Genomic DNA, 60066 nt, shown 5'->3' with positions numbered 1-60066 from the left:
TAACTTTGTGACACTAGTGTTTGGTTTGAGGAAATTATATTTAAGTTCTAAACTTTCTTTTTGAATTGATGGATGGAGTTTTTTTTTGAAAGTTATGAGTTGTTACTTATACTTCTAGACAGTGGAGGAAGCACGAACTGAATTATTCGACTCATGAGTTTGAGCTTGCTGCAATGATTTTTTTTATATTGCAAGCTTGGAGGCACTACTTGTATAGAGTTGCTTGTCGGACCCTTACTGATCATAGGAGCACTAAGTATTTGTTTACTCAAAAGGAGTTGAACTTAAGGCAAAGGAGATGGATAGATTGCTCAAAGATTATGATTGCGCTAATTCCTTGATGTTTGAGTTGCACGGTTGGGTGTTAATTTGTGCATGCATACTTCATGAGGACTTTTTACTAGTTTTTGACTACGACCAATACTTATGGATTGTGTTGTTGAGATCCAATTTGAAGTCCCTTACTTAATGAGTATAAGAAGGAAAGCTAAACAAGGGGGAAGTTAGATTTCACTATCAGAGGCAATAGAACATTGGTGATTGCTTATAGGCTTTGTGTTTCTGCAAACATAGAGCTGAAAAGGGCAAGTACTGGATGAAGCGCATAGTTTTGCATATGCCATACACCTCGGTAGCGTCAAAATGTACCATAACTTGAAAAAGCATTATTGGTGGGCAGGGATGAAAAGAGAAGTTGCTGATTATGTATCCAAGTGTTTCATTTGCCAATAAGTGAAAGTAGAGAGATAAAAGCCTTTTAGATTTCTACAGCCTTTATCCATCCTAGAATGGAAATGGAAGCGCATCACAATGGATTTTGTATTCAAGCTTTTCCCCCCCACAGTTCAGAGGCATGACGGTATTTGGGTGATCATGGATCGACTCACTAAGTCTGCACATTTCCTACCCTTTCGTGAGAAGTTTTCTCCTCAAAAGTTAGCGGAACTCTTTATGAATCATATAGTGAGCTTATATGGAGTGCCAATATTGATTATATCTAACAAAGATCCATGATTCACTTTGAGATTTTGGCGAAGCTTAATGAATGAACTTGGTGTTAAGTTAAATTTGAGTACCGCTTTTCACCCTCAGACTGATGGACAATCTGAGAGGACTATTTAGACCTCAGAGGACATGTTGAGGTCATGTGTGCTACAGTTTAGGGGGGAATTGGAATGAGTATCTACCTTTAGCAAAGTTCACCTACAACAATAGCTATCACTCAAACATTGAAGATGTCACCTTATGAGGTGTTGTATGAGAGACAATGTCGGACTCCATTATGTTGGAATGAGACGGATGAAAAGAAACTTCTAGACCCTGAGATTGTTCAGGCGATAGTGGATAAGGTCAATATGATATGGGCCAAGTTGAAAGTAGCACAAGATAGGCAAAAGAGCTATGCGGATGTGCATAGGAAGGATCTCAAGTTTGAGGTTAGCGATCGAGTATTCTTCAGGCTCTCTCCTTGGAAAGGTGTAGTACATTTTGGACAACGAGGAAAGTTAAGTCCTTGCTACATTGGACCGTATGAGATAGTAGAGAGGATAGGTCCAGTGGCTTACAGGGTTGACTTGTCGGAGGAGCTTTCTCGAGTCCACGTGTTTTTCACATTCCATGCTCCGCAAGTATATTTCAGACCCATCACATGTGTTGGAGACACAGAAGATTGAATTTAGGGATGACTTGTTTTATGAGGAGCAGCCAGTGCAAATTTTAGGAAGGGAAGAGAAAAGGCTTTGCAACAAGACTATAGCTTTGGTGAAGGTTCTTTGGAGAAACCAAATTGTCGAGGAGGCGACTTGGGAGCGAGAGGATCAAATGCGAAGTCAGTGTCCTTACCTCTTCCAAAACTAAGTTATGAATTTCGTGGATGAAATTTCTTTAAGGGGGGTAGGTTGTAACACCCCGTACCCTAAAAAAAAAAAAATACATGATTAAACAAGTTTGACCAAATTGACTAAGTTTGACCAAGTTTAACCAAGTGAATATATGGGTTCAAGTTGAATTTTTCAATAGCCAATATTTTTGGTTTGACTGAGGTACCATTGTGTAGATCTCGTCGATACGAGTTCACAGACTGGTGGCACGCCAAATTCTGAGTTACGGATAAAAAGTTATGGTTCTGAGAAGTTTTAAGCATAAGTTTTAAATTAGTGTCCAAGTTAGTTTTCAGTTTTTGTCTATTAGTGATTTAGGCTCTATATAAGCCTCGGTAAGTGTGCCAAACAGGAAGAAAAGCCCAAAAATATCCATTTCCTCTCCAAAACCCGAGAAAAACACCCCAGACCCATAGGCCCGAATTGACCGTTTTTACCTCCAACCAGGTTTACGCCGTTTGACCCATCTCCGACCACCAACTTGATACATGTGCCGGCTAGAGAGGAGCGGGGCGAGCTCGGCTGCAAAATTTCACGGCCACTGGTCGCCAGACGCGCCCAGATCGGGCTGGAGAAGCCCGACGGCTAGAAATGTTCTCTCTCCTCTTTTCTTGTGTTTTCCGGCCAATCCAGCTCGACCCATACCTCTATCCCACCATTTTCGACCCCTCTTGAGTCCATTTCCATGGTTAGATTGCCCAAAATCCCCACCATTTGAGAGATCTCTCAAGTTCAAGTTCCGCCGAACCTTTACATCACTTTTCCGGTCACCGGAGGAGTCACCGGACCAAGGTAAGACCACTGGTGAACTTCTTGTCTCTTGGGCTTTCCGTTGACTTATAATTTGTGAATTTTGGAGGTCGTTTGATAATTTTCCTATTTTTGGGGTTATTTGGCTAATTTTCGGAGAAATTGGGACTGTGTTTGGACGATTGTGATTAAATTGGTTAGAATTGAAGTCAGATTAGTGAAATTGGATAATATTAGGACCTAATTAGGGGTTTAATTTCGAAATATTAGGCTTCGGGTGAAAATCTTCAATTTTGGGTATCGGATCCTAAGGATATGCGGTATAATTGGATTGCCCGGTGTCCAATTTATACAATTTTATGGTACTGTAAATTATTTTGAGACATTTGGATTTACAAGTGTCTCTGGTTTAGTTGTTTGGAGTCTGAAGAATATTTTATTATACAGGCACTCGCGTTGAGCCTAGAGAAAATCCTGTAAAGGAGCAGACATGAGCATATACAGTACTGTGAGTGGTTATATTATTTTTAAATGTTTTGGGCATATAGTATAATATATATATGTGGTTTAAATATTTTATGTATGTATCATTTGATTGAAATGTTGTTTTATGCATATATAAATATTTGCTTTCACATATATGTGTTATCATTTTATATGACTTTTGATAATATTTTAAGTGATTTTCAATTTTAATGGGTCCATAAATGGACTTGTGGTATTTAAATATCTTGGTAATTAAATTGAGTTTTTAAATCATTTTGGAAACTATTTGGTTTGAGAAACCAGATTGAAAATCATATGATTTTAAGTATGATCAAATATTTTATAATTTTATGTGCTTAAAATTGGTTATTGGTGAATATATTTGACTGTGGTATTTCTGATTTTCGTATGAAATGATGTTTTGAGATTTTGAAGTATTTAATTAAGCGGTGGAAGTTTAAATGTTAAATTATGATTTATGATACAGTATCGTTTGGAAAAGTATATATATAATCTTACAAGATTGTTTCATGTATACTGTATTGGTTATTTTTAAATCGATGTACCATGTAATGCCAATACCTTGGATCAGTATTATATTATATTATATTACCGCGCGCTGGGTTTATGACGGTGCCGTGAGGTTGGTTGCATCCAATGGTTATCTATTATTACCACGGACTGTGAGATCGAGTTTATCCGACGGTTTATTATTATTACCACGGTGCCATGAGGTTGGTATCATCCAACGGTTTGTTATTGCCACGGACTGTGAGGTTGGGTACGTCCCGACGGTTATTTATTATTTCCACGACACCGTTCATATATTGAGGGTCATGAGGTGGGTGTATCCCACGGTTTGTATATTGGTATGTCGTATGGTAGATTGTATATGTTTGTATATATTGTTGATTTACAGATATTGTGGTGATTTCTGTATTTTCATATTTATTTGGTGGAACTGTAATTATTATAGTTTATGCTCAAATGTTTATATCTGGATTTGAAACATTTCATAATATTACAATAATCGTTCATTCATACTTTTGAGCATTGATTTTTATGATATTAATTGGGGTACAAGTTTGGGTTTTGTGAAATAATTTTTAAACGGGAAACTTTTCAACGAGTGGAATGAGAGATCTTGAGAGAAAGATTTTTCAGAAATAAACCATTACTTTTCTATTATGCTATGCCACTCACTGAGATTCTTTATCTCACGTTTTATTGTTTTAAATTCGTTCCCCTAGGCTTAGGCAGCTAGTAGCAGTCTACCTCGCGCATAGCTTATCGTTTGTTTCCTTCCACTGCAGCAACCGTATTTATCTTTTCTTCACCTATTGTTATCTTCTGGACTTATTTATTACTTATTTGTACTTATAGACTTTGTTGACACTCTTAGAATGCTCTGATTTTAATTATGGGACTCAGTAGAGACCATGGTACTCATATGTGTAGTTATGGCCTATAGTATAGTAGGTCGGTTGTGGACTTATTTATATATATATATATATATATTGAGGTATTAACGTTAATGCTGGTGTTTGATTATCTACGTTTTAAGGTAAGGTTCCATTGGGTATTTTTTAGGGATTGTCTAGTGGGACTTCCTTAGGCGGGATCACCCGGAAGGTCTTGGGGAGAGTTCCTGGGGCGGATCCTGTCACATGGCCACAATATGGATTTCATATATAAATTCTACAGTAAGCAAACATATAGAATATAAGAAAGAAACATGTATGCCATGTTATCTCAAATGCAAAGTTGATAATTTATTCTTGCTTTTAAGGGAACCTCTATTTATACTAAAGAATGTGGATTATTTTCTCAAGCCAAGTCAGACTACATTTTCTCTTTCGCTTCTCTGAAATGGCCTGAACAGTGGCTGGAATGGTGGGTTGGAAAGGGTGGAAGCAAGCTGGAAGAGGAATGTAGGTTGGTAGGAGGAGAGGAAATTTTGGAAATGGTGGTGTGAGCTAGTGCGAGCTGCTGCAAGCTGCTACGATTTGGAATTTTGGCAAAAGCTAGTGTGAGCAGGAATCCAAGAAAGGTGCGAGCGGGAAGTAGCTTGGGCAAAAATCCACACGTGAGGAAGCTTGAATATGGGCTGTTCATGACAGATGTTAAAATCCAAAGGCTCTCCATTTTCAGCATATTTTTTGTCCTGATGGCTCCTATGAGATCGGTCCTCATTATAACCGGCCTCTAAATATATAAATAATATATATACTTAATTTTATTTTAATAAAATAAATTTTATTTTTTATGATCATTAGATCACATAAAAAAATTTAGAGTGAAGATCGGGAAAGAAAGGGATTTGACGGTGAAGAAGGTAAGGGAGAGCATATAAAAACTGAGAAGAGGAATGATGTGAAATTATGTTTTTATTAAAAAAGAAAATATAATATGTAATTATGAGTTTACCCTGTGACTGTTGAAGTTAAGGGAAGAAAATTAACAGTTGGGTTTGTTTTGGTAATTTACAAACATAAAGGGAGGTGATTGATGAATTCCAATAACCGTGTTACTAAAGTGTAATTATGATATCTTAGAGAGGGTCTAAATGTAATTTCTCTAAAATTAAAAGTAAAGCATAAATACTTATCAATTATTGGAGTCTAAAATAAGTCCATCTCCCATAAATTTGAACTTTTACAAAAAAATAAATAAATAAATTAGTACCTTAGCATGACAACCGCATATTTTGAGTTTAACCCTTATTACTAGTAGTTTATTTCCATTTTCATATCTTTAACAGCAATAAAATGAAATTTTCCGTCTTCTATTTAATTAATTGTTGTAGATCGTGATATTTGTTCGTTTTTATATTGACTTTTTTTTTTTTTTTTTTTTGGCTAGAGCATTTTTTTTTTTTTTAATATTTACATGGTTCTATCAAGAATATATATGTATATATCTATATACAATAACGTAACATGTACACATATGTTATAGATCGTGATATTTGTTCATTTTTATGTTGACATGGTTCTATCAAGAATATATATATATATATATACACAATAACGTAACATTTACATGTATGTTTTTGACTGATTCGTAAATATATTTAATCCCTCCTATATTAGCTGCACGCCGTAGACTTTGACTAAATTTATAATTTATTTTTCCACCATGTGAGTTTTTCTGCAAATTACTTCAAAGAAATATATTCGAATCAAAGTCCTTATCATAAAGTTTGAATTTGATTAGACCCTCAACTATCTATGTAAGTTCATGAATGACTATAATATATAACGTTTCCTTTTTTTTTTCACTCACCAAGGAAAAGGAAAAGGGTTTTTTATTTTATTTTATTTTAATTTTCTCTTTGTTAATTTGTTTAAAATAAATATGTAAATTTCTGAGTACGCATGGTTAAACAGTACTTTTGAACGTGTAGGATCGGAAAATAAAATCAAGGATGTGAACTTTTTGTTCTAGGATTAAAAGTTCAAAAAGTATTCAAATAATTAGCATTTTTTTAAGGGTGAGCAGATTATTTACCCTACTTTATTATTTTTTTTCCCTTAATGTTTAGATTAAAAGCCACTAATTTCATTTTAATTATAAGATAATTAATTATACTAAGTACTCTTCTCATTTTGCTTTAAGAAAATAAGCAAATTTTCTTTTTCCCACATAAATACTAGATCCTTCAAGACAGTTAATGTAGTCATAAGCTGAAGCTTTTTATTTTTTTTTTTGCATATGATTTCAAAAGGATAACACATGAATGAATATATTTTGATATATTTGCTTGAACTTTAGTAGAAAGCAAAATACAGATTTCTGCACTATGCATATTAAATCCCCCCAAGGAAGAAACTTAATTGCTTAATTTGCTATTGAAACTTGCCTGATCATTGCTTATTATTCTGTAGGACGTGAATTAAAAGATATCATAGCAAAAAGAAGAAAGGTCAAATTGCCTTTCATACCCAAAAAAAAAAAAAAAAAGGTAAAATGATAATAATGATGAGAAGAAGATGATGAAATTGTTGTTTGAGACGGAAGAAAAGGCAGGTAATTTAGGGTCATTGTCGTTTTCAGTAGGTGGTGGATCTGAAATTTTCCAAAAATTATATAATATTTATGACCAACGAATCACGACAAGCTTTTCTTTGGGCCCACCTCTCCATATAATTTGCTTAGCTGGGGCCCTTATCACCTGATTAGCTTTTGCCGTTTTGAAAATTAAAAACGTGGACAAAAGGAGGATATGTATCCTACATATAAGCATATCTGGATAAGTTATACATATCCATTTGGATAAGACTTAGGCACTTAGTCTACGGGGGGGAAAAAAAAAAAAAAGAAGAAAAAAAAAATTGTCAGTTGGAAAATTTGTTAAAAAAAAAAAAAACTATTACAAAAAGGAAAATAAACAAAAACATAACTACGACACAAAAGTATAATAGAATTAATGATTATATACGGTTTTATTATGGTAAATATCCATGCTTATAGAATGGTGTGCACAGTGATAGGTGTAAATAAAAAAATAAAAAATAAAAAATGTATAATTTTTTAACATTATGTCCATTAATTCTATTATACATCATGTCCATTCGAACTGTTAGTTTAATAGGAATATGGTTCACACTTTATTTTAAATATTTTATTAATGTGTTAATTATTGAAAATTATTATTTTTTTAATTACATTTTTATTTGAAATCATTAATTAATGTAAACAGTATCAGATTTGACATGTTAACATGACATTCCCACACTCGAATTATCTATTTCATGATTGGATTGTTGAAAATCTAAACTAGGGGGGTTTCTTTTGGTAAATAAATCTAAATTAAGAGTTGATTGCATTAGAATAGGAAATTGAATAAGGAAAAAATAAGAAGTGCGTGAAACTTAATTTTTTTTTTGGGTAATATGCACGAAACTTAACTCGGTGTTGCCTTTAATATGCCATGAGAATTGGACAAGAACCTTTTTTTTTTTTTTTTAAATCAATTTCAATAATTTTTTGTCTCTATTTAGTTGATATTTTGAATTTAAGATCTATCAATCCTAATTATATATTTATTATTTTTTAATCGTATATGTAAATGGTTTATCAATTCAATTAATTTTATTTAATAATTAAAAAAATTACTCAAAGTACTAAACTAAAAGCATAAACTTCACAATATTTTTGACTTTATTAATTATTTGAGACAATATCATAGTTTAGCAAATATTTCTACAGATTACTTAAAACAGAGTAGAAAAAGTTATCGTAAAAAACATACCTAACATAAAACACACACACACACACACACACACACACATATATTTGGAGAAAGCAATATAAAAATATTTCGGTGGTTTTATACAACATTCTAGTATATACTTCAAAAAGTTTTAGATTAAAACGGCAATATAAAAATATTTCGGTGGTTTTATACAACATTCTAGTATATACTTCAAAAAGCTTTAGATTAAAAAGGAACTTTTTATTTTGGACAAATATTTCTTATTTGGTGACAAAGATATCGTTCTGTTGTATTTGGTAGGGACTTAATGTGATAATGAGAATGGGAATAAATTAATTAATGATAAGGGTGAGTTTGCTGGGTTTTTGTCGGTTCAAATATAGAATCTAACACCAAAAAAAAAAAAAAAAGGTCTAAATTCAAACATATATTTGGAACAAGCACCTATCTTCCAAAATTTCTAACTTTCCTTTATTCAATTTGACTTCTCTTTTTTATTTTTAATTTTCTCAAATCCAATTTTAACAATTCCAACAAGTATTTTTGATTTTTCTCATCTTAATCTAGAAAAAAAAGGATTGAAAAAAAAAAAGAAAAAAAGAAAAAAAGAAAAGAAAGCTGTTTTACTTTTACATACCTATCATTTTGAATGATCTACAGAAATAGAATATTAAATTTCTATTTAATTTTGTGAAGTAAATATAAACAACATACCAAAATTTGATAAGTGGATGAGATTGATAAGCAAGAGATCTAAATGACACATTGATGACACATAGTCAACTGCTTTTGCGTGATAATGGTCGTCCAATGTGGATGTTTGGGTCCACAAAACCCACCGGAAATCGAATGCACCCTTCTGCCAGCTCATGATTTTTTGTCCGGAAAACAATCATTCATATAATATTGCATAGTTATTGGACTAAAAGATAAAATATATTGCTTAGTTGAAAATAAAATAAAAAGGCCACAATTTTTTCATTGTTTTAAGCATTTAAAAACCCCCTGTCAAGTCCATGCCAATAACAAGTGGCTTGTGAAAAAGCCGGCAAAGCCTGAAGGCCTTGCACCTTTTTTTTTTTAAATTTCTTTTTTCTTCATAAAAACTAGTGGAGCCGCGTGAGCATAAGCTCCGGTTGAAAAGAGAGAGAGGCTTAGAATTTTTTGGAGATAGAGACAAGATTTTGGAGATACAAAGCATTGATTTTGAATTTTCTGATTTTGGTGGAGTGTTTGTTGTGGTGAAAACATAGTCAAGAGGATTTGATTTTCTTTTTGACGAGCTGGGTTTTCTTTAATTGGTCTGCGCGGTTCTGTTTTTAGAAGGAATTGATGAATCTTTTCGTTTCAAACTCTGTCTACATATTTTTGAAGAATGCAGCTGGAGTCGCCGGTACACTTCCTTTCTATGTGTATTTCCTTTTTGTGTTTTTGTTGTGATGCATGGCTGTGTTCCTTGTTTTTCTGAATTTGATTGTGCATACAAAAGAAAACCCATGTTTTTGTTTCTGGGATTTGATTCTTATTCTATCTGCTTCATTTCTTCGCTTTCCTTGCATAAACAAAGGAAACCCATTTTCTTTCTTCTTGAATAGTAATCATGCAATTCCGTTTTGGCATGAAACTGTTTGATACAAGGAGCTTCTTTGATTACTCAACAATCGTGTCAAAAGCCCCTATATTGCTTTTGAAGTGCACGTTTTAATTTTACCTTTGGAGTTTTATGTTTAAACTCTCTGTATTTTGCAAGCCATTTGAAACTTGATATAATGTTCATGACCTTCTGGTTGCCGGATATATGTACTAATTTCAGAAAGTGCCATTCTGTTGTATTTTTGATCTTTTGAGAACAAGGAATTTACGCTTAAATTGTTGGTTTTTAGCCGAGTGATGTCAGAATAGAAGATTTTCTTGCGCCATTTTCGTGAAATTGATAAGTAGGTTTTTAGCGAAGCAAATTTATGGACTTTGACTTCCAAAAGGAAGAAAGCAGTTTCTGTTTGTTGATGACAACAGGTTCAACCATTGAAATTGCGTTCAGCTATTGAAAGCATTTTTTTTTTTTTTCTGATTTAAATACTATGCAAAGCTGGTTTAGCATTTAAATGTTGGCAATTAGGTCCATCTTAATTTTCTATGCACCTTTATAAGAGGAAAAGTTCTTCTGTATTTGAAATGGATTTTGAATGATACTCTGCTTGATAGAGTGCTTTCATATGTGTTGTTTAGAATGCATTGATAGCAAATCTGTTTGCTGCCAATTAGACTCTGTTAGTAGGTGTCAGAATCAATCTGAACATAAGATGTAGAGTTGAAATTTGTAGTAAAAATGCAAGGAAAATTGACTGGATTACTTCATGACATGAGAGAAGAAAATGCAGGTGTTAATGAGGGAAAGGCAAACAAAAACAAAACTCAAATGTTACTATTATTCTTCATTATATCGGATTCCATATTGTGATAAGAAATTTGTTTTACAAGATTCCATTATATCTGATTCTTGTTCTTATTCCACAGGGAACATCTTTGCGATTGGGCTGTTTGTGTCGCCTATGTAAGTTTCACCTCTCATATACTAATTTTTGTGGAAAGATTTAAACTTGAAAAAACAGAACATTGGAGGAATTGTAAATCATCTCTTACTAGTTTCTCTAACTTCTTGTCTTAAACTTTCAGACACACATTTAGGAGAATACTTAGAAACCGTTCAACGGAGCAATTTTCAGGGTTGCCTTACATATATGCCCTCTTGAACTGCTTGATTTGCTTGTGGTATGGAATGCCTATCATATCTCCAGATAACCTAATGGTTCTGACGGTCAATTCAGCGGGTGCAGTTTTTCAATTAGTCTACATAATCCTCTTCATATCATATGCTGAGAAGTCACAAAAGGTTAACATTTCATGTAATATACTTGCACCTGTTACTATGGATTCCTGCAATCTGTTAATGTTTCTCATTAATTTTTCTTTTGAATGTTGCTGGCAGGTGAGAATGCTGGTGTTGCTGCTGGCAGTTTTTGGCCTATTTGCAATCATAGTAGGTGGGAGCTTGCAAATAATTGATTTTTCTATGCGGCGGATGGTTGTTGGATTGCTAAGTTGTGCATCGTTGATATCAATGTTTGCTTCTCCATTGTTTATAATTGTGAGTATATTAAAGGCATTTCCATTATATATCTGTATTGATGGTACATTTTTTTTTTTTCTTTTTTCCTAATCATAAAATTGTCTAAATTTCAATTTCTGTTTTTTTTACCTTGATATTATTTATTCATTTATTTTCCAGAATTTGGTAATCCGTACAAGAAGCGTTGAGTTTATGCCATTTTATCTGTCCCTTTCCACCTTCCTCATGAGCACCTCTTTCCTTCTTTATGGATTATTTAATAGCGATCCCTTCATCTTTGTAAGCTAACTTCACCACATAAAGTTTCAGTTTTCCTGTTTTTAGAGAATTCGAGGTTATAATTTCAGAGTTCTTTCTTTCTTATATGTATTTATTTACTTTCCTTACGACTATATATCTGCTTCTCAATTTCAGGTCCCAAATGGTATAGGAACGATTCTGGGGATTGTACAATTGGCGTTGTACTTTTACTATCACAATTCATCTCAAGAGGACTCCAGAGAACCCTTGTTAGTTTCATATGCATAAATTTATTTGCATCAAGAAGAGGTAAAAAGGCACATATTGTTTTCAAACCAATTGTTATGCTCTTTCGGTTAAATGTTGTGGGGGAGTTCTCCGTTGTTATACATGACAGAAAAACAATACCTTCTATTCCATCTCATGTACGGTTTCTGAGCTTTCACGGAGCATTCAAATAAATAAATGCTATGCTGCTGTGCTTCCTCTCTATGCAAAGAAGTGATTTCTATGCATACACCAGTGATTGTAAACCGAGTTCTATCTACATTTTCCTAGTTCCTATGTGGTTACATTTTCCAATTTCAATCAAAGTTATTTGGTTCCCATTAGTCTCAAGGCTCGCAGTAATAATGGTATAGATTTCCAAGTTGAAACCTAAAGATTGTGTTGAGCCCCTTCATGCTTCCCTATTGTGCTTCACTTTCTTTCCATTTGCACAAGCACACATTCTTTGATCCAACTTTCGATGAACAGATGGACATTTACTTTTCAGTGTGTAGACCCATAATTGTCAATGTTGAGAAGATCATCAGGATCAGCAATTTTCTCACCTTCTTGCTTGCAAAGCTCTTAGATATGGCTTTATCAGCTTTTGTAAGTGCTGGGAATCCCTGAGACAGATCAAGTAGGGATAGGAAACTAGGGCCTGCTTGCCATTGATTTGTACAAGTAAAGTTCCACGGTTTTCATTTTACAATTTCCTTTATTTTTTTCATGTTATTATTACATGCAATTTGTAAAGTTAGATTTATATGGTCATAATACGTTAAAAAGTCTTTCTTTAAACTCTGTATGATTTCAAAGTATATGTTTAGCGTGTTAAAAATCATTTGGTTGCCGTGACCCTGAATATTGTCGTTGTGCCAAAAGTTTCATGAAATGATTAGATTTCAATAATTGTAACTACATTTATCTTATGGCTTTGAGGGTGTCTCCAGGCATGTTCACATTGTACACAAAGAACACCCCATTTCCCACCATAAAAAAACAAATATATATATATATATATATAATAATTATTAAAAAAAAACAAAAAAACAAAAAAACAAAAAAAAAAAAACAAAACGCAGACACATAATTTCCATAACTCTGATAATGACTGGAGACCAGCCCCAGAACTTGTACAATTCCAGTACTTGAAAATATGATCTGTATTTTGTATGGTCCAGGCATTAGGTTCTGTTTTATCTTTGTCGTAATAAAAGAGGGTAGTTTTAGTTTTTTTTTTTTTTTTTTTTTTGGTGGGTAAAATAAAAGATGGTGGTTTGTGAATTTGATATTTTTCAAATTTATAGGTGGATGGGTTGGGGGTGTCCTAGCTTTAGGTGCAACAAACAGGAGTACTAGGCAATTATAGGGATTAAATTACTATCCTTTTAAAAGGTACAGTATTATTATATATCATGGTCGGTGAAATGTTACAGCTGTGTGTAGATATTGGGGCTGTTAACTCAAAAGAAAAACTGGACCAAGTCCTCTACTGTAAAACAACCCCCAATTCTCCGTGTAAGGTACTATAAAAGTGTTCTTTTCTCAAACCAAATTCACCTACTACAAAAAAAATAAAATAAAAAAATATTACAGCAAATCTCTCAGTGTTTTTCTCACAACAGCAGCACCATTTTCTTTCTGCATGGAAGTAAAATAAATAAATAAATAAAATAAAGTCAAACTGTATATTTTAGGAAGCACAGATGCAATAAATGCTGCTATAGAATTAGGAATGTTGAAATTATATTCCAAACGCGTTTGCTTCGTGGGAAAATTAACATAGGCCCTTATTGTTTTACAAAAATTGACCTGACCGGGACGCATGAAAAGGCAATCTTAATCCAGCTTTTTGACTGGCCCTTGTTGTTCTTTTAACCTGACTTGGACGCAATAAGTAAAAGACAATCTAAATCCCAATTTTTGACTCTTTTTATTTGGCATCAAGTTTCCAGAATCTTGAAAAAGATTCGGTTATTAATTATTCATATGATACAAAAATGTAACTTTCTAACCAGAATTTATCTCGTTAATCTAAAAAACGACTTGCATTGCAATACAACAAGCAGTCACCGAGATAGTGACTAAACATAACATTTAGTGACATCATTATACTCTTGAGTCTCTGACCACACACAACATTTAATTACGGTCACATGTTGTGATTGAATCACATCTAATCACAGACAATTTGTTATGTGATAAAAAGTGAATTGCTTTATTTTTTATTATGTTTTTGGATATAATAAAAGTGTGACTGTTGATCTAATTGCCTAATTCAAAACTTAACTTAATTATTCAACAAAGTTCCTTTCCTTCATGTGAACGATTATAAAATTATAAACAACCAAAGCATATTAAAAATATAATAATAATAATAAATTAATTACCTCGTTGGTAGTTATTTTGCATGGATGAGTTTCCTTATGATCAGCATCACAACGAAGTTGTCCTCTTTCATCATACAAAATAAGCCCACTAAACCTTGGTAGCTCACATTTCTCCCCCATAAGTATTGGTCTTTGCCATACCGGTGAATCCGAATTATGGCTTGGCCACCTCAAATCAAACTCACTACTCACCCTTTTCTCAAGCAATGGAAGTGGTGTCTCCCTCCAGCTCCCTCCCTTTCTTTCCTCCCATTTACTCGCTTTACTCCACCGCACGGACCCCATCAACGCCCGCTTTATCGATATCCAACCGCACGTTGGCGTCTCCTGATCTGAGCATTCCCTTCCTATGGCTTTGTCAACTTGATCGTTTGCTTGAAGGCTAAGAAATTTCTTCCTTTTGGACTTGTTTCTCAGCAACATGGTTACCGTGCAAAGCAAGGCAACACCGAATGCGGCGCATATCAATAGGACAATTGCTTGTTTTGTCGATAGCTTGCATTTGTCTTCTAAATCCCATAAGGCTTCCATGCGCCTTTTTTTTGTTTCTCACAGAGTTTGATAGTGAGAAAAGAAAATGTTTTATGAGGTCAGATCATATTAGCATGGAAATAGATGCGTTGTGGAAAAAGGAATAAATTGTGCATTGATTTTGTGGGGTTGGTCCAGGTAGGAATTTTCACGTGAGGCCCACCGTTTATTGGGCTTGGGCTCTGAGGGGTTGCAATTTAGTGGTGCTTAATTAATTGCATTTTAGACGTTGGGAATCTTCACCGTTTAAAGCTAATAAAAGCTATCACGTGGTCTTCATGATCCATATTAACTCCAAAAGATGGAGAAAATTTGACAGAAGGTTTATTTATGTCATTGGGTGGTAAATATAGAATATTAAGAAATTTGACAGAGAGGATATTTATGTTACTGGGTGGTAAATATAGAATATTAAAACCGTAACCACTCTTTTATCATTATTATTGTTATTTTTTAATCTTAAAATGAAAAATTCAAACTCATACTCTATTCGAAAATAATCTGGAAAGACAATGATAACTTCACGATGTGATCGGACGGCATGGATGTATTTAAAGGGGTTCTTATCATAATAAAATGAGATTGACTTTAAATTTCATATTTTGTAAACCATGGAAAATTTTCAGATTCATTTTAAATTTTCCTTCCCCCCCCCTCCTTTGTTTTAGATATACTTATATAATTTTATTTATGTCACCTATTTAAATTTGAAAATATAATTCCAAGTTAAAATAGCGAGGAAATAGAATGAAATTACATGTTGATTCTTTTAAAAATCTTATTGTATATTCATATATATATTTACAAACAGTTGGAAATCGGTGAAGGAAGTTGATGGAAGCTTTCATTACTAATTAAAGCATAGTTTTGTACGCAGTATATTTTTGTTTTGAAAAGTGCAAAACATTTAATTTTAAGTGAATTATCACATATAACCTATACCGAGGAATGATTCAATGAGGAATTGATTAATCCTATTGTAATTTTCATTCGATAATTTTTATAATTTGGATTTCCAAACAAATTGTTCATTTGAAATAATTAAAAGTAAATTATCAACCAATATATATATATATATATAGTTGGGAAGTACACAAGCAAAAGGTTAGCTAATATCTCATTTCATAACATTGTTAAAATAGCCTTAATCTTATGGGCAAGAGAAGATTTGGTCGATTCACCAAAAAATAAAATAATAATAATAATAATAATAAGATTTGGTGGCTAATCATGCCATACAAATACCAATCAAAATACCATTAAATGATGCTGGCTGCTTATTATTATTATTTTAACTAAAAACTACATTGTACTCATAAATTTAGACAAGTGGTAAAATCACAAAAAAATATATTAGATATTTTTAAAATAAATAATAATAATTTGTTACAATAAATAATAATAATTTATTACTTTTAAATATATATATATATATATAGACACTAATTATTTTTAATTTATTTATTTATTTATGTTTTGATAAAAATATTTTTTAAGGAAGAGATATATCTGTACAAGATTTATCTCTGTACAAAATATTATAACTCTAGAAGAGATATAATTTTAGATAGAATTGTATTCATTTGAAAGAGTATTATACTATATTTCAAATGGAAAGGTGTATTTGATGTGTTCGAAGAAGGTTTAGTTTAAGGTTGCTGTAGATTATGAAAAAAATCAGTTAAAGCTCTACTAAAGCAACAATTAATTTTTTTGACAATTTAATTAGTGTTTGATAAACTATTATTTTTAGATTTTTAAAAGTTACAAAATTAGAATTTAAATATTTGATAAAAACCCTACTTAACAATGTTAATTGTATATGTTGACCAAAATAGATATGAATAATTATCTTCTCATTTATATATTATTACTATATATGAATGGGTAAAAATGAATTTTATTATTAGTTTAAGTATCTAATAGTAATTTTAATTTTAAAATTCTGATTATGTTAAATGGAAAATCTAAGAACTACATTTGATTACTTCTCAAATTATAACTTCTGGAAAAGTAGATAATTAAAGAATATAAAATTTATGGGTTTACTAAATACTATATTTAATGAAAAATTCTCCTATAAATCAAAAGCAAGGGTTTAAAACAACCCCAAACACACACTAAAACTCTATAAATAAAAGTTGTTCAAACATAGATAAATACAATAAGAATTTCATGTTATTTTATAATTTGATATTCTCTTTTTCAAATAAAATATATTCTCTCTCTCTCTATATATATATATATATATTTTTTTTTTTTTAAGTTGAGATTGTTCGTAAGCAGTGCAAATTCTGCATACAATAAACAAGATATCTGAGTCCATTGTATTTTGGAGGCATTTTATCAAAAACCCTTATTTGCAGTCGCAGTTTACTGGAAATGTGATAAAATTCTATTAACGATATCGTCATATTGGTCGGGCTTTGAACTCAATTTACCTGTTATTTTCTATTTTTTTATTCTATAATTTCATACTAACCAACAGAGTAAACCTTCAACCTTGGATATGGGTGAAATCCCCCCTCCCCCAATTTGCAAAAAGGAAGAAGAAGAAGAAGAAGAAGAAGAAGAAGAAGAAGAAGAAGAAGAAGCAGCTACAGCTTACCTCCCTTTAATTATAATTCCTTTTGTATTTTGTTCTGTAAACTCTAAAATTCCTCAAATTTTCTCTCTAAACTATCATTCCTGTGTCTATTTAGTATACTCATGCAAATTTTTTTGGTAAATTTAGTTAAATTAGTCATGCATACTGTAAAATTATGCTAGCTTGCAGCTTCAAACAAAGTCTAAATACCTTATAACAATTGAAAAGCTTGGACAACAATACGGGAACCTGCTGGTTTTGCCACCTCTCTTTCAAGTTCCAACAATGATTACGAGTTTAATCGATTTTAATATTCCAATTTAATTATTTTATTGTTTTCCATGAATAGCGTCTGTTAATGGACGAGTATACAATTGAAAAAGAGTATTTGAAACTTTCAATGTGGCATGGCTGACTTCTTGGCTCTCAAACACAGTTCAACAGAATTCGATCTCAAATTTCAGCAACAGTCAATTTTTTTTTCCATTCAAACTCCTCTTCATCCTCGTCAATTTAGAATCTCTTGCATGTTTGTACCATTATATACGCTCGAGGAAATATTGCTATTCTTGCTCAAATGCTCTTGGATAATCAATAATGTTCTCTTTGAGTTTCATTTGCTGGGTTCTTGAGATTACATTCACAAACAATAATAATAAGTAATAATACAGAAAATAAAGAAGGTTGTTTTCCAAGTACCAAGAAATATTATTATTATTTTTATAATTGGGATAGTTCTATCAATTGAAACAAAAAAATAATAATAATAAAAGAAAAAAAAAAAAAACCTTACTAAATGACACCCACGAAATATAAGAAAACCATTATGCAACATGTTATGGAATTAAAATGGGGAAAGTGTGTCATATGACATTCAACTACACACTCATTATGACATACTTTTAGATGTTGAGGATATGCAAGTTTTCTGCTGCCCTTTATCTAGCATAGCTCAGCACAAACACTAAATCTAAGCAGACCAATAATTCCATCAACCGAAGGGGAAGGAACAAGGGAGGGTGGAGGTGAACAAGTGCCCGAAGGAGAAGGAAAAAAGTGAGGATTGTTATTTCGTTTAGTTGCAGCCCCTACAACTGCTATAAACATCATTCCATTACTGTTACTGCGATTCTTCTCCAAATGCCAATTTCCTCCATGCTCTCCTTTTACCTCTTTTGCAACCTTATTTCTATTGAAAGTTAATACATATAAAACAGAGTTTATATCATTTTTAAATGTTGATTTTATCCTTTTACTATTGATGCCTCTTCATTCACGGTTAAGGGTTATCATGCATAATGGCTTTTTGATCAAGTAAAAAGTGATACCTCCACATTTTAGTAAAAAGGGATTGATCCTAACTTTTGGTAAAGTATATTTACTTTTAGTTTTACCATTGTCCTTTTACTATATTATCTTCACATGAAGTCATGTAAATCTCATTATAATGTCACTTCAAACTTGTAATAAAATTCCACTCCTTGTTTGTATTTTTTTCTTCTTCTTTTTATTAAAGCAATCAAATGGTAGATACCATATGAATTTTGAATAACTCCTACTTATCAAAATTATTAGATATAACATCACACCTAGTTGGACTAATTGCTTGAAATAAGTTGCTTATATTTGTATCTTGGGGGTATATACTTCAGGAGCACTAGAATTTCTTCCCTATTCTGCAACATAACCATCAATGCTATGAAATGATCTCTTCAATACATTGGAAAAGGCATTCAGTGACAGTGTCAAGCTAGTTACCAGGTCTTGGATGGAGAGCTACAACAAGATGACTCTTTATGATCACTTCTTCATAGGCTTCACCAAGATTGTTTCTAAACTATATGTCCTCGCTATTTGTCTCTTACTTCTCGTCCAGCTACTGCTATATTTCTTAAGATGATCAGATTCTCTCTCTCAAACTACCAGTCACTGCTTTCTCCCTTTCTTGTCTTGTGCATTCTTCGTTTTCCACAAACAATAAAGCAACCCAACTCAAAGCTTAAGAAATTTTACCTGTCAAGTATTTGATTACTGTTACACCTATTGAATCTTGCACAACAAGGATAGTGTTGAATTTCCTCATCCTAGTTAATTATTTGAGGAAGTGTCGACTGCAAAATATGGTATTTCTATAGTACAACTCTACAACTCACCTGTCAATTACATAAAGGTAGAACACAAGTCAACTGAATCCAGAATTTCTAGAAATTTTCCACAAGAGTTGTTTTTCTAGGGTTGAGAGAGTTGAAAGTTGTAAGTTTTCATGACCATTACTGGCATGACAATTCAACTTCACCAGATAAAAACATTCTGTGCTACTTCCAAAGTTCAGAAGGTGCCTCTTATCATTCTTCATTTATTATGTATCTTAATATCTTATTAAGCTTAAATTAAATTCCATAATTATCAAACCTATGAGATGTATTAAGGTCAGCATTCCTGTTGTCCGTAGGCTAAGAATTTGTCAACCTCTATTCTTCCCAAAATTTTAGAGAACCATCCGCTCATATTGCTATTTGTAGTCTAAATGTAATGCATGTATCATATTCCTTAACAACCAAAACATCCCTTCAAGATTAGGAACTATTAAATGATCACATTTTTGACATTCAAAAATATGCAAACAATTATTTATTCTTGTCATTAAAAATATTGCTCTAAGTGATACTCCACTTGCTCCAATGTGATCTAGAAACTAGGACCATAATAATGAATACCGTTTAGATTTTATGAATCCTCCTAAAGATTTTGCTACCAAAGACTGTATAAGAGGAATATACTATGTTTAACCTTCAGCAAAGGAAAGCAAGAAAACGATCTAAATTCTAAGGTCTAGAATCTGAAGCAAAACACAATCCAGTGATAATTCAAAGAATTATACATAACTTTCTCTGACATTAACGTAAAACAAATAAAATATTAATAAAAACAAGAACAACATAGAAACAAAGTTTCAACAAGCCAATACACTTTTTTTTTTCCCCCCTCAGTAGTATTTAATGGACCTTTCCAGCTTTAATCCAAATCTAAATCAAAGATTGCGTTTCAAGAATAGCCATAAATAAGGGTGGTCCGAATGGAACAGTAAATAAGCATAGTTTGTTTAATCTTAAAGACAGTAAACCGAAGCAAACATATGTATCCTACTCCCTGGGAGCCTGGAGTTGCTTATATTCCTCCCTAGGATTGTTTTCTGAGTTTCAGTAGTTCATAATAATAAGATAAAAAGCTAATGAGCTAACTCGGGATGTTGCAGTACATTGGCAAAGAAAGTAAAGATTGTCTGTATGCACAATCAATGCATAAAAAATCCAGAATTTGTGTAGGTCACACACGCCAACCTAAAGACTATTGCAACAAAAGCAGAACACAAGAAATAAACCCAACTCTTCTATTATTGGGAGTATTGGAAAAATCACTAGGTTCAAAAGCTTCCCACATCTTCCCAACGTCTCAGAAGTATCAGCCCATATTCCAAAAAAAAAAAAGAAAAAAGAAAAAAAGAAGCATTTACCTTCAAGTTGTATATGAGCTTTTATCTCTTAAATGTCCATTACAACAATAACAAGTAATAGGTACATAACTCTCACAGAAATTTACTTCACTATTAACTGACTGCAATATCATTTCAAAGAACGTATGGAATAGAAATTGATAAAAATATTCACCGTACTCAATATAAGCAAATGATTAAACTGCTTAATGAATACAAATGATAAAACTCAATGAAAGTAAGCAAAATTAAATGTTTTAACTGCCTAAATTGAATGAAAGATATGCATAAAGGTCATCACACTGCCTAAATTGAATGAAAGATATGCATAAAGGTCATCACAGAAACAATCAGGAATACAACGAATTTGGAACCAAGAAATAAAAATGCAATAACAAATACATATAAAAAAAAGAAAAATCTCATTTTAAGAACTGTCAAAATTTATATACTCTCACTGAATTTTCAAGCTATCGTAGTATTACTCTTACATCAACCATAACTAAACCCAAAACCACAAATTAAAATCTAAAACACAATATTAGTAATTTGCTTTTGCTTACTTTAAGCACGAATCCAACCCAATTATCAACTAGCCAAACCCAGAAACCTTGCATCTTTCCAATTCAATACATTCCTCTACTGCTATTGAGAATGGAACCCAGAGTCCCCAACACAGCGAACGCCAAGAGCGGGCTAACATCCAAGGTATCGAAAATCGGCGGAATTATATTGCGGAAGAGGTTCAGATACGGATCGCAGAGGTCGCGAATCGCCGAAAGAGGCTGGCGGTCCCACGGAATGTTAGGGAACCAACTGAGCAAAACCCTAACCATCAAAACCCCACTGTAAATGTCGAGCCACTTGGCAAGCCCAGCCGCTACCACCGTCAGCGGCGTGTTCAGGTAACCGCTTGGTCGGTCACGGAGGGCCGCGAAGAACAATGGACCAGCGGAGCTCCAAACAGCGGGTCCCAGAATCGGAGATACGGAATTGAAAATGGTGTGAGGGAGTTTGCGAAGGACCAACAAGGCTAGAGAGAGGATGGTGGTGACGGTACGAGTGGAGCCGGTAAGAGGGGACTGAGCCGTGGTGGTGGTGGTGGTGGCAGTGGTGGAAGATGCGGAGACGGTGAAGACGCCCCTAGGGTTTCTATTGGGTTTGGCGTTTGGGCGAAGATTGAAGGAGGAGGTTTTGAGGTTGAGATGGAGGTTGGGACTGTGAGGGAGCGAGAGGGAGTGAGAGTGGAAAAGAATTGGTTTGGTTGGGTTAGGGTTTGTGAGGAGAAGAGCTTGGGACGCCATTGGAGATACCGAGGTCGACGCCATTTTTGGGTTTCTTTTGCAGAGAAGACCGACCGCTGAGACTGAGGAACGTAGCGAACGAAATCAACGAAGCTTATATTGGATAATGATTCAAGGAAAATTACAAATTAAAAAGTATTTTTAAAGAAATATATATTATTATTTTTCTCAAAAAAGAAGAAGAAATATATATCATTATTATTTTTTTGAGCAATCTCAATAAATAATTATTATGTAATATCAAATTAACTCGATTATTAAGAAAATTAATTGCCTAATGTTGAAGTAGAATTAAAGCCTTTTTTTTTCTTAATATATATATATATATTGAAAAGATAAAAAATAATATAAAGATAATATATATATATATATATAAAAGAGATGTTCTTCTTGTGTTTATTTTTGATCGGAATAACAATCTCCATTAAAAAAAATTCATAAATTTGAAAAATAAAAAGTTCGCATTATCATCATTTATACAAATTTTAAAATATATTTTTAATATAATAATTTAAAAATAAATTTAAAAATAAATTTTAAAGCTCAATAAAGTGTTAAAGTTTTTATTTTCTTAAAAAAAAATATATTATAGACTTTAATATATTTTTAAAAGAAAATAGGGACTAAATCATTATTTTTTTAAAAAATTAAAAGCAGTAGCTATGTTACTAAATATGTTACGGAAGAAAAATCGACTTACAAGAATAAATATATTATCTGTTAACACCATAAACATTAAAATGTTTATAAAAAATATTTGTTAAATAACATGAATTAAGATGAAAAAGATAAATCCAATGATTGAGTTTGGAGTCCTGGAATATAGGAATTTGGAATAATTAAAAAAAAAAATTGATAATATAGGATAATATATGATTTGTGGCATTACACATCAAAATCTTTATATATATATATATATATTTATATAATTTAAAAATAAATAAATAAATTTTTAAAAATTAAATTTGTAAATATTTTGATAATTAATAATATAATTTAAAAAATATATTTTTTTATTAATTTATTATTTATATTAATTTTTGAAAATAATTATTTTCCGAAAACAATAAAAATCACAAATTTTCAATTTAAAAAATAAGACAATCTATCTGATGAGTTATAATAATTTAATTTAATAACCTAATTAAGTTTCTGATGTTCAAAAAAAGATCTAACTCTTTTTTTTTTTTTTTATTTCCCAAAAAATATTAGAAGCTAATATTAATTAATTTTAAATAAAAAATCCTAAATATTAATTAATTTTCTTTTATTTATTTTTGTTCATTAAAAACTTAACCTCCTTCTTCCTTAAAAAAAACGGAGAAAATACAGAGAGCGTATGCAATAGGGTTTATGAACGACTTCGCAGTTGGGTTTCCACGAGGGAATCCTTGAAGAGAATTCAACATCTCTCTGCGAGTGTTTCAGCCTCTTCAAGGTCTGTAATTCTTTTTTCTTGCTTCGAAATTGGAAAGTATTATTTGTCTCTTTCACGTTCCTTTTAGTTGCTGAGAATATGTAGGAGAAAAAACATGAAAAAATAAATATTTTATTGAGTTCGGTTGCAGTATATTAGAAAACTCTTATTGTTATTATTTTTTTTTTGGAATTTTATCGGAACAAAAAATGGAGGGTGCTAGCGTTGTTGGTATTGGGCTGATGACTGATGATAAGATTTTATTTTATTTTATTCTATTTTTTGCTGTTGATGAAGGCTGGACATATGAGGATCTAGTTGCTCATAAACTTAATGGAAATCAGTTCAGTTAGGAGTTTTGTTTTCAAATTTTAATAAATTGTAGACTTTTATTTTTTTATTTTTTATTTTTCTTGTGGAATCATCCATGTATTCAAATGGGTTTCTAGAATTTCCTTGCTGTGGTTAAATATCTTTGAAGCTGATGACAATGAGCAATTATTTTCATGTTATTCAGGTCCTGTGATTTTGAGGAATCCGTTAAATTCTTTGTATTTCTTAACTTTGAGTAAGATAAATAATGTCTGGAAGAAATCGTGGACCGCCTATTCCAATGAAAGGAACCCCCCATGCTGGGATACCTCATGCAGTCCACGAACCTCCCTTTGCGAGAGGACTTGGCCCAATGCCCTATCCAGCATTACTTGAGGATATGAGAGAATCCCAGTTTGGTATGGGTCCTAGACCCCTCCCTCCTCACCCTGCAATTATTGAGGAGCGTCTTGCAGCCCAGCATCAAGAAATTCAAGCTCTTCTAGTTGATAACCAGAGGTTAGCTGCGACTCATGTTGCACTTAAGCAGGAGCTGGAAGCTAACCAGCATGAGTTGCAAAGGATGGCTCAATTTGCAGATTCGTTGCGCATGGAGAAAGATGTTCAAACGAGAGAGTTGTATGAGAAGTCTGTACGTTTGGAAGTGGATCTTCGTGGAGTGGAGGCTAGGCGGGCTGAGCTTCGTCAGGTTCATGCTGATATCAAGGAGCTCACTGGTGTGAGACAGGAGCTCACGGGCAAGGTACAAGCAATGACCCAAGATTTGGCTAGGGTTACTGCAGATCTGCACCAGGTTCCTGCTATAAGAGCAGAAATTGAAACTATGAAACAAGAATTACAACGTGCTAGGTATTTCATGCATATTTTTTTCCTTGATATTAGGTTTTTGTATCAACTGGTCTGGATGATTTTGATAATGTTGTAAACTTACATTGCCTTGTAGAGCTGCCATCGAGTATGAAAAGAAAGGATATGCAGAGAATTATGAGCATGGTCAGGTGATGGAGAAAAAATTGATCTCAATGGCTAGGGAATTGGAGAAACTGCGTGCCGAAATGGCTAATGCTGAGAAGAGAGCACGTGCTGCTGCTGCTGTCGGGAATCCAGGTTTGCCACCTCTTTGAGCTTTAAATGGTTGTTAACTGATTTGACTTCGAAGTTTTCTTTTGTTGAACTGTTTTCAATAGATGTTATTTTATCGAACACACCATATCAAGTAGTAAAGGTAAATATGAAAAACAAATGTTCTATAAGAGATAGATTTTTGTAACTGGGCAAACCAAAGTATAGCTTTTGGGAAAATTTCCATTGCCTGCTGTTTTGTGTCAAACTGCAGCAATGGAAACTCAAGTGAATGTGTTGTATTTGCTTTTTGTTGGTTTTTCCTCCTTTCCTTAGACTACTCATCTCAACTCATGCTTCAAACTGGAGTTGCGACCTTATAAACCAGCTTGAATTATGCTAAAAAAGAAAAGAAACAGTTTAGTCAGTTGATTTTTATTTGATGGCCAAAAGGGGGGAAAAAGTTGAATGCTATTCACTGAATTACTTCATAATGTTTAATAAGGGCCGTTCAGAAGTTGCTAGTTTAACTGATTGTTCTTGCTGTTATTTGATTTATCTTAGTATTGTTACATGTTAAGAGCACAACAGGTTAATCAATCAGCTCACTCCAGTTTGGGCTCTGGTTATAATGTCTGTTGATCTTAAATGTATCTGTGATTATTGAAATTTTTAATTCATAATCATATAGATGCCTTTGGCAAATGTTGCTGATAATTGTATGGATGCAGGGTACAATGCGAATTATGGCAACCCTGATGCAGGATATGCAGGAAATCATTATCCTGCTAGCTATAGCTTGAATCCTGTAAGTGTTGCTATTTTATGTGAATTCATAAAGACTGTGGGTGGAGAAGGGTGTGTAGGTGGGTGGATCTGTGAATGTTTATCTTTTCTCTCTCAATTTCAGGTACAAAGTGGTGCTGAAAGTTTTCCTCCATATGGGGCTGGACCTGGTTCCTGGGGTGCATATGAGATGCAACGAGCTCAAGGGCACAGATAAAAAGTTATCCTATTATCTGTGTGTTCTATCGGGTATCTTGGGCTGCAACTTTTTAGATAGTAGGTCTGTGTTTAAGTGTTATTTCATAAGTCATAATAGACATTTTGGGAGATTTGTGATCTCTTTGGGTTTTCAAACTGTACTTTAAGTTCTTGCATATCATATTAACTTGATGGTGCAATATGATATTCTTATTTTGCTATCTTTTCATCACTATTTCAGTAATTGTTCCATCTCTTATCACATCATTGTGATATATATTCTTCTAGTCTTGTATTTCTGAAGTTTGTCCTTATTCCTCTTCCATATGAAGAGAGCTGAATTGTTTCTTCGAACTTTTTCTCTCCTAGCTAAACTTGTTTTGTTCCCAAATGATGTACAAGATGTCAAATTTGTGAATTCACTTTCGTGCTAAGTTCATGGATTTGGAGCAAATATATTGCTGTTGCTTTCACCAGTTTAAATTTGTAAAACTTACATTTGTGTCAATTTATGCCAGTTTAGTTTATTTTGTTAGGGTACAACTGTTCCCAGTAGTTTATGTTGGCCACTGTTTACATTATCATTACAGGATAGGGATTGGGTGTAGCATATGTAGAATGATTATAGAAATTGGGATTAGTAGAATTGAATACAGGACAGATAGGGCACTGGCTCGGGAGATTTCGTTATGCATTTGAGAGATGATTTTGCTTGTTATTGGACTGACTTTGGCAAGCACTCCTATCTCTCTTCGTTCTATATATTTATAAGCCTCCTAGTTCTATATAACCATGTAGTCAGACAATTTTTGCATCCTAAGCTTATATATCAACCTTGGACTCAGTAAGCTCTCTGAAATGTTACCTAGGTTGGATGAACCTGCCCTTCCTAGTCTTTTTCACTTTTTAAGTGCATGGTTCTAATTTTGCTAAGGGCCTGTTTGGTGCAATGAAGACAAATAGCCCTTCATCAATATTACTCCCTCTTTTCTGTAGCCACATTGGTTTTGGCACTACCTTTTGCTAAGGATGAAGATCATGACCTCACTTGGACTGCAGGTGAAGAAATCTCATAAAAGTAGTTCCAAGTTGATTATTGTCTTCAATACATTTGGAAAGGCATGCCCTTCTATAAGAGTATAACATCTTTGCTTCTCTCTTATATTTCTTTTGTTTTTCTATTTTTCTGTTTTTCCTTTTCTTTTCTTTCCTTTCTTTTTTCTTTTTTTTTTTTTTGAAAAAAAAAAAGCAAGCAAAGGAATTTACTAGGGGAAACTTGTCTTTGCTGCCTATTTATAGTTGTAAACAATCTATTGACATATTGGCCTGTGGTATTTTTATTTTGGTATGTTGAAACCAAAAATGGGGGAGGAATGTTCAAGGAGTTTATGGTGATACTGGGGCTTTCAATAACACCTATAAAAGTCAGGACATGAGGATAAGTCTTGAAATATCAACAATATAGGTTCAATTTCCTGGGCATGGTAGGATGATTTCTCATTCTCTATTTACGTGCTGGATGGTTTTTTATTATAAATAAAGTTTCATTTCTTATTTAAAATGAAGTTGTGTTACGTTGCTAATTTGGGGAGGTGTTTCATTGTTTCTGCTGCAAAAAGCACAACCTTATCACCAATCCTTACTTTTCTATCAGGCCTGAAATTTGAAGTATTTTTGTATCCTCATAACCTTGGATAGGAAAATTTATCTACCTCAAGTCAGCTTACAGATCAATACTTATATGTGTTCTATTCCTCAGAGCAAAATACCTGCCCTATTCCTCAGAGCAAAATACCTGCACGGTGCCAATGTTCAAGTTTACACTCAGAAATTCTTGGTCTGTTCGTTTAGTTGTTTTGCATATTGCTTTTGTAAGAGAGGTATTCCTTTTTTTCTCTTGTGACTGCTAGATTTCGGTCTATAATCATAACATACAAGAGTTTCTGCAGCCATATATGCTGGCTTCAGTATGGACATTGGGACTAGCAAGACAATTTGTGAAACAACTGGAATAGATTGTTAGAAATGCAGGCTTTAAATTATTAAGGAAAGTTCATACAGGCTTCTGCTTGTGAAAGAACCAATAGTTTGTTTAGTCTGTTAAGTTTGAATTGAGGAGAGATGTTATCTTTAATGAATGAAGTTCCATCCATATATCATTTCCTTTAGAAGAACAACTGCCACATTCTAAGACAAGCCTATAGTTGGGTTAAGGAGATATAATCCTTAATGGATGAAGTTGTATCCTTATGCCATATTATTTGAAAGAACAGCAGTGAAGTACAAAGAATCTTGTTTCTTTGCATGTGGTATGCTGTTCATTGGCAAGACATATCCAACAATGGAGCTGAAGGATGAGTTTCTTGGTCAAGTAAGTTATTTACTTTTAAGTTATCATCCTTTGCTTTTTGGTTCTGATTGTTCTGCCCTCTGTTCGTTTTGTGCCCCTGCAATACACATTGTTGACTGATTTATTTGGTAAACAAGACTGATATTTTGCCAATTCCCCTTGTTAATGAGTAATAATGTAGGGAAACTCCTTGCAATTGAGGTAATGTCCTATTTAATGAAATAGCCCTCTCTTTTTTTATTATTTTATTATTTTATATTTTTTTTTAAGAAATTTATCTTGGAGGCTGTTCTTAAGATTAGAAATTTGGTATATTTGGGCTGTCTTGATGATTGTGTGCGAGGATTACATGCCAAGATTGTGGAATGTTGTAAGGCTTTGTAAAAGGAAGCTTTGACAGATTGGTGTTTCTGCTTCCTTATGTGTGAATTTAATTGTTGATTTAGTTTGAGTTTGTTTTTTACGTTTGAATGCTTGTCCTTTTAGTCAGTAGTTAGAAGCAAGTAATTTCAGATATGTATTGGAGACTTCATGGTAATGCTAAAACCAATGTGTGGTGAAGGTTGGACATTGGCATTAAATAGTGAAGGCTTTACGTAGAAGGAAGGACTACTTTGGTAAGGGGTGTTACTGAATGCAAATGCTTTACAGTCAGGAATGCAAGTTTGTGATAAGTTGAAGAATTTCATACCCATAGAGCATAAGTATCATCATAAGCCATATTGACTGCAAGATTTGTAAGTATGTCTTTATCAAGTACTATAGTTCTTGGAGAAGCTGATGTTCTATCATGGACAGAGTTTATACCAATGCATGCTATGAGTGATCTCAAGTGTACACCTGATGTTTCATAAATGCTTGATTTTCACATATCTTTTGGAGTACAAGAAGATAGCTCTAATTTATAAGTGCAATTTTCTGCTTATTTTTTGATTTTCATTTTATATATAATCTTAATGAAACGATTTGGAGTAGTTTTCTGATGTAAACCTGTCAATTTTGGTTCTCATCATTTATTTGTAGTTTGTATCTGTTACATCTAATTTTTTTTTTTCCTTCTTCTGTATGCCTTGTCTCATACGTATTTGATATCAGCAGTTCATTGAAATGATCATTGTAATGTAGAATTTTTTTCTTAGGAGTACGTGTGGATTTTTACATGGTTGTATGTGTATGACTATCCTTGTATTTACCATCAAGCTTTGTGTTTGAGATGATTTTAAACGCTGTTGATAATTGCCCTATGATTTCACTCTTGGTTTATTCAGTAATGAATTTTAAATTTTGGAGGGTTTTTTTTTTTTTTTTTTTTTTTTTTATAATTTATTTTTAATGCTCTCTCTCTCTCTCTCTCTCTCTCTGGGATATCAAGGAGATAAATACCTGTTTGTTCTGCTCTTGTATTTCATATTCTTCCTTTTCGCATGTATTCAAGATTCTTTGCACCTGATATCTGATATCCTTCATTTATATATTTGTTTTTTCTCGTGTAGATCTACAGCATCCTGGCCCTCCAAATCTCCTGCTTATGCTATTGGAAAAAGCTTATGAATGTTGGCTCATGAGGTATGTTTACATGTTAAAATATTTTTGTTTTATATTTGATTTTCTATTGTTAGATTTTCTGTAGTTCTATATTGCTATGAGTAAGAGTAAACAAATTTTTTCTTCAGTGGAAAACCTTTTGTCTGTATATGATTTTTAACTAGATACTCTTCTACTCACTAATCCAACCCTTTTAATAGTGATGGAGAAGTTTAAAAATTATGTTCAGATGTTTTATTAGATGGCTTGGTTCCTTGATTTCGTTGCTGATTAGTGAATCAATCATTCATTTGTTAGCTTTAGCTGATGTTTGGTCAGTTGAAACAAGGCATGGGATGAGCCCATTCCAATGTTTGGATAAGATGAAAATTCTAGGAGAGAGCATGGTACCTATTTTGTTCCTTCCTCTTTACCTTTCTTTTTGGTTTTTAATACTTTCTCCATTTACTTATTCCATAGTTTCGCTTTATCTATTGGATTAGAGATGATAGAAGGATAGGCCATTATCCAGGCAATTAGGAAAGATTAAGGATTCATTTATGGGGTTTACCAATGGTGTGGGTTAGAAAGGTACTTGCGTTATGGTTGTGAAGGGGCATGAAAGGGTGCCGGGATGTGCTGTGGTTATATAGGGAATGGAAAGAACAGATGTAGGAAGCTGATGTGGTTCTTTGAGACTGTATCAGAGAACCATGAACTAGACTTGTTAGATGATAATTTTGTGAGGGAAGGGGCGTTAACTTGAGGTTCTAAAGTATGCACATTTTTAAGGTTTTCTTGAAGTTCAATTGCTATTTCCAGCTCACTGAAAAAGGAGTAGGAAATTGAGAGAGAGAGAGAGAGAGAGAGAGAGTGATGTCACTGGGCATGATACCTTCTAAGCGTAGCAATTCTGAGTGGAATTAATGGTAAATTATTGTCAAAGAGAGCCTTATGGCGGTTGGAAATTTTTTAGAAGTTTCATAAAATTCAAAAATTATTAGGGATTCTTCTTGGTGTTCTAACTTAAAAGATTCCCATATTTTCTTTGTAGTGACTCCTAGATATGTTTCTAAAACAGTAAATAAAGCTTCTGTATCAAGATCTAAATATTTATTTATACAATCAACCATAACCACATCTTTTCAAATGGCTAAGACATGATCCCATTTTTGAGGATGGTGATCTTTCGGATGAAATTCCTTCCTCTTCTCACATTAGGAGGGGGGGTTTCTAACCTTTCGGTCTGGCGAGTTTATGCTCACCTTTTAATTCTGAGGATGATCTGGAAGAATGAATAAATTAATCAGAGTATTGACTATTTTTGGTATAGCTTTTACTACTGTTAGTTTAGCTTCAATATTTTTGCAGTCTCACCATATCTGAATTTGTTCTAGAGTTTCTAATTCTTGATGCTGGGATCTATGAAACTCTTCTGTATTTCTGATATAGAGATCAACTATCTGTTTATATTTACTAATGAATCTAAACTTCCAAAATTTATTTCGTCGAATTTATCTAAAATTTATTTAAAATACATATAAATTCTTAATTAGGAGGAAAGTCTAATATTAACTGATCAACTGTTTCGACTAATGTCTTTGCGAGAAAAAGCCTGCTGTTAATATGTAAACAGGGACGCCAAGAATTAATTTCTTCTTGGGTCAGACCTTTGTGTTGCTTTTTATGAAATTCTGTTATGTCTCTGATATATAAATCAATTCTGTCTTGAAGAGTTCTGAGAGATTAAAGATGATCAAGTAATAAAGTATCAAAAGAAGAAAAGATTTCGTCAATGTTCATAAAAATGAAAGTTGTGTTCAATAGTTTGTAATTCCTAAAGTACTCACCCTTCTAATATTTTTTAATCCCAAAAAGATTTTTTTTATTTTTTTTTAAACTTGCAATTTAAGGCTTTGTGGGATAACTTACAAAAATTCCTTCCTTAGAGATGCACCAAAACGGTCTACACATCTTAAACGGCACTTCCTGGCCTTAGCGGACTTCAACGACCTCCAGAGGTTTCGTCTCCTTAGAGGATCTTTGGAGGCTCCTTTATGTCCCTCTTAAATTTCTTAGGAGAAATTAAACCCTTTATACAAATATTTTTCAAAAGATAAAGGATTTGGGATTAAGCCATATTAAGAAGAGATTTTCCTATAGGGAAACCCGAAAAGAACAAGAAAACATAGAAATTTATTGATATAATATTCATAAATAAAGAAGACTCTTAAATAAATACGCAAGGAGAATACATAAATAGTGAAGAGAAGAAAAGAAAAGTAAAAAGCTAATTTAGACTTTAAGTACTCTCACACTCTATATTACTCTATTGTACTCTGTTGAACTCCGTTGCACTTTACTGTACTAAAACTTAATTCTCTTATATAGATTTAGAAAAAAATCAAAAGATAAGATTGGGTACACAATTGAGGGCCCCAACACTTCTTATCATTTTAATTATTTTCATGACATGACAAATAAAGACTTATCCTTCAGTTTTTTTTTTGCAAAAGCAAAAATAGTGATAAGAAAGAACCACAGAAAAAGACACAAAAGATAGAAGGGAATAAATTTTTTACAGCTGGATGCCACTTAGGTGTCTAGGTTGTGTTTTCCTATACTGTTGAATGTCATAGGAAAGATTGGAGATGTGTCATTCCTCTGTTCTGCTGCTGGCCCTTCTAGAAATTTCTGGCCCATCTCTCGAAGCATTTTTGTATCTGAACCAAATTCTTCAATATCATCGTCTTCATCATTTTCTGAGCCGCTGTTGACGAGATATGATTTGATGTGCATTTTTGGTTTTTCTGATGTTGGAGGATTTAGATGCTTATCAACAGAAACGAAGTAACCTTCTTATCTTTCATTTTTTTCTTTATTTCGTTAATCATTTTCATCATTAATTCTAACCGGGCTTTCATCTTTGTGTGAGTTGAGGTTTTTCTTTTCTTTTGTTCTGATGGTTCAGTTGTAATTTGTTTTCCTTTATTGTTAGAAGAAAAATCTGGATTTTCTTTTGGCTGAGTTTGTGTTTGGAGGAAAGGAGCCATAGCTAATGGCTGAAAGTAACTAGGTTGAGAAAAAAACTATGAGATAGGTTTTGGAAAGATATATGGATGATGGGGAGAAGGGGTTTGTGGCATGCTTTTAGGGAAAGTATCATCCGTCAACGGACTTAAGAAACCTTTACCTTCTGTCGTTCGAGTAGGGTTAAGTTAGAAGTTTTTGGGAAGTTCCAGTCTTCAAAATTTTTTTCTTAGATTCTGAAAGTTTTTGGATTTCTGCTCGTAATCTATTATTTTCTGATTGAAAAATTTTAAACATTCTTTGAAAATCTTCTAAGGCAGAAGCTTTCATACTATTATCGTGGGAAGGAAAATTTATTTGGCGTTTGGAATTCTCTCAATTTGAATAAAATTTTATTTCTGTAGAAAAATGTTGAGAAATAATTTTGGGGTGTATAAAATAATTTTCTGATAAACGATTTATAGCTGCTTCATAAGCTTGAGCCAAATTGTTAAATCCTTTCCAGTAGGATTTTTTGAAATTTAAAATTTGCTCTACTACATTTGACCAGTCTTATAAATTTCAGGTCGTCTATCAGAGTAAACAATATAAGAAGATTTTTTCTTCTGTGACTGGGCAAAATATTCGACCAAGCTATTAAGAATTGAAACAAAATAGCTTGTGTTTTAGGTGTGATATCCAGAGATGGTTTAAAAGATAAAGCTATTCTTCATTTATAGCTGGCTTAATATGTTCAAGAGATTTGAACGAGACTGGAAAAATAGAGATTATGTCTAAAGTTTTTATACAAAAAATACACTATCTAAGCTTAGGAAAAGTAGTAGATTGTGTAGAAGTCTGAGTATTAGGTTTGGTATTCTGTGTAGAATTAAGGTCTGAGCTAGTCATGTTTATGATGGTGATGAAAAATGAAAACAAAAAAATGAGAGTGATGGTCAACAAGAAGAAAGATCACTTTAAAAATTATAAGAAAAATGCAAAGGAAAAGAAGATAAACAAGGAAACAATAGCGGGGTAAAGTACAGTAAAACCGAGGAAAATGATGATGAGATGAAGGAAAATCAAAATGAGGAGAAAACATGATAATGAATACTGTAAATACATGAATTATTTATAGAGAAAGAATTCTGAAAACTTAATTATTAAGTTTTTCCAAAAACTGTTTTTGCTTCTTTTTTGTAATTTCATTTATTTTTTTTTATTTGATTTTTTGAAAGTCGCGAAAGAAAATCAGCTAAAAAATTATCTTTTTCTGTAACATATTCAAACTTTACACCTGGAAATACACTAATTCTGTCTGAAAAATAGGACCAACGATGACAATTTATTTATTTTTATTATTATTTAAGTTTGCATAAAAGCTAACTATAGCATGACAGTCTGTTCTGATAAGAATTTTATCTTTATTAAATAAGTATACTCTAGAGCTATCTAAAGCATAAATTATAGCTAAGCTCTTGATCAGAACTACTTTTCATATTTTTCTCTTTAAATTGACCACTCTTATAGCCACACAATTTTTCTTTTTCTAAAGAAAATTCTTGAGCTTTTGAAAACAGATTAGCACCCCATCCTATGTCATTTCTATCCAAATAAATAATTAAAAAATCTATCGGCAGTTGAATTGATAGTTTTGGAATATTTTTGACTTTTTCTTTTAATAATCTGATTATTTTGATATCTTCTTTATTAAAGTATTTCATTCCTGTAGGTGTTGTCTTTGCTTAAAGAGGACCTGTTATTTTACCTATATCTTTTATGAAATCTTTGGCATAATTTAATAGGCATAAGAATTGTTGTTGTCTTCTGATATTATCTATAAAAGAATTTGGCATGTCGAGAGCCTTTTGTGTAATGTGGGGTTGGAGTCTGATTTTTCCATTTCCTAGGATAACTCCAAGAAATTTAACTTCTCGTTTAAATAATTTTATTTTGGTCTTAGATATTATTATTCCACGCCGTTCAAATTTTTCTAAGACACGTTTTAAGTGATGTTGATGTTCATCACAATTCTTACTAAAGACTAAGATGTTATCTACATATACTGTGCAAAATTTTCTGTATATATCTTTAGGAAAAATGCTATCCATTTTCTTTTGGAATTTACTAGGGGCATTCTTTAATCCAAATGGTATTAGTAGCCATTCGAAATGACCAAAAGGACAAGTGAAAGCTGTCCATTTGATAGATTCTGGTTTCATCTTAATTTGAAAAAATCCTGATTCACAATCAAATTTACTAAAGATTTTTGCATTTTTAGTATTCTGTATTAAATCTTGCATATTGGGTAATGTATAACCATCTTTGATTGTATTATCATTTAATTTTTGATGATTAATCATCATTATACTTTTACTTCTAACTTGTTCTGAATGTTTATTGACTATAAAAGCTAGGCTTTTGTGTGGGCTTGCACCATCTGAGTTGTCTTTTGTATTTCGGATTAGGTCTAGCTTAAATAATTTTTCTATATGTGCTTTCCAATCAGCTAATTCATCTTTATCTTTGGCTGGAATGTCACTAGAAGAAATGATTAGTCATGAATTATAAACTTTAATTTTACAAAGTATTTTATCCTTATGCCAATATTTAAGGATATTAGAACTAATGATCTTTGTAGATTCTAATATATTAATTATATCTTTAATTGAAGGCTGTAAGGGTAAACTTTTAAGGCTAATAGCAAATAAATCTAAGTTATTTGTTTTTTAATATATTCTATATTATTATATTCTTGTAGCATATCTGCTAAAAATTTTGTATTTGAAATCTCAAGTTTTTTAGAATCTGTTTTTTTTTTTAACTTACAAGATCATTTGCTCTTGCATGGACAATCTTCGGGTATGGGGTTGAGATTTTCTAGGGGTGTGAAGGAATTTGCTAAAAAGTTACCACCATGCTTTGGCAAGCGTCACTTTGATAAAGAAGAAGTGAGGGAGGAAATATGGGCTTTAGGGATCTTGATACCAAAAATAGGACTGAAAGTGGTCTGGCGGAATAAATGAACAAAGTTTTGGGCTAGAAAAATGCCACCAAATTCATTGTAAATAAAACTAATACCTAAAATGATATTTTCGTCTAATTTTGGCCTAAGTCATGTACAAGTCTTGGGGCTAGAAACATGAGTCTGTAAACATTGGGATAAATTACAAGTCTAGCTAAAGTTATTACAATAATTAAAAAATTTGATTTTTTCTGGATTTTTTAATTTGGTATGGTATATAAATAGAGAGCCATCTATTTGTTGGGTCTGCATAGTAATTCTAGGATCTGTTATTACTTTCTTAGGAAAAAATAGATTTCTTTGAAATTGCAGAATTAGGTCAATTAGAAGATCTTCACTGGTTAGATCTTGAATTACATAATTGTCCAAGAAATTTGTAGACAAATAATAGAAAAGCTCAACTTTTTAGATTAAGTTATAATTTTCCTTTAGAAAATTACAAACATCATTTACATAGTTTAGATCATCTTAAATTCTATTTCAGATCTTTTGATTAATTTAGGAAGAACTCAACAGGCTCAATACGATAAGTTTTATTTTTACGGAAAAATTAACTAAATTTGAAGAAGAATTAAAATTAATTCGACAAAATCAAGATTATCTGAGAGCAAGTTCTTCAAGTTCTCCAGTTTTAAATACTTCTTATTTTGATAAGTATCCTAGTAAGCAAGAATTAGCAGAATTTATTCTTGCTATTCAGAATAAACCAAAAGATATAGAAGTAAAAACAGAAGAACTTTTACAAGCAATTAATACAAAAACAGACGATTTTGAGCAAAAGATTTCAGAAGTTAAGAATTTAATTTCAGAGTTAACTAAGTTATATTTAGGAATTGAATGAGTGATCCTAATTTGGCACTTTATAAAGTCAACCAACAGTATAAACAGTCACAAGAACTCCTTGCAGAATTACAAGGTCATTTATCTCACGAATACAGTGGTATTTCAAGCTTAGCTCCACCAACAGTACAAGATAAGGTACAAATTCAACAGAATAATACAATTATAGTTTTATTAATTGATATTATTAATATTTTACAAGAACAAAATAACTTATTATAGCGTAAAGTTAACGAATTAAGTAACAAAGTTATTAACTTAGAAACTATTGCAGAAACAATTCAGGTAGTAAATACCAAACAAACAAAAATTCAAAACAGATTAGCAATCCAAGATAAACCTAGTATTTCTAATCTTTCAGAAGTTAGACTTGAAAAAATAATTAACGATTTAAATAAAATTAAGGACGACGAAACAGGAAAAGTAACAAAGAAAAAAGGTTTTTCTAACGAGTTTCTCGTATGGCGTCCTCCTCAAGACAAGGGCAAGGACAAGGTATAGGTTCTACAAGAACACAACAGGATATTCTACATCTTAGAAATAGATTAGATCAAAATGTAGTAGATGAAAGAAATACTTCAAAAAGAAGAAGTTTAATGGACAGAATGCTTCAAAGAGCAGATAAACATGGTGAAGAAATTTGCCTAGATGAATTTATTGATGCTGATGCAGATTATGATTTATTTGCAGCTCATAGTATAAATTTACTAAATCCCAGAATTTTATATAACAGTGGTCCTAATCCTTTTTCTACAAGTTTTTATGTTCATAATAGAACTCTTCCTCTTAGTTGCTCAGAAGGACAGGTTAAAATACTTCATATTGCTAATAATGGAGTAAAAAGAGCCTTAAAAGCTAGAGGTAAGAAGTATATACATACAGGTTTACTTGTAATAGGCATTAAAGCTACACACAGAAAAGAATTAAATTATAAATGTCTAGGACTTTTATATGATGGTAGAATTACTGGTAGCATGGCACAGAGTATTATTTGTAGTATGGAAGCAGATTTATCATAGTGCAGAGGCATATTTTATGCAGCTCCAGGATTAATTATGACTATAAATGATTTTATAAAGAATTTTAAATTCGGAATTTTAACTAAGGGATTTGAGCATTGGTCAGAAGGCGATAACTTAATTTTTACAATAGGTTTTATTGGAAAATTAACTAATAATCCAAACCATAGATATAAAGTTAAAACAGATGAGGTTTTAGAAATGTTTGCCACCAAAAGGTATCAGAATGATTAAACCAAAGAAATTTGACCCTAGAGAATTAGCTGGTCAAGAATGGCCAATTCATAAGCTACAAAAAAATGTAAATCAGGTTTTACAACCAGATGATGCAGTCTTATATCAAGGTTTAGATGGTAATGAATATATGAGAATGCGAAATTATATTACACAGGCTATTCCACCAAAGTCAGATACACTCTCAGAAGAATCAGAAGCTGATACAAGGTCAAACAGAAATATTCCTTTAAATTTTAAAGAACAATCAGTATTACAAAATAAACCCAAAATTATAGATTAGATGAATCAATCACAGGTTGATAATGATTCAGATATGATTTTACTTTATCCTAGAGAATTAGGTATAAAAGAAGATCTTTTAGAAATAGAAGAATTAATGTTCCAAAAAGGGATAATTAGAGATGACCAAGAATTAAAATTAATAGACGATGCAGTTTTTATAGTTCAAAATTGGGAAGAAACATTTACTCTAGATTTTACAAATGTACAGGATGAACCAATTTTAGAACAGGAAACAACAGAACAAATAAATAATACTAGAATAGAACTCTTACATAATTTTTTAGAAGATACTATAGATCTTACTAAAGAAGAAACAGAGTCTATAACAACAGGAGTTACAGAACACGTTGTTCATACAGAATCCTTTTATAATAATCCCATTAACAAGGTAGATATTAATAAAGCTCATATGGAAGATGTAACTAGTTCATATTATCCAGGTGGAAGCAGTAATACGTTCCAAACACCTAATGTTACACAGGCTACTAATATAGGTAATGTACTGCCTCCTCGACCCTCTTCTCTCTCTTCATATCAACCTAAATTTAATTATTATGGTGAAGGTATGAATATAGAACATAAAGATCGTAGGATGAACATAGATGAGCCAGTAGTATTACAATCAGGAGGTGAAAAAGGAAAAATGTTAAATATAACAGATCACCATCCTCAAAAATGGGATCATGTCTTAGCCATTTGGAAAGATGTGGTTATGGCTGATTGTATAAATAAATATTTAGATTTTAATACAGAAGTCACTACAAAGAAAATATGGGAATCTTTTAAATTAGAACACCAGGAAGAATATTTAAGTATTATTGCTAGGGGTAATAACCCTTATAGTTTTTTAAATAAAATTTCAGATTTATGTACTGGTAGAGATCCTAATACAGGCAGAGTTGAACAACAGATTCAAGCTCAAATTAGATTAGAACAGTTACAAATTGAACATATGACAAGAATATCTCAATTTTGTAAAGATTTTGTACAGAATGCATGAATAGCAGGATTTTATTTTGACCCTGCAACGAGATATAAATTTTTCAGAAAATTATCATTACTTTTAGGAAAAGAAATAATGGATAGATTGGATGTCCGAGTTGGCGGACAACTAAATGGTAAACAGAGTTTAGGAGCAGTAGTCTGTCATACATTTTCGATATTAGAAGAAAAATGTGTAAATATAGTTACAGCTAATCAAGTTAAGAAAACAAACTATGCTTTTTGTAAACAGATATATACCCCACAAACATATGGAAGAAATAAACCTAAACAGAGATCTCCTCCTAAACAGAAACCTAAATGGGTAGTTAATAAGAAAACTTATGGCATTAGACAGTCTGCTAATGCAAAGAAACCACATTTAGATAAAGATAAACATGTCAGAAAATATCAACCAACTAAACCTTATAGAAAGAAATTAGAATGCTTTATTTGCAATAGCACAGCATATTTAGCCAGAGACTATGCTACACGCAGTAATTCACAGTCTAAAGAAGCAGTAGCAATAGAATGTACTAATTTGAACCTAATACGTACAGATGAAGATATTCTTATTGAAGAATCCATTTGGAGTATCTTTACTATAGTTGAACAGTATTTAGAAGATATTCCTCCAGAATATCAACAATAGGATAATTATGAAGAAGAATTATTAGATATTTTTCCTTCAAACCATTATTCTCAGATTTCTTATGATTACATGGATAGACAATTAGAAACTATGATCAGAGGCTTAGATTGTTCTCATCAGTGGATAAAAAATGGAACTTTAGCAGTTAATTGTTATATCTGCAAGATGTATCCAGGAAAGAGCATACGAATACAGTGTAAGTTATGCAAAACAGAAGCATGTATACCATGCGTAGAAGAGCAAACAGGAATAAAATAAATTTTTTTAGAAGAAAAGAATAATACTAATCTTCGAACATATTATTAATGAAAGAACTTTGTATAATTTACAAGATGAAATTACATTGTTAAAAGAGCAACTTACAGCTTTGACTCTGTTATATAATAGAGTTGATAATTTAGAAAAATTAACTAGCTCTCAAACTTCTTTCTCATTTCCTTTAAAAAATTCAGATGAAATTCCTTCCTCTTCTCACATTCCTACAGAACCTAATATAGCTAAGGATTTTATGGGTCTACAACCTACAGATTGTTTACAGATTTGTGAGCAAGGTCCAAATATTTTAGGCATTAAGACTTAAAGTCCAATTGTTAATCGATAACCAAAAAATAGACTACACAGCCTTTTTAGATTCAGGAAGTACAAATACTATTATTTGTGAAGAACTAATTTAGGCCCAATCTAAGATAACAGATCCTAGAATTACTATGCAGGTCCAACAAATAGATGGCTCTCTATTTACATACCATAATGGATTAAAAAATCCAAAAAAAATCAAATTTTTTAATTACTGTAATAATTTTAGTCAGGTTTATAATTTATCTCATTGTTTACATACTCATGTTTCTAGCTCTAAGGCCTGTACATGGTTTAGGCCCAAGTTAGGTGAAGATATCATTTTACGTATTAGCTTTATTTACAATGAACTTGGTGGCATTTATCTAGCTCAAAATTTTGTTCATTTATTTCGCCAGAGCACTTTCAGTCCTATTTTTGGTAATAAGATCCCTAAAGCCTATATTTTACTTTTTAGCAAATTCCTTCACAACCCCATAAAATCTCAACACCATACCCGAAGATTGTCCATGCAAGATCAAAGGGTCTTGTAAGTTAAAGAAAGAAACAGATTCTAAAGAATTTGAGATTTCAAATACAAAATTTTTAGTAAATACGCTACAAGAATATAATGATATAGAATATATTGAAAAAATAGATAACTTAGATTTATTTGCAATTAGTTTTAAAAGTTTACCCTTACAGCTTTCAATTAAATATATAATTAATAGATTAGAATCTACAGAGATTATTGGTTCTAATATCCTTAAATATTGACATAAGGATAAAATACTTTGTAAAATTGAAGTTTATAATCCAAAACTAATCATTTCTTCTAGTGATATTCCAGTCAAAGATAAAGATGAGTTAGCTGATTGGAAATCACATATAGAAAAATTATTTAAGCTAGGCCTAATCAGAAATACAAAAGACAATCCAGATGGTGCAAACCCACACAGAAGCCCAACTTTCATAGTCAATAAACATTCAGAACAAGTCAGAGGTAAAAGTAGAATGATCATTAATTATCAAAGATTAAATAATAATACAATAAAAAATGGTTATACATTACCCAATATGGAAGATTTAATATAGAATACTAAAAATGTAAAAATATTTAGTGAATTTGATTGTAAATCAGGATTTTTTCAAATTAAGATGGAGCCAGAATCTATCAAATGGACAACTTTCACTTGTCCTTTTGGTCATTTTGAATGACTAGTAATGCGATTTGAATTAAAGAATGCCCCTAGTAAATTCCAGAAGAAAATGGATCGCAATTTTCCTAAAGATATATACAGAGAATTTTGTACAGTATATGTAGATGACATTTAGTTTTTAGTCAGAATCATGATAAACATCAACATCACTTAAGAAGTGTCTTAGAGAAATTTGAACAGCATGGAATAATAATATCTAAGACCAAAATAGAATTATTTAAATCGAAAGTTAAATTTCTTGGAGTTATCCTAGGAAATAAAAAAATCAGACTCCAACCCCACATTGCACAAAAGGTTCTCGACATGCCAGATTCTTTTACAGACAATATCAAACGACTACAATAATTCTTTGGCATATTAAATTATGCCATAACTATCAATTCCACTGTCGACAGATTTTTTAATTATTTGTTCGAATGAAAATGACACAGGATGGGATGCTATTCTGTTTTCAAAATATCAAAAATTTTCTTTAGAAAAAGAAAAGTTGCGTGGCTATAAGAGTGGTCAATTTAAAGAGAAAAATATTACAAGCAATATTGACCAAGAGCTCTTAGCTGTGATTTATGCTTTAGATAGCTTTAGAGTACACTTATTTAATAAATATAAAATTTTTATCAGAATAGACTGTCATGCTATAGTTAGCTTTTTTGCAAACTTAAATAATGATAAGAAAATAAGTCATCGCTCCCATTTCTTAGATAGAATTAATGTTTTTCCAGATGTAAAGTTTGAATATGTTAAATGAAATGACAATTTTTTAGCTGATTTTCTTTCTCGACTTTCAAAAAATCAAAATAAAAGAAATAAGTAAGATTACAGAAAAGAAACAAGATTAGCTTTTGTAAAAACTCAAGAACTAAGTTTTCAGAATTCTTTCTCTATAAATAATTTATGTATTTACAGCATTCATTACCATGTTTTTTTTCTCATTTTGATTTTTTTTCATGTCATCATCATTCTCCTCGGTCTTGCTGCACTTCATCACTTTATTGTTTCCTTGTTTGTCTTCTTTTCCTTTGCATTTTTCTTATAATTTTTGGAGTGATCATTCTTCTTGTTTAACTATCACTCTTATCTTTTTGTTTTCATTTTTCATCACAACCATAATATACATGACTAGCTCAGATCCTAATTCTTCACAGAATACCAAGCCTAATATCTAGATTTCTACACAATCTACTCCTTTTCCTAATTTAAAACAGTGTACTTTTGGTACAAAAGCTTTAGATATAATCTCTATTTCTCCATCCTCGTTCAAACCCCTTGAACATATTAAGCCAGCTATAAATGAAGAACAGTTTTGTCTTTTAGATCACTTATGGAGATCACATTTAGACATAAGCTATTTTGTTTCAGTTCTTAATTGCTTGGCCGAATATTTTGCCCAGTAACAGAAGAAAAAATCTTTTTATGTTGTTTACTCTGGTAGACAACCTGAAGTTTATAAGGATTGGTCAGATGTATTAGAGTAAATTTTAAATTTCAAAAAATCCTACTGGCAAGGATTTAATAGCTTAGCTCAAGCTTATGAAGAACCTAGAAATCGTTTATCAGAAAATTATTTTATACACCCAAATGTTATTTCTCAACCTTTTTCTATAGAAATAAGATTTTGTTCAAATTGTGAGAATTTCAAATGCTAGATAAATTTTCTTTCCCACGATAATAGTATGAAGGCTTTTGCCTTAGAAGATTTTTAAAGAATGTTTAAGGTTTTTCAATCAGAAAATAGTAAGTTAAAAGCAGAGATCCAAAAACTTTCAGAATCTAACAAAAAGATTTTGGAGACTGGAACCTCCCAAAAACTTCCAGTTAGCCCTTCTCAAACAGTAGAAGGTAAAGACTTCTCAAGTCCGTTGACGGGTGATGCTTTTCCTAAAAGCATGCCACAGATCCCTTTTTTCCATCATTCATATATCTTTCCAGAATCTATCTCACAGTTTTTCTCTCAGTCTAGTTACTTTCAGCCATTAGCTATGACTCCTCCCCTCCAAACACAAACTCAGCCAGAAGAAAATCCATATTTTTCTTTTAAAAAAAAAAAAAAAAAACAAATTGCAGTTGAACCATCAGAATAAAAAAAAAAGAAAAGAAAAATCTCAACTCTCATAAAGATGGAAGTCCAGTTAGAATTAATGATGAATATGATTAACGAAATGAAAGAAGAAAGGAAAGATAAGAAGGTTTCTTCGATTTCTGTTGATAAGCATCCAAATCCTTCAGCCTAAGAAAAACCAAAAATGCGCATCAAATCCTAGATGGGCCAAAAATTTCTAGAAGATCCAGAAGCAGGACAGAGGGATGACACGTCTTCAATCTCTCCTATGTTATTCGACAGTATAGCAAGACACAACCTAGACACCTAAGTGGAATCCAGCTGTAAAAATTTTATGCCCTTCTATCTTTTGTGTCTTTTTCTGTGGTCCTTCCTTATTACTACTTTTGCTTTTGCAAAAGAAAAACTGAAGGATAAGTCTTTGTTTGTCGTGTCATGAAAATAAGTAAAATGATAAGATACGACGGGGCTCCCAATTGTGTTTCCGGTCTTATCTTTTGATTTTTTTCTAAGTCTATCTAAGAGAGTTAGGTTTTAGTGCAACAAAGTGCAACAGAGTCCAACAGAGTGCAATAGAGTGTGAGAGTACTTAGAGTTTAAATTAGATTCCTGCTTTTCTTTCATTCTCTTCACTACTTATGTATTCTCCTTGTGTATTTACTTAAGAATCTTGTTTATTTATGAATATTATATCAATAAATTTCTAAGTTTTCTTGCTCTTTTCGGATTTCTCTATAGGGAAATCTCTTCTAAATATGGCTTAATCCTAAATCCTTTATCATTAAAAAAATATTTGTGTAAAGAGTTTAATTTCTCCTAAAAAATTTAAGAGGGGCGTAAGGTAGCCTACAAAGATTTTCTAAGGAGACGGGACCTCTGGAGGTCGTTGAAGTCCGCTGAGGACAGGAAGTGCTGTTTAGGATGTGTAGACCGTTTTGGTGCATCTCTAGAGAAGGAGTTTTTGTAAGTTATCCTACAAAGTCTTAAATTTCAAGTTTTTTTTAAAAAAAAAAAAATTTGGGATTTAAAAATATTGGAAGAGAGAGTACCCTGGGAATTACAAACTATTGAACACAACCTTTATTTTTATGAACATTGATGAAATATTTTCTTCTTTTGATATTTTATTACTTGTAAAGTTCGTTGACAGTTGTAATAGTGTGCTACCATTTGTATAATAACTCACCCCCTTTTTATACTCTGATTTTCCATTCTCATATCTTTATTATTATTATTATTATTATTCATTATTCATTTTGGTCTTCCTTGTGCATGTTATTTATCCCATTCATTTGCTGTTTAATTACATACATCATCATGCAAAGTAATAAAACCTTTACAACTTATTTCTTCTGTTAATGCATGTGAAAACATCTAGATAAATATAATTCCGGTATCCACTTGGTTAGTGAAAATCAAGGGTTTATTTATTTATTTTTTGATCCACGTTTTGTATTGTGTCATTATTTGGGGATTTTTTTTTTTTTAATGAAGGAATTTTCGTGATTAATCATGTAAATAGTTTTATTTTTTAACAGATGGTGATTTCTGTAAATAGCATTTACGGTGCTCTCACTTCTCATCTCCTTTGGCAATCCCTGTGTACTCAAAACTGTCTGGCCCTTCCATTTTCTTTTTGGGATGTAAGAAGATCCGTCTTCAGTCCTCTCCTAACTGGGAGAGAGCTCTGATAGATTCTCCTCCTATGAGCCCCAATTTTTTTTTTTTTTTAATTTATATTTGTAAATTTATTTTTCAAAATAATTACTTTAAATAAACTCTCTATTATAAGCTTTAAGATTTTAATTATTTAACATTCTTTAAAAAAAAAAAAAAACTTCAAATTATATATTAGCTTTATTAAATTATTTATATCAACAATTTTGTCAAATTAATTTTTTACTTTTTTGTTAAGTTCTTTAATCAATGATTAAGATTTTTTTATCTGTGTTAACTTTTTTATTAATTTAAGAGCCGACTTCAAAGTTATTGTTATTATTTTATTCACTTTATTCATACAATTGTTTTGTATAAGTGATCCAAAGGATAATCTGGATTTTTATTTTATTTAAACAGAAATAATATATCTCAGTTTGTTTATACTGGTTTACGCCTTTGTGTCATATCAATAAAATCAATTACAATGGTTAATATATCTAAAAAATTTGGGCCTATTCAAAGGGTGGATTCAGCCTCGTGTTTAATTAATTATTCCCCAATTATTTGAACCGGACAGCATGAAATCTGGGTCCAACTAGGTGCTGGTTTAGAAGTCAGAGACAGAGAGAGAAAGTGAGAGTGACGGATCGCAGATGATGATGCAGTCTTCTTCACTTTCCTGTTCCATTAGTAGTAGAGGCTTCTCATACGGAGAAAACCCAAAACCCATCACAAACTCTTCAGCAACAAGAGCTAAACTTCCATACTCACTCTTCTTTCATTTCATCCAACCTCCTTCTTCTTCTTCTCAATTTGCAGTAAGATATCATTATCAGTCAAACTCACCTTTACTGAAGAAGAACCCGCCAACATGGATTCGACCGGGACCCACCAGTCTAATTCCAAACTCCAAAACCACCAGTTCCCCAAAATTAGGGCCAAGTCCGCTTCATTCCGGCATTTCATCAAACAGCTGTAGTGCTGATAACGGTCGGAGTTTCAGGGATTGGATTGTACTGATTGGTGAGGCTCTCTCTACGGCATTTCCAATATGGGTAGCACTGGGATGCCTTTTGGGACTTGTGAAGCCAAGTTCCTTCAACTGGGTTCAACCCAAATGGACCGTTCTCGGGATAACACTGACAATGTTTGGCATGGGTATGACCCTCACTTTCAATGACCTTCGCGGTGCTTTAGCTATGCCCAAGGAATTAGCATCTGGTTTTTTTCTTCAGTATTCGGTGAGTTTCGTTTGTCAGGTCAAATTGTTCACTGATTTTGTTCTATCTCTTTGCTGTTAATGCTGATTTTGATCATTTTAAAAAGTCAACACATGTTGGCTTTGTGCCTATTGACATCTCTCTGACTATTTTGAACTTAAAAGCATTTGTCATTTGTGGCAAGATTTGTTGACTTTATTTCACATTTAATTGAAATTAGAAATTGACTCAAGATTTTAGTTTGTTGATCCCTCTTAGATGGCCTCTGTATTGTAGGTTTCTGTAGCTTGATTTGGATTTTGTTATCTTTCTGGCTTTTATTTAGCAGTTAAAAGAGTTTTGTTTTTTCTTAAAGTAGAAGATAGGTTATATGAGCTACAATTTGGACATAGTCATAGAAGGTGTCAAGTTGATAATTGAGAATTTTGAACACCTTTTCATATATTATATTTCTGCAAGCATTAGAATTTGGATAATGATAAATGGAGGCTATTTTTATTTTCCAATCCTCCTCAGCAATGTTATATTTCATCACTTGGTGAATATGCTATCTATGAGAGCCTTCTCTTGCTCATGCTCTTGAGTCTCTTCATAATGTTATTTGATATCATAATATCCCTTAGCTCTAGGTTGGACATCTATAGGCGACCACGCTTTATTTTTATGCATTTGCTAGCGTAGGTTCAAAAAGAAAAGGAAAAAACTTACAGTTACTTGGACGGTTAAGGAAACCATACATTTCTGAATGCTGAATGTTAAAGGAAACCATACCTTTCTGAATGCTGAATGTTAAATGTTGATTATGTATCATTACCATTGCTAATAAAAAGGAGAATGTTTATTTCAATTTTTTTTGGGGCAAATTTGCTTCTAATTAAAGTATAATAGTGATTTGGGTGCAGGTAATGCCAATATCAGGATTTCTTGTTAGCAAGCTTCTAAATTTGCCATCCCATTATGCAGCTGGTTTAATATTGGTTGGGTGCTGCCCAGGCGGTGGGTCTGCTAATCATTTTAGATATACTTTCTAAGACATTTTTCAAGCCTCTTTATTTATTATTGTTTTGACTTGATGGCTGCAGGCACGGCTAGTAACATTGTGACATATATTGCTCGGTATGGGAATTCTCAGCAACACTATTATCAGAATTTGTATATATATATATATATTTTTTTCTGACCAGAAGATCTGATGACTTTGTTTTTTCAGTGGAAATGTAGCACTCTCAGTTTTAATGACGGCAGCAAGCACTTTAGCAGCTGTGGTTTGTAAACCAACGTTTGCCTCTTTTCTGTATTCTCTACTCTTAGGTGGTAAATGGGTGGAGTAGAATTTAACATGCTCCAATTGAATGTGTACAATGACCTAATTCTTGTTGCATTCCTTTTAAGCTTTATCCATTAGGAACAGTTATAATGATTTCAAAATGGTCATTGACTATCTCTTTTGCTGGTAACAGAAAACAGGAAATTGGAAGTCCTTTAATTTCTATATGAATCCTGTCAAGTTTCACTTCAAATCTTCTTCTGTTAAATTCTCTCTACTTTAAAAGGACCACTGTTTGCTAGAAAGGGTTTGGGTCACAGTGTGTTTAATTAGCTCCTTAAAAAGTTTAGTTTCTTCCTGTACTCTACTTTCAAGTAAACTCTTCTTCTTTCACTTTTTCTGTTGTAGATCATGACCCCTCTTCTCACAGCTAAACTTGCCGGGCAATATGTTGCAGTAGATGCGGCTGGACTACTGGTCTCAACACTGCAGGTGAGCCTTGATGGTAGACTGCTACCTCTTATTGTTGTAGGCTTGTGGCTTTTAGTTATCTTTTCATCTAATGGATTTCATTCTTAAAAATTCAGGTTGTGCTTCTTCCTGTGTTGGCTGGTGCTTTTATGAATCAGTACTTCCAAGGCCTGGTTAAATTTGTTTCCCCCTTGATGCCACCCATCGCCGTGGGAACTGTGGCTGTTCTTTGCGGAAATGCAATTGCCCAGAGTTCCTCCGCTATCCTTATGTCCGGAAAACAAGTGTTACTAGCTGCCTCTCTTCTTCATGCATCTGGATTTTTCTTTGGATATGTACTTGCACGGATGCTAGGGATTGATGTATCATCATCACGGACCATCTCCATTGAGGTTGGCATGCAGGTTAGCACCTTTGGAATTTATCTCTTATCTTATTCTAAAAAGAGATTGATTCTCTTTGTTCATCTAATGACTATTCCGTTCAAAGCTAATCCAATAAAATAGGATTTTGCTTCTTGGTTTCATCTACTTTTTGATAGAAAGGTTAAGCACATGCAATGGGGATTTTATGGGTAGAATATAATTGTGCAAGGTTGAGATTTTCTTATGAACTCTTCAATGTTGCAGAACTCGGTGCTCGGAGTTGTCCTGGCGACTCAACACTTTGGAAATCCTTTAACTGCAGTACCGTGCGCAGTTTCCAGCGTTTGCCATTCCATCTTTGGCAGTGTCTTGGCAGGGATATGGAGACAGAGTGTGCCCACCCAAAAGCAGGATTGAAATTTCTTATAGAAACTTTGATAAGTTTTAATTTAATTGTTCTATTCTGTTAATTACTGGTTGAATGTTGTGGCAAATTCGCTATGTTTCATCTAATTTTGCAACATTATTGCTAACTATTCTCTGCTTTTTTATGAATAACTTTCTTTTATGTTCTCTTTGTATGCCATACACTATAACTTGAAAGGAGTAAAAATAAATGGTTCCCACTTATTTTCTACATTTTTTTTATTTTTGAAAAGACTTATCATCTACATTTGATTTAAGTATATATAAGCGTAATGTACAAAGTAAATGAATTGGACTCAATATTCAATGTTTGCAATCTACGTATTTTAATTGGGTTAAAATTCAATTAAAAGCAATGTCTTATGCAAATATGTTATATCCGACAAATACTAATTTATTTAATTTTAACAAAATCATATAAAAATAAATCTACAAAAATTTTCACAAAACTTGTATAGAAATTGGTGTGGGTGCAGAAAAGAGACTCATCCACGTGAGTATAGCAATTAGCCAACCCAGTTATGGATCCGTCGGGTTGGCACACATAAAACGGATCTCTGTCACACACCCGCCAAATCCAGTAGATCCAAATTTTTCATATTTGGGCGCGGGTATTTTTGATCCAGATTCAAAAAAGAAAAAAAGAAGTAATCATTATTTTTTAAAACTTTCCCGCACAAATTGAAAGATTCTTATCAAATTTCAGTAACCGAGTTGTCTTTCCCACCAGAAAATTTGATCCCAAAAGCCCAAAACCAAAACACCTCTAATTCTCTCACAAAAACCAGCAAACTAGAACTCTTCAAGCTTCGTCACCATCCCACCTCCTTCCCTGCAGATGCAAATGGGTTCCGAATTCAATGGCTTCCAATTGCCCCCTCACAAAAGATTTAGACTCTTCCAACAGCAGCAGTTGACTGAAAGACAACGTTTCGATAATTACAATGCTGCTTCCCTCTCAACCCTCCCGGCTAAGAAACGGAGGGAGTCGAGGGACCCATCTATTGTTGCTGACCCCACAGCCACTGCCGCCGCCTCCGCCGCTGCAACTACAATCTGCTTGCCGGCGAAGAAAAGGGTATGGGCCCTTCCAGCCGATTTATCCCCGGAGAAGCAATTTACTGCCTTTGATCTTAATATGGAGTATAAACCATTTTCAAAGGAAGATTCAGAAGCCGTCGTTGTAAAGAGGAAAAAAGAAGAAGAACATATTCAAGCTACTGGAAGTACCCAAGAAGGAAAGGAAGCTGAAAGTGCTTGCGAAGACGATAATGATGGCATTGTATGCGCCATTTGTCAGAGCACGGATGGAGATCCATCAGATCCTATAGTCCTCTGCGATGGGTGTGATCTAATGGTCCACGCTTCCTGCTATGGCAATCCCCTCGTGAAGGGTATTCCCGAAGGCGACTGGTTCTGTGCCCAGTGCTCTGTTTCTAGATCTTCTCAATCCAAAAAGAAGATGACATTTTCATGCTGCTTGTGTCCAACCACCGGAGGAGCAATGAAGCCCACGAGCGACGACAGTGGATGGGCACACCTAGTGTGTGCGGTTTTCGTTCCCGAGGTGTTCTTCCGAGATCCCGAAGGCCGAGAAGGTATTGATTGCTCTAAGGTTCCCAAGAAGAGGTGGAAAGAAAAATGCTATGTTTGCAAAAAATCAAATGGGTGTGCTATTAATTGCTCTGAGCCCAAATGCCCTCTGGGTTTTCATGTAACTTGTGGTTTGAAGGAAGATCTTTGTATAGAGTACAGAGAAGGGAGGAAAAAAGGTGCTGTTGTTGCTGGGTTCTGCAAAACCCACTCTGATCTATGGATGAAGGTAAAATTTAATTAAAAAAATTACTTTTTGGCTTGTTTATGATTCGAAGACTTATTTTTGATTAATGGGCTTTGCTCTGTTTGCAGCAACAACAAACTGGGAAGTTCAAGATTGTGGCTAGAGAGGACAAGAAGTAGTTGGGTTCTTGCAGATTACGAAACTTCTTGTATGGTATAAGATAGAACTGCTGCTTAGGACTTCTGAAAATTGGTTGTTTCTTTTTTCTTTGATTACAGGCTCAGATAGCTCTCTTATGTCATGTTTACTTTTTTTAATTGTCTAAGTTGAAGCTTGAGGTAGATCAGAAATGAACTGTAACCCATCTTACTATATTGCTAGTGCATTTATAGTGCTTGAGTTGAAATGGTAGAGTAATAGGTAAGCTAACTAGCAATTTAAATCTAGATTTTGTTTATGAGACGAGCTAATTGATGTGATAGAAATTGAAATAAGCTTAAGATAATTTGGAGCCAATTCTTTTCTTCATTTTTTTATGTATATCACATGGGATTGGACAGTACCTCTTCGTCTTTTTTTTTTTTTTTAATTATTATTTTTTTATTGCGATTGATAGTAGGTTTTTCAGTTTATAGGAAAATTCCTGTGAGGAACAGAACATATAAGTATTGATCTGTAAGCTGACTTGAAATTTTATAAAACTTTCCTACAAGTATAGAATACAGCTTCAAAATTCAGGCATGACAAAAATGCAGGGTTATTCAAAATTTGATGTTTTTTTGAAGTTTTTCAGAAAGTCATCCATTTTTAGATTATTCTTATACGAGCATGTTTAATTTTAAAGTTATTTCAAATTCTGAAATAAAAGTTTTCTAGAAGATTACTCTCCTATAATTAAGGATAATTAAAAAGGCCATGTGTCCTTTGAATAAGTCATGTAATTTTAGTGGTGGCAACCTCTTAAACTTGATGGTAATGCTTTCCAAATGTTTTATTATTATTATTATTTTTTTGTAATGTGTTTCCAAATGCTATCGCTGTCCAAAAAGTGATGTTATGGATAAATTTTTTTGGGTATATAATAGAGCTTATGGACAAGTTGATGTTGATATATTAGTATAGGTCATCACTGTGGTACAAGCCGATCTCTGGATGTAGCCAAGATGTAGCCAGCATTTTATAATGTGAAAATATACAACTAAAGGTGGACATATTGTAATATATTCTTAAAAAAAATAAAAAAAAATAAAAGATGAAAAAAAAAAGAATGAATGCAACTACAATAGAACACCAGTTTAGTAGTGGTTTTAGTTTATCACTTGAAGACTTTGTTATATTCTAAAAATGTGATTATTACATACAAAATTTTTCGTGAAATGTATAATGAATATTTAGTTATATAAAATCAACAACTAAAATAAAGTAAGTCACAAAGTTATTATAATAATCCTAACCCTAATTAAGCACAATAAAATAGTCAAAATAGCCTAAATATCTAATAATACAAAAATCAAGTTTCAATTTTATATTGTATATTTATTATAATAATAAAACCTGAGTAAATCATCTAAATTAGCCAATGATATTATCTAAATCATCTCACAATCTTCAATTCCATGAATCAAAATAATATATCATAACTTCAAATTGCTAATTTCAAGATGAAACTCCAGTAGTTATAAAAAAAAAAATTGATTAATATTCATATGGTCTACACTTCCGATATTTTTGTTTTCTTTTTTCCCTTAAAATATAATATTGAACTTTTATTTCTCTCAAAATAATAATAATAAAATTACTAAAATACTTAAAAAAAAAAAAAAAAAAAGAACAAACAAGGTTGGGTGATCTTGAGCCCACCCTAACCCCTGAAGAACTCCGTCACTCCCTCCCTCTATCTGCCTTATCATATTTATTTCTCCTCATGATCGTTTATCAACACCATCTTGATAATATATTATCATATTTCAAAAATCACCAGGTTTGTTGTTCTTCTAAAGGAATGGGATATGGATGGAATTCCATTCATTAAAGATTACTTCTCTTGTCTGCAATGATTATCGACCGTAATCTAGCAGTCACAAGAGGGGAAAGAAAGATGTCTGTAAATTAATCCAACTTAATCTAGCAGTCACAAGAGGGGAAAGAAAGATGTCTGTAAATTAATCCAACTTGAACATGGGTAATAAAACAATTATTACACTGTACCTATTTGCCCTGATGAATATAAAAACCAATTGTTACTTTTTCTTAATAATATTCTTACCGTTTACATGTATCTGAGAGCAGGTGTTCAAGGCTTATTTTGTTTTGTATTAATTTAAGCAGTTAAAAGCGCCTATTAAAGCAAATGCATTCTAAACTATATCTGCAAATTGATAAGGTCTATTAATTTGTTTCGATATGCAAAAAGTCTCCTTCTTATTAGGCCTTTGTGTTCTGCTCTTAATCATTCATTAGTAATAATAGTCATCTGCTAATCGACCATGTATTTGTTTTAATGTACAAAATTCCAAAAAGGCACAATGTCCTCGCGGTCAAAATACTACTGCAAATTGAAAGTTGGCTAGCTGTGTTACCTATAATGAAGCATCCTCAGTTTCAATATTTGAGTGCCAAATTTTCTTTATATTAATTTGTAAGTTTGGGTTTTAACTCAATTCAACCAAAGCTTTGAATTCATTATGGTAACCAAATAACTATTCGTCACGTAAAGTTTTCATTATCCAAAATTCTTAGATTTCATGCCTCCTCAACTTCAATGAATAAGCCCAAATGCAATAGATGAATTACGTGAGCTATGAAGACTTTGCAAGGAAAGCAACTTCAAATAAAGCGGCACAAAAAGAATATTATACTGAAATGTAATTTAACTTAATTTGCACCGCATTGACTTTGGACAATAACTACGACATTTCATTTTTTAATCGTATGCGGAATCTGTGGTTTGAGTTTCTTCCGTTGACTTTCACGACTTCATCATTCAAAATTCATCAACGGCTGTGTGTTAAATTTGTTTCACACAGTAGACGACGTGTTTGTAATTGTCACCACTTTCTCAACCGCTCGTTTCTTTGACTTTTGATAATTTGACCACAGCAAACTCCTATAAATACCTCATCAACCGTGACATGAGAAAAACATATCACAAAACCAGCTAAACTGTTCTGTTTCTTCAATACAACATCATCTTCCTTTGTGAGAAACTAGGTACTCAAAAAAGAAAAAGAAAAATGAAGCTTATCATCAGAAGCCTGAGCTTAATATGGCTCGTTATGGCGGTGGCGGTGACGGCACAAGAAGACTCTCCGGCGCCCGTCCTCGACACATCCGGACAGCCTCTTGAACGCGGTGTGGAATACTACATCAATCCTGCCATTACGGATAACGGCGGTCGTTTCACCTTGATCGCCCGGAACAATTCCTGCCCGCTTTACGCCGGTCAGGAGAACGTTTCGGGACCGGAAGGCATCCCTGTAACATTTGCTCCTTTCGAGGAAGGAGAAAATGTGGTGAGGGAGACCAAGAACTTCAAGGTCACATTCTCTGCACTATCAACCTGTGTTCAATCGACCGCTTGGAAGGTTGGGGAGCAGGAACCGGAGACGAAAAGGAGATTAATCGTCACCGGAAACGACGGAAGCTATTCGAACTACTTCTACATCGGCAAAGAGCAGGTGGGAGGCAATGTGTACAGAATCGTATGGTGTCCTGCTGAACTCTGCCCTACTTGCAGGTTTGCTTGTGGAAATGTGGGTGCTCTGGTTGAGAATGGGAAGAGGCTATTGGCATTGGATGGTTCTGTGCTCCCTGTTGTTTTTGAAAGGGCTTAAATATATATATATATATATTGATTCACTACTTATGTATTTATAGCTATGTACTCCAATAACAGTAAATACATGGACCTAGTAAATAAGATTGTTCATGTGTATAATTTTACTGCATTGTTTATGTTTTAAAGAGATGTAATCGTATAAGTAAACTTTTTCATTTATAAAGAAATTATGAAATTATAATATTATGCCATATTATAATACTTTGATCTCTCTCATCATCTTGAAAATTGGCTCTGTTTCCTTCTCCCATTGTTCAAACTCTGCATCATATTTTTCTTTTTTTTTTTTTTGACCATCTAACTAAACTTGGGAATTAAAGCTAAGAGATAAATTTGGAGTAGTAACCATTCCATAAAAGGAAATATTTAAGTTTCTTAGATCATTAATAACTTAAAATTTGCTAGTTTTGGGTAGGATGGAGTGGTCTTACTGTTTTTGATGAATTTCTTAATTTTGATTTGGTAATTCTTTGGAAAAGATATAATCATATAAGCATTTAACCCCCAAAAAAAAAAAATAGAGAAAAGATATAATCATATAAGAAACTTTTTTTTTTAAATGAAGAAACTATGAAATATAATATTATGTCTTATTATTTATAATATATATATATATATATTATGTCATATACATTGATCTCTCTAGATCTCTTCTTAGGATCCAGAAAACTGGCTCTGTTTCCTTCTGTCATTGTTAAAACTCTGCCTCACATTTTTAAACCATCTACTTAAACTTGGAAATTAAAGTTAAGAACAATTAAAGAGATACAGGAGGAAGTACTAAACTTATTTATGAAAATGCCAATCCAAATAAGGAAACTCACCAAAACAGTAAGACCTCCCCAACTACTACATGAAACTGGCAAATTTTAAGTCACTTTCTACATTCAAATCAAGGTCTCAGAGTCAGAAAATGTTATTCCTATTTGAACCTCCTTTTTACTTAAGTGATAAGAGAAGTTAAATTAATACATGTTGTCTGTCTGGTTTTTTTATATGAAGTAACAAGTTGTAATGCTCATCACCATGTTATAATCGTAGGGAATCAAGTAAGACTTTCTAGCAAGCTCACATAAAAAAATGACCTCTATAGAATTCCTAAACTCCAATCTCCAATCCCTTCTATACTTTTGAGGTGATTGTTCATTGAACAAGCTATATTCAGGACCCATTTCACCATCAAATCTGGGACCCTGAAATGTGGCAATTGACAGCCTTTCTTTATTAGAGTTTATAGTTTCACAATGCTCGATGTTATGATATGCACCGTTTGTTATAATCTGCATGAAGCAGACAGTCAAATGTGAAGTACAAACAAGGTATTAAATTATGGAATGGAATCAGTAACGGAATAGAACCAACATATAGCGACATTGACCATGAAGGCATCGGAAGGGGCTTAACCGAACCCAGATGCCATCTTTCGTAATATAGAAACCTTCAACTTCACTTACTAGAAGGAGGATGACACAGCAGTCGACGTGTTTGTAATTCCCAGCACTTCTCCACTGATCATATCACCGATATTTGACCACAACAAAGTCCTACAAATAAATAGCTCATCAACCAGGACAAGAGAAAAAAACATATTACAAAACCTGCTAACTGTTGAGAATGGGAAGAAGTTATTGGCATTGGATGGTCCTGTGCTTCCTGTTGTTCTTGAAAGGGCCTAAATAGAAGATTATTCTGCTCTATATATGTTGCATTAATAGCTACTCCAATAAGAGTAAATACCTGGAAGTTCTACTGAATAAATTTTGCCCATGTATATTTTGGTTTTTGTAAAGCTTATCTTTGTACTCAATGTTGTTTCAATGTTTAACACTAAAATATTTATAAAAAAAAATCATACACTAAAAATATTATAAATATGTAAATAAAAATTAATATCCCATTTCGGAAGTTGAGAGAAGAAACAAAAGATTTTGATGCAATACACTAAATTTCTCAATTTACTTTGAATATAATGTTCTTAGAAAAAAAAAAAGAACTTTGAATATCATGAAGTTTTTTGGATTTTTAAGTATTTGTGCATGTTACATCAAAAGAGAAAGAGATGCCAATTTGTTTGTTTTATTTTTAAAGAAAATATATATTCTTAATTATTGAAGGAAAAATTGGAAAATGCTTTAACGTAATTAACAATTATTTGCCTAAAAATTAGGTTGGTCAAATCTTTAATGTATTTATCGCTATTTTACTTTTTCAAGGCTTGTTGAATGGATATGCCGATTTATAACCTATAAAAAACCTATTTAAACTCATATAAATATTGATCTTATTAATAAATATTAAAAAATATCAAAAATAAATTAATATTAAGAAAACTCACATAAATATTATATATTTCATTTTTTTATTTTAAAATAATTCTAATAATAATTTATGGACCTTTTAATTAGGAGCCTTGGTTTGATACATACATAATTAGGGCCTTAATGATTTGGGCATCCTAAGGCAATGGCCTTGGCGGCCTTACCCTAAAGACAGGCCTATTCACGCAGTACTCGTCGTGTTTGTAATTGTCACCACTTTAACAAGGTCCTATAAATACCTCATCAACCATGACAAGAGAAGAAAGCATAGCTAAACTGTTCTGTTTCTTCAATACGACATTATCTTCCTTTTTGAGAAAACTACATACTCAAAAAAAAAAAAAAAAAAAAGGAAAAGAAGCTTATCATCGGAAGCCCCGTTCACACAGTAATCGATGTGTTTGTAATTATCCCCACTTTCTCAACCGCTCGTTTCTTTAACATTTGATTATTCGACCACAGCAAGGTCCTATAAATACCTCATCAACCATGAAAAGAGACAAAACATATTACAAAACCAGCTAAACTGTTTTGTTTATTCAATATAACATCATCTTCCTTTCTGAGAAAACTATATACTCAAAAAATAAAAATAAAAATGAAGCTTATCATCGGAAGCCTGAGCTTAATATGGCTCGTTATCACCGTGGCGGTGACGGCACAAGAAGACTCTCCGGAGGCCTGATGTGGACCTCATGTGGATAGTTCATTAACATGCAATTCATGACCACTTGAGCATGGGATTGTGGTAGAAGGAGGTTATAGGAAGAGGTTACTGCCAATTATTTATTTATGTGTATTTATGGAAGTTATGTGTTAGTAGGAACTGAATTTTATCCATGTAATATATATATATATATATATATTTTTAGAAGTGAGGCTGTAGAGAGGGATGATGAATTGAAAGTTATTTTCCTAATCTATCTGTTTCTCAGCCTCTCTCTCTCTCTACTCTGTTTGCTCTGTTCTTCACCATCCAAAATAGGGGCATTTACCTCTTGCCTAAACCGTGTACACATCATTTGGGTTCAAAGCATCCAGAAATTCCATTTCATGCAATGACGGGGTCTAGCAATTTTTGGCACAAGAATCATTTAGAGAAGGAACTGTCATTCTAGGAACGAGGTGTTGGTCAAATGGGCATGTAATACCAATGTGGTGCAACTTGGGAGAATGAAAGATGGTTCTCTTATCCTTGTGGACAAAGATATACTCAGGGGGAGGGAATGATAGGGTCCTACCAGCTTAAGTGTCAGGATCCGTCCAAGATCCCTTACCGGAATCCTAGACAAGCCCTGATCCCAGGAAAATCCTACCGGACCTTCCAATGGAAAATCTGGTAGAACTTTCTCTAAGGGTTGGACTTACCACAAATTTCCTGCACTGAAAACACACTTCCATACACACCACCTTATTCCTCCCACATTACTACAATTTAATTTCACAAATTTACAACACTCCAAAATAACAACAAGGAATCAATATATGATTCAATAAATATGTGTTCAATCAGTATACAAAGCATTAGACAAACAATTATGAAATTAATACAATGACAGATGAAGCAATACAAGATGGAGAGGAAAAAAGGAAGGAAATGCTTCTTGGACTTTCGGCAATGAACTGCGACGTCGAGTTCACCCCCGGACAATCAACATTGACTAACCTGGACCTAAGGGAATGAAATTTAAAAATATGAGATGCTAATCATCTCAGTGAGTAACCCAATCTACTATACAATAATACTAATAATAAAAGGGTAAATAACTTAGTTAATTGATTAATAAAAAATAAGTAAATAAATAATAGGTAGTTAAAATTAATATTTTCCCTCAAAACCCTCACGATTCACTCAGTTGGAAAAGTTTCATTTTTTAAAACATTTTCCCAAAACCCAATATTTTATGCCCCAAAAAAAAAAAAAACAATTAGTCAATAATTTTCCAATAAAACACGAAAATTCAAGGATCCAAAATTTATAATGAAACAAATAGAAATAAAAATAACTTGTAACAATTACTAAATAATTAATGCATGTCATAACAATTAATACCGAAATGTTAATAAAATTCACATTAAAACAATTCATGACATAATTAAATAATTAAAATAAATCAATTTATTGAATAATTAAGCAAAGGAAAAATTAAATAAAATTAAAACCTCCATTTGAAATAATTAATAAAAGACAACATTAAATATATTATTAATTTAAATACAATTTCAAAATATTTATTTTGAAAATCATGTTCCGAAAACCACTTGATGCCCCCATTATATACCAGTGGCGCCAACGGTACCCAGCGTCCCAAGATACCGCCAGACAGGAGGTTAAAGAGAAAAACCGACACACGGTCCCGTGGCGTCCCACCGCGCCACTGCTAACAGGTGTCCCAGCCCAGCCATGGAGGGACGGCCTATCCTCATCCGATGGCAATCATAGGACAACCCATAATCACCTGTGCACTACTCACACCTACCTGCGCACTCACTACATCCACCTGCGAGCTAATCATATCCATATATAAAGAACACCAGTACGTGTATGGTGCATCTAAAAATCATAAAATCAATATATTTATTTTCAAATCTCAAAATCTCATAAATATTATCGGGTTTACTCCATCTAATTAAACCCATAATTTTTCCACATTCTCTTTTAAATCATCATTATAAATCTATCAATTTGAATATACAAATTTTTCAATGGCATAAGATCAAGCCATTAATATTTCAATGCATAAATATTTTTGAAACATAATAATTTAAATCCATATTTTTCTCAAATTCTCAAAAATCAATTTAAATCAATAATATAAAAACCATAGAAATTCCATATATAATTAATTCATATAATTGTGCACGATAATTAAATAATAACCGTAGCAATAATT

The 60066-nt window shown here is 32.6% G+C and overlaps 7 protein-coding genes across 18 annotated transcripts; 5 read left to right on the top strand and 2 right to left on the bottom strand.

The window, feature by feature from the left end:
- Positions 1-9293: 9293 nt before the first annotated feature.
- Positions 9294-12836, top strand: LOC107428909 (bidirectional sugar transporter SWEET2). The gene is made up of 6 exons (XM_016039508.4): positions 9294-9727; positions 10852-10888; positions 11011-11227; positions 11324-11482; positions 11624-11743; positions 11879-12836. Exons 1-6 carry the CDS (start codon positions 9667-9669, stop codon positions 11990-11992), a joined length of 708 nt encoding a protein of 235 aa, XP_015894994.3. The 5' UTR covers positions 9294-9666; the 3' UTR covers positions 11993-12836.
- A 277-nt stretch (positions 12837-13113) lies between these two features.
- Positions 13114-14927, bottom strand: LOC107432602 (uncharacterized). Its single transcript, XM_016043785.4, has 2 exons — positions 14365-14927; positions 13114-13615 (listed from the first exon to the last, which is right to left on the bottom strand). Exons 1-2 carry the CDS (start codon positions 14893-14895, stop codon positions 13565-13567), a joined length of 582 nt encoding a protein of 193 aa, XP_015899271.2. The 5' UTR covers positions 14896-14927; the 3' UTR covers positions 13114-13564.
- Positions 14928-21380: 6453 nt separating this feature from the next.
- LOC107432596 (ylmG homolog protein 1-2, chloroplastic) lies at positions 21381-22392 on the bottom strand. The gene has a single exon (XM_016043777.4). The coding sequence runs from the start codon at positions 22301-22303 to the stop codon at positions 21602-21604; it is 702 nt and encodes a 233-aa protein (XP_015899263.2). The 5' UTR covers positions 22304-22392; the 3' UTR covers positions 21381-21601.
- Positions 22393-23560: 1168 nt separating this feature from the next.
- On the top strand, positions 23561-45719 carry LOC107432599 (protein FLX-like 1). Of its 12 annotated transcripts, none has more exons than XR_009634789.1 (9): positions 23561-23717; positions 24214-24878; positions 24973-25136; positions 25823-25899; positions 26002-26126; positions 27072-27212; positions 27835-28446; positions 29919-29991; positions 45367-45719. XR_009634789.1 is itself a non-coding variant. In XM_016043783.4 (5 exons), exons 2-5 carry the CDS (start codon positions 24277-24279, stop codon positions 26092-26094), a joined length of 936 nt encoding a protein of 311 aa, XP_015899269.2. In that variant the 5' UTR covers positions 23561-23717; positions 24214-24276; the 3' UTR covers positions 26095-26310. The 12 variants fall into 12 exon arrangements, 1 of the variants encoding a protein (XP_015899269.2); XR_009634788.1 differs by having other exon boundaries at positions 26002-26157; XR_009634792.1 differs by lacking the exons at positions 27072-27212; positions 27835-28446 and adding an exon at positions 44659-44791.
- Positions 45362-49447, top strand: LOC107428903 (probable sodium/metabolite cotransporter BASS1, chloroplastic). The gene is made up of 8 exons (XM_048464943.2): positions 45362-45471; positions 46065-46728; positions 47610-47703; positions 47790-47823; positions 47918-47972; positions 48383-48466; positions 48562-48849; positions 49075-49447. Exons 2-8 carry the CDS (start codon positions 46141-46143, stop codon positions 49225-49227), a joined length of 1296 nt encoding a protein of 431 aa, XP_048320900.2. The 5' UTR covers positions 45362-45471; positions 46065-46140; the 3' UTR covers positions 49228-49447.
- A 292-nt stretch (positions 49448-49739) lies between these two features.
- On the top strand, positions 49740-51405 carry LOC125419643 (uncharacterized). Its single transcript, XM_048465996.2, has 2 exons — positions 49740-51058; positions 51145-51405. The coding sequence occupies exons 1-2, from the start codon at positions 50075-50077 to the stop codon at positions 51193-51195; spliced, it is 1035 nt and encodes a 344-aa protein (XP_048321953.2). The 5' UTR covers positions 49740-50074; the 3' UTR covers positions 51196-51405.
- A 2753-nt stretch (positions 51406-54158) lies between these two features.
- LOC125419644 (kunitz type trypsin inhibitor 104) lies at positions 54159-55065 on the top strand. Its single transcript, XM_048465997.2, has one exon. It carries the CDS (start codon positions 54250-54252, stop codon positions 54847-54849), a length of 600 nt encoding a protein of 199 aa, XP_048321954.1. The 5' UTR covers positions 54159-54249; the 3' UTR covers positions 54850-55065.
- Positions 55066-60066: the final 5001 nt, after the last annotated feature.

This window comes from Ziziphus jujuba, chromosome 11, assembly GCF_031755915.1.
Source record: "Ziziphus jujuba cultivar Dongzao chromosome 11, ASM3175591v1".
In the NCBI taxonomy this organism is placed as follows: Eukaryota; Viridiplantae; Streptophyta; class Magnoliopsida; order Rosales; family Rhamnaceae; genus Ziziphus; species Ziziphus jujuba.
The sequence above is the reverse complement of the archived record's forward strand: the minus strand, read 5'-3'. Positions and strand labels throughout refer to the sequence as shown.

Excerpts from the sequence above, each read along its gene's own strand:
- LOC107428909 (XM_016039508.4), top strand. The coding sequence starts at position 9,667 with ATGAATCTTTTCGTTTCAAACTCTGTCTACATATTTTTGAAGAATGCA. Across the intron at positions 9,728-10,851 it reads GAATGCAGCTGGAGTCGCCG|GGAACATCTTTGCGATTGGG; the intron begins GTACACTTCCTT and ends CTTATTCCACAG. Across the intron at positions 11,744-11,878 it reads ATAGCGATCCCTTCATCTTT|GTCCCAAATGGTATAGGAAC; the intron begins GTAAGCTAACTT and ends TCTCAATTTCAG.
- LOC107432602 (XM_016043785.4), bottom strand. The coding sequence starts at position 14,895 with ATGGAAGCCTTATGGGATTTAGAAGACAAATGCAAGCTATCGACAAAA. Across the intron at positions 13,616-14,364 it reads GCAAAATAACTACCAACGAG|AAAGAAAATGGTGCTGCTGT; the intron begins GTAATTAATTTA and ends ACTTCCATGCAG.
- LOC107432596 (XM_016043777.4), bottom strand. The coding sequence starts at position 22,303 with ATGGCGTCGACCTCGGTATCTCCAATGGCGTCCCAAGCTCTTCTCCTC.
- LOC107432599 (XM_016043783.4), top strand. The coding sequence starts at position 24,277 with ATGTCTGGAAGAAATCGTGGACCGCCTATTCCAATGAAAGGAACCCCC. Across the intron at positions 24,879-24,972 it reads CAAGAATTACAACGTGCTAG|AGCTGCCATCGAGTATGAAA; the intron begins GTATTTCATGCA and ends ATTGCCTTGTAG. Across the intron at positions 25,900-26,001 it reads CTAGCTATAGCTTGAATCCT|GTACAAAGTGGTGCTGAAAG; the intron begins GTAAGTGTTGCT and ends TCTCAATTTCAG.
- LOC107428903 (XM_048464943.2), top strand. The coding sequence starts at position 46,141 with ATGATGATGCAGTCTTCTTCACTTTCCTGTTCCATTAGTAGTAGAGGC. Across the intron at positions 46,729-47,609 it reads GTTTTTTTCTTCAGTATTCG|GTAATGCCAATATCAGGATT; the intron begins GTGAGTTTCGTT and ends ATTTGGGTGCAG. Across the intron at positions 47,973-48,382 it reads CAAGCACTTTAGCAGCTGTG|ATCATGACCCCTCTTCTCAC; the intron begins GTTTGTAAACCA and ends TTTCTGTTGTAG.
- LOC125419643 (XM_048465996.2), top strand. The coding sequence starts at position 50,075 with ATGCAAATGGGTTCCGAATTCAATGGCTTCCAATTGCCCCCTCACAAA. Across the intron at positions 51,059-51,144 it reads ACTCTGATCTATGGATGAAG|CAACAACAAACTGGGAAGTT; the intron begins GTAAAATTTAAT and ends CTCTGTTTGCAG.
- LOC125419644 (XM_048465997.2), top strand. The coding sequence starts at position 54,250 with ATGAAGCTTATCATCAGAAGCCTGAGCTTAATATGGCTCGTTATGGCG.